Source organism: Leiobunum rupestre, chromosome 1 (assembly GCF_980474605.1).
Source record: "Leiobunum rupestre chromosome 1, qqLeiRupe1.1.hap1, whole genome shotgun sequence".
Taxonomy (NCBI): domain Eukaryota; kingdom Metazoa; phylum Arthropoda; class Arachnida; order Opiliones; family Sclerosomatidae; genus Leiobunum; species Leiobunum rupestre.
Window position 1 is genome coordinate 49,458,049 of NC_143384.1, and position 72,089 is coordinate 49,530,137.

Here is a 72,089-nt window from a genome sequence, read left to right on the forward strand (position 1 = left end):
ATATTTGAATTTCTAGATGCTGGGTACCGTGAACTATTCTTATCAATTTTCCATTAAGATCTTCTAATGGAAAATTTCATGTGACCCAGGTGGGTCCAAATTGATACACATCATCTGCTAAATGTAATAGTTAATGAATGACATTAGATTGTTGTATTTATATACCCCGTGCACCACCAAAGCATTACAGGGGTTACTCATCATCTGTCCTGGTCGAGCCGTCGACCTGTATACAAGGATAGGAAATGCTTCCTAAAACAGATACACACATCGGTATACACCCGTATACCTGCATCTCCTACTCACGACTCACTCGTGAGTTCGTCAAAATTCACAACGATATAACGCATTACGCGTTCAAGATCGTTGATCGTTTCGTTATCCAGATTGTGGAGTCCATTCTCGCGGATTGGTCTCCTTAACAAATGGTTTGTTCTAGGACAATTACGAACATAGTGCTCTGAGTCTGCTTCCAAAGCGCCGCATATGCATTTGGGCGATGCAATATGACCCAAGTTGAACAGGTAAAGTGGGAACTTACCGTGTCCACTTAGGATTTGCGTCGAATAGTAATTCGTGTTGAAGCTACCATTGACCTTAGGAAAGTACTTCTTAGTTACCTTTCCCTTCTCACTCTCATCCCACGACTCCTGCCACCTTTGAGTCGTCACCTCATTGAGCCACCTTTTAATCACCAACTTAGTTGGCTTCATCTCCTTCTCCTCGGGAAGATCGGTTGCTGACTTTGCAAGAAAGTCAGCCCTTTCATTCCCTGCACATCCAGTGTGCGACTTTATCCAAGTAAAGTTGACTTGAGTCTCCATCCGTTTTAACACCTTACGGATATCATGGCATAAACCATGATTGTTTTTATGATTGCTTATTGCGTTAATAGCAAAAAGACAATCTGTAAAAACCGTTGCACCATCACCAGGACGCTGACCATGCATCCTTAACCAGCAAATACCCTCATATATTGCTAAGAGCTCAAGAGAAAACGCATCCACCTTACCATTAATGCGAGTGACCTCGTTGTACACTTCCACACCATCTCTGTACACAGCAAATTCCATTCCGACAGCTGTCATAAATTCCAGACCGTACAGATTTTCACTTTCACTTTGTTTTGTGATTTCGAAAATATTGACGGACACTATGACGTCATTTCATATTTATCTGAGCTTTGGCTTAAGCTACAAAATCGGAGGATCCCCTTAGAAATTGAAAAGGGTAAATAAATGAGAAACGAGCTCTGGCAGCTACATGTAACTGTAAAACGAAAAACAGAAAATCCACGAAACATTTCGTCAATGATCTCTTTAATCCGTCAAAAAATACGCAAATACACGAAATCATCGACAAAATCCAAAAATAGAGGAAATGCAGAAAAGCGGCCCTAAATACACAAATCAATGTATTTTTATAAATACAGTAGAAAAAAAAATCCACAAAAAAAGAAAGACAAACGCACATATCAACTGGATTTGTAAATCCCGTACAATATTTCCGAATGTGTATATTTCCGACGGTGCTGAACCAAGACAATTGCGTTTCTAGGCTAGGAATATATTAATTGATTTCGAGGGGAAATAATATGTTGTGGCCACCAGAAGGCGGAAGAGAAAACGTCACCGACGTGAGGCTCAATCGCGTCGGAAAGGAGCTTACTGATAAGGCGTCATTGGAGTTGGCAACAACGTTAAATATCGGCTCAACATAGTAAAGGGGTTAAGCAGAGCACTCTTAAAAATTTAGAACAACGTCGGGAGTCGCTTGAAACACGGCCAACTTCGATCACGCGCTGCGGCGCTATAGCGGCCCACTTAACCGTTTCCAATCCCATGTAAATTAGCGTGAGTTAAATAATTACAAATTATCCTGCTAGAGGCGCCACTTAGATACGAAAAATAACAACAATCTAGCGTAGCCCACAGGCGGGGAATTCGAACTAATGCGCAGTGAAAAATATTTATCTTGTTGCTACTGAATCTTTTCTTACTATACATGTTCGAATAAGTTTAAATATAATTATTAATAATAAAATTCTAGTAAAATTTTACAGATATAAGAATGAGTTTTTGAGTGGTGTACGTTATGAAGAGGCGCGTTATCAGTGAGTGGGCGCCATTTTCGAACGCGTTATTTGAGATGGTTGCAGGATACGATTTTGGATTGTTTTCATGGTAAAGGTATACCAGAAAGGAAATTTTCAAGGTTTTAAACATATTGGTAGACTCTAATTAAATAAATTTACCCAGAAGCGTATAATATTATTATTAGAAACGCGTTTGAAGTTGTATTTTTAAGTCATTCAATTAGATTTTCTTTAAGTGTTTTTACTAAAATGTCGATAAATTACCAGTTTTTATTTTATATTAAAATGCGTTTTAAATAATGAATTGAACGTAATGTGAGATAATTTATAAATGTTTCTCTATTTAGGTAAAGGTTATATAATTTGCGTCAATGCCTTCTTGTTGTAAGTCAAACATGATCGACAAGAAATATTTATTTCAAAGATGATGATTATTTGCCAGGTTTGTACCTTTCAATGGCATATGGACAAATCATGGGCCTCTTGTGGAAAAGTTTTATGGACGCCTTTGAAAATTTTCAAATTATTTCACGAATTTCTCTTTAGCAATTTAACAGAAATTAAAATTTGAATGGAAAGCTACCAAACGAAATGATTTGCTAGGTGCTCGAGCAGTTGTTTTGAACATGGAAAACCTACTTAAAAATGTTACAATCACTTCAAATGTCAGCTCATCATATGTAGAGGCTGACAGCTTTACCTCAATGGCAGGCTACAGAGATGTCTGTGTTGTCTCTAGGGTTGATTTACGACGTCCGGACACATCAGGCAATCGCATCCCAGAAGATTGTCTAGACATTTTGGCAAAACTATTAATCCAGCCTGAAACACAACGTGCTACATTAAAAATTAGCTTACTTGGCAGGATATGTTTTGAGGGAATTTGAAAATAAAGATTTCTGCAGTTGCTACATTGAAAACATTTCCCAGCCTTGTCAGAACTCTCCAATCCTAGATTTGATAAAAAACCAGGATAGAGGTAATCTCAAGTAACCACTGTAACCAAGCCAATCTTTTCTTTGTATTATCTCAACAATCGTATCTTTAATGCAAAGCGCGTACCCCTTCTTGGCAATTCTGAACGAATATATAACAAAATCAAGGCACATACTTTGCCAAAACTTTAGCTTTGTCCCATATTTGTTTGTCATAACCCAAATCAAGCTTAATTAATTGCAGAAATAATCTGTAACTAATTAATCCCTCCTGTTATTGATAATTCAACTCGTATAATGTCAGCTAAATATGAAAAAGTTAAAGAGCTGTTATACAAACCTGTATCTAGAAAAGTGTACCAACTTCAGAAACTTTAACTTAGTTGTAATTATTTAGGTAATTTGGTATTTTTCTGGTTGTAAATATGTTTGAAGTGAGATCTTGTTGTAAATATGTTTGAAGTGAGATCTTGTTGTAAATATGTTTGAAGTAAACTCTTTTTGATTTCCACGGTTTTTAATCATATTATAAAGGATTTCATGTAATATATTAATTATCAATACATAATGTCATACTATAATATACATAATTTATCTTTCTTTCCAAGTCGTCAGAGGGTCAGTCTTAAAATGTGGTTTTGTACCGTATTGCACAGTAATACGGGGAACACCCCACATCAACCGGCGATACACGATTTTTGGTTTTATACTATATACAATTTCTAGGGTAAATATTAATAATGTATAATTATAAAATATTTATTTATCTCAAAAAATATGCAATAAACGTACTTTTATTGTTCATGGTCATTATAAGTCGCTAGATGACTTGGGCCTAAGGTATTACGCTTCCCGACCTCGTTTATTACGACGGGGCAAATCGCAGCAATAATTAAAAGAAAGATGATGATGTCGGACAGTGATAAGGATACTCAATGAAACGTGATTGCAATTTTTCATTAATATATCACAAAATAACATAAAATGCCAAAACAAAATCTTACATAAATCGGGTGTTTCCCCGTGATAACTGGCAGCCATGCTGGGTTGGGGAATAAAAAAACTAAGATAAATGAACAATAAATTTACCGTAGGCGCTTAAATTGACGGAGATTTTAAAAATTGTACTGACGTTTAGGAGATGAAGATCGGTTAAGATACAGTTATGGGGTAGGTGTTCGGTTTTTATATTATCCGGAATAAAATGGTATTGTTCGGTATTCGCGACGCGGGGGTGATCTCGCTCTCGGACAGGAAATTAGCAAAACATTCTAACTTGGTATTAGAGGGACCATTGGGGAATATCGATTTAATATGATTTTTATAGGTTCTAGACTAAATATTTAACTTGTCGGGGATTGGCGTGCATGCTTAAACGTAATTTTTCGCCTCAGGGAATAGTGAGGGCGGGTTTTAAGGAGATTTTCATTATCAAGGGATGCTGTCTTCTTTTTGCTGGCTCTTTTTCTTGGTGTCTCGAATATCGGGTGGTTTACCCCCATTTGGCCCAAAATAGTTCTCCCAATTCCAATTTATCCCTATCCCATTTCTCCCAATCCCATTTCCCTCAATCATATTCGTCTCAATCCCATTTGTCCCAAAATAGTTATCCCAAATCCCATTGGTCCCAAAATAGTTATCCCAAATCCCATTTGTTCCAAAATTACACTTGGTATAAACATGAATCTAAGTTTTATTTTAATATTCAAGTACATCAAATTTTGCCCATATGATTATGGTAAACCTAATCTAACCTAACCTAACCTAACGCCAAGTCAATTCACATATGGGCCCCTTCCTATGTTATAAGACAATGTCGTCAAAAAATATAATGCCGTCAAAATGTTACGCTGTATTTTTTTAGACATATCGACTCGTACCGATGAGATCTAAAACCGCGCAATTACCATATATTTGGAAAATAATGTTTGGGAGAAAGGGGAATCCACATTTTTGGGAATATTGATCGTTGGGAGAAATGGGAATCAATTTTTTTGGGAAACTTGATCGTTGGGGAAAATGGGAATACATATTTTCGGGTTATAATCTAGTAACTTTAGGAAACAAAATCGACCAAACTTCGGGAAAAATGCCCCCGGGCTGAATTTTTGCATACACCTTTATTTAGCGTCTATAAACGTTGTGTCAAAAGTCCCCATCATTGGGGTGTATGGAACTTTTTTTTGGCGGGAAAATGCTCGGAAAAAATGGTTTTTCACCAATATCTTCGTTATTATTACTTTTACAGCTATACTGTCAATTACAAAATTAATTCTGAGCACGTTTTTGACAAGAATGGTCTCTTTTTAACTTTGCGTCTGAGCAGTCGTTTCTGCGCAATCGCAGTGCCAATGTTTTTAGTACGGCTTCCATGTTTTTTTTGTGGAAAAAAAATATGCCATACCTAAAAATTTCACAATCGAATGAGGTTATGGTCTTATAGAACCTTCGCAAAGTCCTAAAGTCTGCAGTGCCAACTTTCATCACCATCTTGGAAAATGGCCGCCATTATATATATTCGCTTATAATTCCAAAATTATTTACCCAAACTCAACATATGATGTGTCATTCTTCTTCAAATTGTCTTATCCTTCTTTATAAGCTCTTAAAGGTTCGATTTTATCAAAAGGTCAAAGGTCACGAGCTAAAAGAGTTAAAATATCTTTAAATTATAAAGAAAAACGGTATATTATTTACATATTGCTTATTAATTAAAACTTCTAATAATATTTAAAAGTAGCCCTGTTGCTCTGGAGAAGGTCAAAGTTTAATTGGATTAAATTGATTAAGTATTTATTTTAATATTAAATAATAACTAATACCCCACCCTTCGTTTTCTAATAAAAAAACGTCCTTGGTTTAACGCCAATTTCGAATGAAAAATGTTCTGAGGCGAATTCTAAGTCAAAATGTTGCGCTTTGTTGGAAAAAAATTGTTTCAAGACTGCCTGACTTGACATTGAACCACCAGGGGGCATTCTAGGTCGTTACCACCACAGCACACGGTACGAAAGATATTTTTGAAAACCAATTTTTTAAAAATAAAGTAAATATCAAATATTAATTAATAAAAACATTAATAAATACATGTAGAAAGATTAAAAAAACGACCACTCTTGCATAGTAAAATTTTAAAATGTTTTATTAAAAGACACGACTAGTTTTACTGCCGTTCGGTCGCATCATCAGGTGTGATGTACATCTGATGATGCTACCGAACGGCAGCGAAACAAGTCGTGTCTTTTAATAAAACATTTTAAATTTTACTATGCAAGAGGGTTCTTTTTTTTATCTATCTATATTTTAATGCATAGGTTTATTTTTACCATATTAATAAATGCATAAATTAAAATGTAAATAAAACACAAATAAATAGATATGATAAATTAATGTTCTAAAGATTTATCGTTTTTTAAACTTATTATTCTTCGCTTTGAGCTTCTTGTTCTTCGATTTCATTTTCTGCTGGATTATCTATTTCCTTACCGCTCTTTTCTTTTTTTCCCTTTGAATCTATTTTTATTGGTTCACAATTTTGGCATGATTGCCCGTGACAGTTGCCGCAAACTGATGAACAGTGAAGTCCGAGCTTTCGACAACCACAAATGGTCCGCATCCTTTTAAACAGTTACAAAAAATCATGTTCAAAAGACATTCCTGAGCCGGCGGTTGCGAAGTTGTTTTTGGTCGTAATAGATTATCTTTATTTATCCATCCCCAAACTGTAGGATTTAATTAATTACCTAACCACTTCTGAACTTGATAATACACTTGAAATAAGTGCTCTTTAGCTGCATTTTCTGTAGGTGGTAAAATATTTAGGTTTACCGATTTCTTTCTATGTATAGATTTTGTAAAACATTTTTAATGATATTCGTTAATGGCAATTTCAGTAATGGGAGCCCCATACAACGCCAAAATAACCCATATTCATTCGAAGACACGTTTTAAATCAAATGTTCAAACTGATATTGAGCGAAAACGATGGCTCGTATGGCTTAATTGCAAAGGACCTTTTTGTAGCTCATGAAATATATATTTAATTAAAAAAATTCCAAAAATATCTTTCGTACCATTCGCTTTGAAACTGCATGGGCTGTGGTCTTAACGGCCTAGAATGCCCCCTGGTGGTTCAATGTCAAGTCGGGCAGTCTTGAAACCATTTTTTTTTTTCAAACAAAGCGCAACATTTTGACTTAGAATGCGCCTCAGAACATTTTTCATTTGAAATTGGCGTTAAACCAAGGACGTTTTTTTATTAGAAAACGAAGGGTGGGGTATCAGAAATTATTTAATTTTAAAATAAATACTTAATCAATTTAATCCAATTAAACTTTGACCTTCTCCAGAGCAACAGGGCTACTTTGAAATATTATTATAAGTTTTAATTAATAAGCAATATGTAAGAAATTTACCGTTTTTCGTTATAATTTAAAGATATTTAAATTTTTTAGCTCGTGACCTTTGACCTTTTGATAAAATCAACCTTTTAAGAGCTTATAAAGAAGGATAAGACAAATTGAAGAAGAATGACACCTCATATGTTGAGTTTGGGTAAATAATTTTTGAACTTTAAGCGAATATAAAATGGCAGCCATTTTCCAAGATGGCGGTGAAAGTTGGCACTGCAGACTTTAGGACTTTGCGGAGGTTCTATAAGACCATAACCTCTTTCAATTGTGATATTTTTAGGTATGGCATATTTTTTCCACAAAACAAAAACATGGAAGCCGTACTAAAAACATTGGCACTGCGATTGCGCAGAAACGACTTCTCAGACGCTAAATTCAAGTAAGACCATTCTTATCAAAAACGTGCTCAGCATTAATTTTGTAATTGACAGTATAGCTGTAAAAGTAATAATAACGAAGATATTGGTGAAAAACCATTTTTGCCGGGCATTTTCCCGGCAAAAAAAAAGTTCCATACACCCCAATGATGGGGACTTTTGACACAACATTTATAGACACTAAATAAAGGTGTATGCAAAAATTCAGCCCGGGGGCATTTTTCCCGAAATGAAATCCTAAAGTTACTGGACTATTAAATGAACTCCGGTTCGGAGAAATGGAATTGGGACCAATGGGACACCATGTTTTTGGGAGAACTGATAACTTTGGGATAAATGGGAACATACCTATCGGTTTACTGCAAAGCGACGTGGACGACTTTATTTCTCGATAAAGAAGGGGTCGGTACCCAGGAATGTCCTTTGCCAGTGGGATGATGCTTGGACGACAGGTTGATTTAGAGGGGTGCCTTTAGTTGTCTTGATCTGCTGTTTGTTTTTCCATAACGGGGGAAATGTTCCTTGATTTAGGGATGAATTAGAAAATTATACGCGGTGGGCATTTCGCCTCTTTTGGGTAAGCCGCTAATTTTGTGCATTATGCATCTTTATTTTACTACGTTCTTGGTGTCTCGCGGCCTGAGTCCGGACTGGGTTGGCGGTTGATCTTTCCGACTGGTTCCGTTCCTTGGGTCTCTCCTTGTTCCGATTCTGTTAGAACTCTCCTGTTTCCTTTGAGCTCTCAGGTTTACTTGCGGTTATACTTTCCCTGGGGTTTGGAAGGCGGCGCTACTTTCCATTGGAGGGGTCTCGTTTTCGTCCTTGGCAACGAAGTTGGAGGAATTTTTCCAGAGCCAAATATGACCTTTCACAGTTGTAAGGCCGGGGTTAGGTCCGCCATCAAATAGTTTGCGAGGAAAAATGGGAAAATTTCGGACGCTTGTGCTTGTTTGGAACTGTCGCTTCATGGTGCAATTTGACCTTCTGAATATATTTTCTATTCTTTGGCGATGGCATTGCGTCACTATTCAAAAATTGTAAAAACTTGTTAAATCTTTGTTACCATCAGATTTATTTCGACTTTAAAACAGAATGGAACTTTTTTGGGCCATTAAAAAACGAAATAATTTCCTTCAGTTACCATTAATAGAGCTCGGCGTTTGGATAAGAAATAATCAATTCATTTATTTTTATCCACAAATGAAAATTATCCGGGAAAAAACGATTTTACATGTTAAATTGCTATATAGCCGTGGATAATATCCATGGATAAACAGATAATCGTAATTTTTATGGTTAACCAAAACTTAAGCGGTTAATTTATCCGTTTCGCCGAGGTCTAACCATTAAAATTATTCTACGGTTCGACTACAAACAACGCTGGGTCGTAAACTGCAGCGACATATTGTTCCACTGAATTTTCATTGAAAATATTTTACTGTTGAACTAAACTTTAATTATGTATTTGTTTGAGATAAAAATATGTGATGAGATCTTGTACCAACAATTGTAGACGCGGAAGAAAGTGTTTCTAAAATTTCGCCTTTGTGTTTTTGGACATCGACTTCAGAAACGTAGATAAATTTCACTGCTTTTATATTTTCATCAGCTCATTGAAAAAATTGCTCTGGTAATTAGACGTTTGACTGAGCAACCGACACCGTCACACGGACCTTTGCCATGACTAGTATCAAAAAGCTCCATTCTGCTGTTAAGTCGAAATCAATCTGATGGTAACAAACATTTAACAAGTTTTTCCAATTTTTGAATTGTGACAGTGTGCCACCGTTAAAATAGTGAATGTGCTCCAAATTGAGCGAAGGCGGTCCATATAAATTAAATAGGAAGGATAACTAGCAATAAAGAAAGCATTTTAATTTTTTTCTAAATTAAGATTTCCATAAAAATTAATCTTAAAGGAATTTAAAAGGCGATTTATAGACTCTTCTTATCTAGTTTATTAAATAAAAAGACAGTTCTGTAGTAACATACGATGTTGGTCATTTCAAATCATATAAATAAAATAAATAAAATACCCTAAAAAATATATTTTTGGGCGTAACATTGAAATTTCGTTTTCTTGATGCCAATTAAATACAAATCATCAACCAGAAACATAACGGTTATCTTTTGAAAGATCTGTTTGTAGGTACTCCAAAACTTTCAAAAAATAATTTTTAAATTTTGGACTACATTATGTTATGGACCATAGTATCGGACCCCACGTCAAATTTTCAAATATTCATAACAAAACATTAAAAATAATTAGCCAATATTTAGTTGCACCATCGTATTTCTCGCTTACTGTTGCATAAAAGTGAATGGTTTCAATTGATTGAACTGAAAAGAACGCGACTTATAGATCATTGAGTAAAGAGGCGCAAACGTTTTATATTTATAATGAATCAAACGTAACAAATAATAATTATTCGTCTCGAAGTGGCGCAACTAGCTCTAAAATGCGAGCTCTGTAAACACGCAAAATTCAGGCTTTTGCGTGTGTGATCGACGTTGGCGGGGCTTGAACATTTTAGAAATTTTACTTTTTACGTCGAATATTTAACAACTTCAAGACGACGCCATATTTTTGTCGTAATATATTTCTATTGTTTAATAAAATTACTGATAATTATTATTTTTCAACTCAACAAATCTATTATTTATCTAGCAGCGTGCTTGTTAAAAACCGTAAATTCTTGTTTGATTGAAAAACGTCTAGGCTTTGTACAATTAAGCCGAATTTGGAAAAGATGTATGTATTGAAACATATCCACGGTTTATCGGAATTAATCTTTTTCTTTTAAATTATATTGCTCAAATTGTCATAATCATTTAACGGAAGAGGCGTTCACGTTTTAATGAGTAAGTTAAGGCTAAACATCTTGATAAAAAATAAAAATTTATCCATCATTTATATGAAATTTATTTTGCTGTGCGGGATATGATGTATTTTGTTGCCTTCGTTGTCCTTTTATTCAATGGGGTCCCTGTTATTTCGCAGCGAGAAATTAGGAAAGGTAAGAAATTATTAAATATTGTTGTAGGAAACTAGGAATGATCGTCGAATAAAATGTAATCGAAACAGAAACCTTGATGGAATTGGATTATAATATTGGACTGTGACTCAAATGTCGAAATCATTTATATTTTATCAAGTGTTAATGTTTAAAATCACACTATTCCAGTCTAATTACCAGCATAATTGTATTCAAACTGTATCTTGATTCCAGTTCGTTCCAAACTTGTACATTATGTCAAGTCATTTCCACAAGGGTGTCAAAATGCGAGTTTTGGAACTTCTGAAATCTGCATTTCAATACTTTCGTTCGTCACTTTTCGAGGAAGCAATATTTTTTTTAAAATAGGTAACAAACCTCCAGCTATCAAACAAGTTGGCAAGCCAAAATATACCTCTCCTCGGAAGAATTGTTACTAGTGGTATTAATTTCTCGAGACGTCCCTTTAAGATATCTCCGCAATTCCGAGTTATTTACTCAAAACATAATCCCGGTTCAATCCCGCCCGGTATACAATTTTAATTTTAATTAAATAATTGAGACGAAACAACCGAGTTTAATTAATTCAGAATAATATAAATAAAGTAGTTACAACAGCGAGTTAGACGTACTAAGATAATGCACAATTGAATATAACCCTATTTACAGAACAAGATTATCAGTTAAATATAATACGAAGCAAATTTTAATTAAAGAAATATCTACAGAGGGTATTTGTATTTTTCTCGCTTACGAAATAGTTGCCGCAACTTTAACGCTCATTTTATTTCAACACTCGCCCCTTATGAAGATACCGTAGAATACCTATATTCGACATCTGGTAGTGGACGACTCGTAGACTTCCTGTTAACGTTGTGACACATACCGCATGAAATGACCAATACCTCCAATTTCCAATATCATATAATGACTCGAAACACCCAGGAAATCAATGGCTGCATTAGGAATCGTAGATGTACAAATATCCACACCAATAAAAAATGAATTAACTTACCATTCACAAAGCACAGAAAGCCACTTGACTAAACGACAGCTCGAATATCAATAAATGACCGTAGACGTAATAGTTAGGGCTCTTTATAAATAAAAACAAACGAACCCAATTTATGAACTGCATTAAACATCTTAATCCGTCGAGACAACGCTTAAAATAAATTACGAAGTAATGACGACCCAGTTAAAACCCCAGACCAACATAAGTGTAAGGACACGATGTATACAACTCGATATTTTCTTCATAAATGAGCTTTTTGTCGAAAAAATATCGTTTTTCCGATTAATTTTACAAATTTATCAAAAATTTCTTCAAGGTCATCCAATTTTACAAACTTGAAAAACTTCAACCATAATGAGTTTGTCTAGTAAATTTCGATGTAACACGAAAATTTTGGTTTCGAGTTATGTGCTTTTTCTTTCAATTTTCATTTTGGAAAACAGTTCCTCGACTTCATAAAGGTCAAATTCGATCGAATCAAAGCTAATTAGACCTACAATGTGACGTGGAACACTTCTCTAATTGGAACAAACTATCTAACACTTACGGTTCTCGCATTAGTTTTTGAATGACTTTGAAGATATGGTTCTAGGTCATCGACATTTTCGCAGTAGGTTTCCCCCTAGATCTTGTATACGACTTGAAAATTTCAAAATTGTACCTAAAACGGATTTTGAGATATTCGCCCTGGTTCCTTTTTTAGTGTGCCATCGGGATTTTTTTGCATAGCATTGCGATTTTGAAACTGCGCATACGACCATAGAACCTGGAAATAGTAAATTTGTCGGATTGACTTTTTGAATAAACCGTTTTTAAATATATCTTCCAGCTGAACAACAGTTTGAAAACGAGGGGTAGCTCACTCCAATGATTATTAGGACACCCTCGTATGATTAAATCATGATTAAAGATTAAAATTAAATCTGTAGTTTCGGCCGTACAAAGATTACAAATGATTAAATCAGGATTAAATTTTTAAACATGATTATTAGAACACCCTGTAACCAAGTGATCTGCCCCTCGTTTGAAAAACCAGAAATAACTCAATGGCAAAGGTTCAATTATTTTGTTTATAATTTAAAAATAAAAATATTCTTTATAAACAATGTTTGTTCAAAAAAGCTATTCTTTAAACGGATTCGTATAGCCATGTTTTATGTTGTTTGTAAGGGGTCATATTTTATTACTTTTATTTCTAGATATTACAAATGAAGCTCCGTTCCTGATAGTTGCGGGAAGTAACAATTTACTGAAAATGGACATGGATAATTTAAGCAATTACCAAGTGTACACTGACGACACTAAAGCTGAGAGAATTGTTGCTCTCGATTACGATTACGAAAAAGAATTTTTATTTTATTCGGATGTCAAGAAAGGCTATATCAAAAGGTATTATAATTGAAATTATTAAGATATTTAAAAATTTACAGGAATTATAAACTCCATAAACGATCGATTTATTGGATAATAAGAATGTCACTATAAAACGTTTTTCTTCCAAAGCACCTTTGGTAAAAGGCGCCATTTATTAACGTTACGTAGCATAGCGTTTATTAATAGCGTGATTCCAGCTGATTGCCTTTATTTGAATTAAGATTTATGGGAAGATAACTCGAGGTGGTTGTATTCTAAATCGGAATCAAAATTTAAAAAAAAATCATAACGAACTTTATGAATCTTTAAAAACAGTTAAATAGGCAAAGTTTAAATTTATGCCATTTCCTCTATTTAGGGATAATAGTTCATAAGGGTTATTACGATAATGTATGAAAAGGTCGAGGTTTTGGTATTCGTAATACGTGAATGACCCCAAAAAGGGTCATTGAAATAAATACTCCATACTTTACACACTTTTTAATGAAATTTTTATATTAATTTTTTACTATTTTAATATTAGGCTCTCCTTAACATCTGGTGGACGAAACGTTTTCGGTAATGACGAAGTAATCGTGTCAGAGAACATTAGCGTTCCGGATGGCCTATGCGTTGATTGGGTCAACGAGCGCCTCTACTGGACTGATACGGCGCATAACATTATTGAAGTCTCTAAGTACGATGGTACGCGGAGAACGACTTTATTTAAACTGGGTTTGGATGAACCAAGAGCTATTGCGGTTGATCCTTCTGTCGGGTGGATGTTCTGGTCTGACTGGGGACATGAACCCAAAATAGAGCGTGCGACAATGGATGGGTCACAGCGACAGGTTCTCGTTAGAACTGGTCTTGGTTGGCCCAACGGAATAAGTTTGGATTACGATGAAAAGCGGCTATACTGGATTGATGCTAAAGTTGATGCTATCGAAAGTATGAATTATGATGGTTCGGACAGGAAAAAAATTATATTTGACACCACATTAATAAGTCATCCATTCTCATTAGAGGTTTTCCAAGTAAGTTTATTCTTGCAAATATAATCTTAAACTATTTCGTGAAATCCACAAAAACAAGAGACTTGTTTTAGGAAGGGTAGAATGAAAAGAGAGAGGTGAAGACCTACTAGCACAGAATATAAAATCGGTTAAAGGTGGACGCGGGTATTATGACTGCGAAGTTGTGAACAGCAAATGTTTAATAAAAATAGCTATTCTGTTTTATGAAGCTAAAAAGTCCATTTCTTCAAATCGCAACTGATACGCTTTTAACTATCAAAATTGTGCATAAATTAGAAACGGGTAATGGGATAATTTTACAAGTTATCGAACAAACAAATTTGTTTTCCGATATTTAAACAATTCGACAGAATACGTGAGCTTACATATAACTACAGCGAAATCTAACCTACTGTATTTGACCCCACAGTCTATTCATGTCATTGTTGGCATAATTCACCTGAAACCTAAATATATATACCTCAACTTTCTTATTTGGAAAATAGATATGTTTTATAATTTTTACAAAAATGAAAAATTTCATGTTTTTAGGAGAAATTAATGAACTTGAACCACTCTTCCGGCTTTTCTATAACCAAGTTTATAGAATAAGAAATTAATTTGCAGGAGCCGATGACCAGGAGTCCTCAAGTGTGCGCTTTTTCGAGCTCGCGTCGGCAACGAACTAGATGCCTTCTTTAAAATTCCCCCTCCCTCCTAATTGCTGCCTCTCCGATTTTCGAGCCGAGCGTCCCGAGCCAGAGATAACATATTTTGGTGGGCGAACTCTTGCAGGAAACAAACGAACTACCGCGGAAGACAAAACCAGCTTTGGAATGCGTTTTGGGACTCTCTCCACGCCCTATTCATATGAAGCCCTACCTAATAGGACCGGAATTTCTAAATTTGTCGCGAAAAGAATTGGTAAATAAATAACGCTTCCACCGACGGCCGCCAGAGGGTGAAATTTCAGGTGGCCTTAAACTTCGGGAAACCGAGGGAACGAAAGGAAGATAATTTTTACGGGAAGGGAGGAGAGGAAAGGGAAACAGTTATTTACGTTGCCGATGTCTGGGGGCCCTCAACGGGTCAGAGTGTGCAATAACTGGTGGCTTAACCAGGGAGTCGGGGTCCGACTCTTGTAACCCATAAGGGCGGTGGCACACTGGAAGATGTTAGCTCCAACTTCGGTCAGGTAGGGGCTGGAAACTAAGTTACGGCTCAGGCTTGCGTAACTGTGGACGCTGGCGTAGGGCACGATGACGATTCTCCTCCGGTGATATGGTCTTTGTTACTAGGTGCACCGGGCTATAAATTCTGACAGACTGCCGATGCCAGGGACCATTCAACACCACAACCCCTTAGGACTCCTGCTCATCAACTCCTGTCAAATGGCATCTATGCATATATTTATAAAGTACTTACACTTTTAAAACTTTAATGTCATATATAACAATTAAGTTTTAAAGAAATAAATAAAGAAAAAATTCAGCATATACCACGTGAAATATCTGAAAATAATCTTAAGCTCTTGCCTCCGTGTATGATGATAACTGGCATGGTAAAAAGCCATTAAACCGTTGAGCATTCACATTGCCTTCATTGTCATTCTCCTTGAAGGTTTTATTAATTTACATTGCGCGACGAAATGAGACGACAGTTAGCAGCTAAAAGTACATTCACATTGAATACAGTTGAGAAGTCAGTGGATTTTAGAATACTGATGTCCTGTGCATTTTAAGCCTTAGTTGTTAAGAAAGGCAGATGTTTAGCAAATTGCCTAAGTAAAATAATTCTATGGGCGAAGTGACTTCGACAAAATGTAATAGAAGAAATATTAAACTAGGTAGAAAACCTAAATTGTTAAAATAAATTTAGATAAACTGTTCAGTAACTATCTGATATTGATTTCTAAGGTAATTTTAGAGGTCGGCGTTTGGATAAGAATTCATCACTTTATCCTTTTTATCCGAAAAATAATTTTTTTTGCATGTTAAATCCTTTTCTATCCCTGGATAATATCTATAAATTAACAGTTAACCGCACTTTTTATGGTTAATCGATCTTTTGGCAGTTAATTTATCTGTTTTCCCACCTCTTAATTTTTTGTTGAAATTGATCATGAGTTAAAGACCAACAATACAAGGAAATGATTGAAATACGAAAATAAACATTTTCCCGTTGCCGTGACATAAGCACCTTATTGCCGGTATCTAGAAACAAGGAAGTGGTTCTAAAAGAATGCAAGTGTAGAATTTTGATTTGGCGTTTATACATCTGCGTAATCACGGTAAACGCAACGTTTTAACTATGATTAAATTCGTACTACTTTCGGACGTTAAGAAGTATGGTGCGAGGAGGAGTAATGTAGAGAACTGGAGAGTCGGCATTACCATTATTTTATATATGTAATAATTGAAGCCTTTACTTCAAATTCAAGTGATATTACTCGTATCACTCTGTCCCAGATTAGTAGGTTGTCCAGTGATTTATTTACTTCTCTAAACAGGAACACATCTATTGGACAGACTGGTCACCGACAAATAGAGTGATTAAAGCTGATAAACGCACCGGAAATAATAAAAAAATCGTCTTCAACACCCTTAAACATAAACTGTTTGGAATACGGGTGGTCTACCAACGGAAAAGAAACCAAAGCTTGAAAGTCTGCCACGATCAGTGTAACCCTTGTTTGCCATCCGAAATTTGCCTCGCAACGCCAACCCAAACAGAAGGAAATCAAATTACTTTTAAATGTGTCACTCATAACAGTGTTATGGAAAGCTCTCAGTCTACAGAAGTAACTAATGGTAAGTAACTTAAACTTTTCGTAACATTACATTTATACTTTTATATCTTCTGGCTTCTCATATATGGATATTAAAGTAGGGGTCGTCTCTAAAGAAAAACATGCTTCATCTTATTTTTAAAAATAAACAAACAGGGACATAGATAATACGAGAGATTTTTAAATGTTTATCATTCGACAGTGTCCGTTATTCAGGGGTCGTTCATATCGACCAAAAATATAATATATTTTCGATAAAATTATCTATTTTAGCTTATTTTATTTTGGAATAAATGGTTGGACGGTCGGATTTATCCGTATTCCTATGTAGTCAAGATGGGGGGTAATCTATAAAGATTTAGTTGTTCATTAATAGTGAAAAAATTGAAAAACAAAACCTTTTTTGCAACTTCCGTGACATTTTAGCGGAAATCTGACCAATTGATGAACAAAAATTTATCCGATCAAATGTTGACTAAAATTCGATAAACTATGGCTAATATTTTAAACTTTTCATTACGGTTTCGTCAATCGATTTTTTTAAAAACCAATTTGCGTACGGTTATTTATCTTGACATGTAGGGGTTGTTCATATAGAACGAAATGTTAATTCGGGACACTTTTCGTAAAAAGCATATAGAAATAAATATTTAACATAAACCAGGAAAATAAGATTTAAAGTAAAGAAAAACTCTTCTTTGAAAAATAGACGAAATTTCAAATGGCTCACATGAAAATTGAATTTGTTAGAAGACGAACAATAACGAGTCGTACTTTCTTTCACTAAAAATCAACATAAATAAATGACATGGCAATACAGATGGTTTGGGGAATAATTTAGCTTTAGTTAAAATTCTATACAATTTAGAAATACACGGGTATGCGGATAGGAAAGATCAGCTAATTTACTATTAAAATAATATTTAAGGCATATTTATTGGTAGAAAATACGCTATGCTGCGCCCAATTCGGACCTAAAAATTATTACAATTTAGAAATTGGTTCAAATGAACAAAACTGTCTAGTTTGAACCGGGAGTGGTCAAGATGGTCAAAATGATCAGTTAGGTTTGAGAGTGGTCAAGATGGTTGAAAATTGTTAGTTTGGTTTGGGATTTGCCTAGATGGTCAAAAATGTACAGTTTGGGTTGGAAGTGGTCAAGATAGTCAATAATGGTCAACTTGGGATGGGAGTGCACAGTGTTCCAGAGATCCCAAATTTTGGAATAAATTCCACGAAAGATGATGTCGAAATATTCTTACATATTCTTGTACAGTACACTTCGATTTAATAAAATATAAGAACAGAAGCACTGCGCCCTTGGCGGCGAAACTAGCTTCCATCAAGAAATATCGAGAATTACTATTCTGAAAATGGCTGAAATCGAGTTTTTTCACTATTATTTCGTCTGAGCAGAGTTTGAATATACCTAAGCAGCTGAAATTTTCAATTTGGACTATTCTAATGGTGCCATATCCATTTATGTTGACGAATGTTCGATATTCCTTGATGGAAGCTTGTTTCGCCGCCTGGGGCACAGTGCTTCCTTTCTTATATTTTATTAGTTCGTATAGTTTATTGAACAAGAATATGTAAAAATAATTCGACATCATCTTTCGTGGAATATATTCCAAAATTTGGGCTCTCTGGAATACTGTGCACTCCCATCACAAGTTGACCATTATTTACTATCTTGACCACTCCCAACCCAAACTGACCATTTTTTACCATCTTGACCACTCCCGGTTCAAACTGGACAGTTTTGTTCATTTGAACCAATTCCTAAATTGTAATAATTTTTCCGTCCGAATTGGGCGCAGCATAGCGTATTTTCTACTTCCATTAATTGATGCAAATTTGTACCAATAAATACGCCTTAAATGTTATTTTAATAGTAAATTAGCTGATCTTTCCTATCCGCATACCCGTGTATTTGTAAATTGTATATAATTTTAACTAAAGCTTATTTCCCAAACCATCTGTAGTGCCATGTCATTTATTTTTCTTGATTTTTAGTGAAGGAAAGTACGACTCGTTATTGTTCGTCTTCTAACAAATTCAATTTTCATGTGAGCCATTTGAAATTTCGTCTATTTTTCAAAGAAGAGTTTTTCTTTACTTTAAATCTTATTTTCCTGGTTTATGTTAAATATTTATTTCTATATGCTTTTTACGAAAAGTGTCCCGAATTAACATTTCGTTCTATATGAACAACTCCTACATGTCAAGATAATTGAAAGAAAGAAGAAAAAAATGCTTTTCACTGTAAATATCTTCCAGCTTTCACATTTATTCAACGGAAACTAGAGCCAATAGATTCCATACATGTCTAATCGCGTGTTTTATAAATCTGTTGGTAAGACAGTGTACACGAATGCTGAAATTAAAAACACTAAACTTTTTAACGATCTTTGTTTTTAAAGAAAAACTAATTATTAATAAAATTAAAATCAAAATCTAGTGGCGTTGTCCCAAATTTCTTAGGATTGTCAAACTTACGTAGACTAACAACGGAGGGTAGAAAAGCGGGTTAAAATTAAGTTCTGCAAATTTTATATTTTGACACTTTCAAGCAGAGAAGACCTGGTTTGTACACTAAACGTTAGACGAGTTACACGGATAGAAATGTAAGTGTGGAAAAAACTCAACGTATGTTAATGCAAAGTTTATAAAAGTAACCTTAATTTGGTTATTAATATGAAAGAAAATAAGTTGAGATCAAGTGGTGTAGTCAGATATTGGTCAAGTGAGGAGGGTAGAATTCGGGTAGAAAATTTATAACTCACGTTCCTCTCTTTAATTCTTTAAGTAAGGGAGACATAATGTTATTTAGTTTTGTCATTGTCTGGTTTCACATAATTTCTGGGGCTAGCTATGGCTGGCAGATACGCTAGATACAATGTCCCTGACGCTTAACCAGGAGGACGTTATTTCTGTAAACATTTTGATCAGCCGACTACGTTTTGGTTATCCAAAGAACTCTAATATTCAGGTAGGTCGATATTGCTACTTGGAAATACTTACTTAATTTTAATAGTAATTGGTCTTGTTTCGAAGAATTCTTGTAATTTACTTTAATCTGTCTTTCTTGTGTGTTAATTTTTTCAACTTATTTCCTTTACAAGTTACTTAATGCTAAAATTTCAAAAAAAGTTCTTTTTAGGCTTTATTTAAAAAGTTTGGCTAGGAAAAGCTACAGTTTCCACGAGGAGCAAAATTCAATAGCTGGTACGATGTACTTAAGACTAACGAACACTGTTGCCAATTAATCAGTAGATTATATAAAAGTATCGTAAGATAGAACCAACGACGAAAGGAGATGAAAGAGGCAATTAGTTTAGATATTGATTCAAATGAAGGAGAGAGTAGATAGGTAAAAAATAACATATTCAGGTGTTGGTACACCTGTATTTTTTATCCTTTAGTAACATTTTTCTATTTACAATTAACTTTAGTAAAAACTTGGACCAACCTAGAAATATATTTTGACTACTTAAAAACCTTTCGTATAAATAACATCTCGAAGTCACTAACTTCCCTAAATTTGTGTATCCGCTTAATGTTAAATAAGTCCGAGAGTAAATTCTGTCAACCAGGGTTGGCAAGAGCCAAACAGACTGGCTTAAACCACCCTTGTTTAAGCCAGATTGAACCACCGAATAAAATCCAAGGTTAAAACCATTTTTTTAATAAAAAATACATTGAGAAATTAATATGAAATATTGCAAAAACTAAAACTTAACTTTCACTTTTTGTCGCTAGTAATGAGAGCTAGATATAAGCAATTAGCGGATCGTCAAATTAATTTTGCGTGTGAAATAACGCTGCCATGTTAGGGTATAAAAGTGGGTAAATAGGTCTGCTATACCTCACAATGTAAAGGTACTGTAACTCGCAAAAAAGGAATTTTGAAATCGGGCAATTTGAGCAATGAGGGCTAGATACAAGCAATTTGACGATTTTTTATTAATGGTTTTTACTGGTTTAAGCCACCGGTTACAACCGGTTACAACCGGATTGAACTATTTATACTTAAATTTAAAAAAGGCATTTTTCCAACCCTGCTGTCAACTGGTAAATAAAATTAAATCTCAGAAATGCATACGGAATCAGAGCATCTAGTTCAATGGACAAGCTAAACTAAAAAAAAAAATTAGAGAGATAGAGTGAATATTTATTTGAATAAAATGAAATGCCAATATCAATTAATTTTACATTTTTTTAAGGTAAGCCATCAGAATTACAATTATCGTCATATGTAACGGTACATTTTCTATCTCGTCGCAAGTCACAAATAAGCTTGACCCAGTAAATGCCCATCCTAGTTATATAAATCTTTTTTTTCTAGATTGAAAACCTCGATTCTTAAATTCTAAATTTGCAAACTGGATATATTAAAACAACGCATCAACAATTTCAAAAAGAAAATTTTTCGCTATTTAAGAAAGGGCCTACTAGAGACATACCGTCCATTAAACGATTGTTTCTTCTGATAATCGATTATTTTCCCACTTTAAACGAATTTTCGCTATTTAAGAAAGGGCCTACCAGAGACATACCGTCCATTAATCGATTGTTTCTTCTGATAATCGATTATTTTCCCACTTTAAACGAATTTTCGCTATTTAAGAAAGGGCATACCAGAGACATACCGTCCATTAATCGATTGTTTCTTCTGATAATCGATTATTTTCCCACTTTTAACGAATTTTCGCTATTTAAGAAAGGGCCTACCAGTGTTCTATGACTCTGGTAGGCCCTTTTAAAAATATCGAAAATTTTCCTTTTTGAAATTGTTGATGCGTTGTTTAAATATACAAAATATTAAGAAATAATAAGTTTAATTTAAATTAAAAAGGCCAATTGGTTAAGAATAGCGTAAAACGCAATAGAAACAATCATGAAAAGTTGACTAAATTCGCACTTATCTTGGCTAAAGGTAGGCCACTGGTAGGCCTTTTCGTCGGTAGGCCATTTAGTATTTGCCCTCCCTGATCTCTTTTTCATTAATTTTGTCTGAACTAATTACCTCTTAACACTACTTTAGTCGTTGGTTCTGTTTTACGGTTCTTTTTATTTAATTTTTGTCCTTCGCTTTACTTTGGTCTTAGGTACATCGTACAAGCTATCACGTCCACACAAATTTTAATTTTGTTCCACGTAGAAATTGTAGCTTTTCCTAGCCAACATATTTAAATAAATCCCAAAATGAACAATTTTATTAATTTTTTAATTAAGTAACTTGTAAAGGGATTAACTTTAAAAAAATTACACAAAAGGACAGGTTTTGAGAAGTTTCAAGTGTTCTTTGATACAAATCCAATAATAATTAAAATCAAGGATTAAAGGTAAATATTCCCAAGTAACAATATCGACCTACCCTACTTTTAGAGTCCTTAGGGTAAACAAAACTCAGTAGGGTGATTTAAATGTTAACAGAATTAATGTCCTTCTGGTTAAGAGACAGGGACTCTGCCAGCCATGGCTGACCTCATAAGTTATGTTAAAGCAACAAAGACAAAACTAATTAATTTTATGCCCTGCTCTGACTTAGTAAACGTTTTAATATGTTACTGGATAGTGCACTACAATTTTCAGGCGTCTCTCAAAATTCGCCGTTAACACTTAGCGCCATCTAGCGCCGAAACAATGTGACTTATTGTTTTGGTGATGCAAGCTTTACAACGTGCTTCACGGTATAGCCAGAGAGGCTGCCACGTGTTGACTTTAATGAATTGTTAGGACACTTATGAGGTATTGGGAATCCCAACCGCGAAGATAGAGAACAATCCCAAAAGAAATACTTCCAATTCTATTATTCCTCTGGTAAGAAAACTCTTTTTGTTCTCTACTCAGGAAATATCCTTTTATTATTTACGCCAACGAAATTTCAAACCGTTTCACCTGGCAATGCTATCCCGCCCGCGCTTTAACAGGCGACTATTGAGAGACGCCCTTAAATGCCTTAGCGAAGGCTGTAGTGCAATATCCAGTACCATATTATTAATCCAAGGTCTCACTCTATGCCCCTCAACCACCACTTGATCTCAACTAATTTTTTTCATAATAGTAAGAAAAGTGTTACTTTCAAAAACGTTGTTTATTTACAAATGTTTAGTTTGGTCTAACCTTGAGTGTTCAAATCAGGTCTTCTCTGTTTACATTTTCGAAACATAAAATATAGCAGTGCTTAATTTTAACCCATTTTTCATCCCATTCCATGTTTATAATTTTACAATAAATAATTTGTCAAAACTTCTGTTCCGATTCCATTCCATTATTTATATTTTACACTGATTCTGTTCCGTTCAGTTACCCCCACTCATGGTAAATTTGCACCGATTTTGTTCCAATTCCATTTCATTGTTTTAATTTTACACTGATTCTGTTCAGTTAAGCCCACTCATGGTAAGTTTTCACCGACTTGGTTCCAATTCTATTCCATTGTTTTAATTTTACACTGATTCTGTTCCGTTCGGTTTCCCCCACTCTTTTTATCTACCCTAAATACCAATAAGTCTATGCGGGTGCCACTTTGCTGCTCATTATATCCACTCTTCGAACGTTCGCATCGTTAATTAATCTCCTCAAACTACGAGCCAGTTGCAACCCGTTCTTTTTCTCATTCCTATTTCTTACCCCTTTTTTCGGCCACCCTGGGCCCCTTAACACGAACAACCGTCTTACACATTTCCACTATTTTCTTTATCTCTCTATCGTCCTTTAAGTAACTTGATGGACACACGGTCTCGCAGCCCTCTCTTATACAGGGAACACTTAACAGTGTTCCCTGCTTAACGTTGCTTTTCAACTTTTTTTGCAGACACCCCCTATTTACATACGGAAAACTGACGTTACTTTTCTGTAGATTTCTATCTCCCGGTGGTTATTTGTATCCCCTTTTCTCTGACGCCCCTTAATATTGACTTACAGATGGACAAATTTATACTGAAGTCACTGCTATGAGAGCTTCGCTAATCGCTTGCTTCTTTGAGGCTCACCACTCTTTTAATTACTCGCAAGAATTATAAAAAGAGCGGTGAAATAAGAGTTAAGCAATCCGCTATTATTCGCAAAAATATTAAAAAGCCTCCTAGTGCATTGCTCTACCAACCATTCGATAGAACTCTTTGACGCGCACGCAGTGCCGTTAATTTCCGCCCCCTCCGACCAACCCCCTTAAAGGAAAGTGACCGTAAAAAAACAGTTGGTCTCATTCGATAGAACTCTTTAACGCGCACGCCGTGCCGTTAATTTCCGCCCCCTCCGACCAACCCCCTTAAAGGGAGAGTGACCGTAAAAAACAGTTGGTCTCATTCGATAGAACTCTTTGACGCGCACGCAGTGCCGTTAAATTTCGCCCCCTCCGACCAACCCCCTTAAAGGGAGAGTGACCGTAAAAAAACAGTTGGTCTCATTCGATAGAACTCTTTGACGCGCACACCGTGCCGTTAATTTCCGCCCCCTCCGACCAACCCCCTTAAAGGGAGAGTGACCGTAAAAAAACAGTTGGTCTCATTCGATAGAACTCTTTGACGCGCACGCAGTGCCGTTAAATTTCGCCCCCTCCGACCAACCCCCTTAAAGGGAGAGTGACCGTAAAAAAACAGTTGGTCTCATTCGATAGAACTCTTTGACGCGCACGCAGTGCCGTTAATTTCCGCCCCCTCCGACCAACCCCCTTAAAGGAAAGTGATCGTAAAAAAACAGTTGGTCTCATTCGATAGAACTCTTTGACGCGCACGCAGTGCCGTTAATTTCCGCCCCCTCCGACCAACCCCCTTAAAGGAAAGTGACCGTAAAAAAACAGTTGGTCTCATTCGATAGAACTCTTTGACGCGCACGCAGTGCCGTTAATTTCTGCCCCCTCCGACCACCCCCTTAAAGGAAAGTGACCGTAAAAAACAGTTGGTCTCATTCGATAGAGCTCTTTGACGCGCACGCAGTTCCGTTAATTTCCGCCCCCTCCGACCAACCCCCTTAAAGAAAAGTGACCGTAAAAAAACAGTTGGTCTCATTCGATAGAACTCTTTGACGCGCACGCAGGGCCGTTAATTTCCGCCCCCTCCGACCAACCCCCTTAAAGGAAAGTGACCGTAAAAAAACAGTTGGTGTCATTCGATAGAACTTTTTGACGCGCACGCAGAGCCGTTAATTTCCGCCCCCTCCGACCAACCCCCTTAAAGGAAAGTGACCGTAAAAAAACAGTTGGTCTCATTCGATAGAACTCTTTGACGCGCACACAGTGCCGTTAATTTCCGCCCCCTCCGACCAACCCCCTTAAAGGAAAGTGATCGTAAAAAAACAGTTGGTCTCATTCGATAGAACTCTTTGACGCGCACGCAGTGCCGTTAATTTCCGCCCCCTCCGACCAACCCCCTTAAAGGAAAGTGACCGTAAAAAAACAGTTGGTCTCATTCGATAGAACTCTTTGACGCGCACGCAGTGCCGTTAATTTCCGCCCCCTCCGACCAACCCCCTTAAAGGAAAGTGACCGTAAAAAACAGTTGGTCTCATTCGATAGAGCTCTTTGACGCGCACGCAGTTCCGTTAATTTCCGCCCCCTCCGACCAACCCCCTTAAAGAAAAGTGACCGTAAAAAAACAGTTGGTGTCATTCGATAGAACTTTTTGACGCGCACGCAGAGCCGTTAATTTCCGCCCCCTCCGACCAACCCCCTTAAAGGAAAGTGACCGTAAAAAAACAGTTGGTCTCATTCGATAGAACTTTTTGACGCGCACGCAGTGCCGTTAATTTCCGCCCCCTCCGACCAACCCCCTTAAAGGAAAGTGATCGTAAAAAAACAGTTGGTCTCATTCGATAGAACTCTTTGACGCGCACGCAGTGCCGTTAATTTCCGCCCCCTCCGACCAACCCCCTTAAAGGAAAGTGACCGTAAAAAAACAGTTGGTCTCATTCGATAGAGCTCTTTGACGCGCACACAGTGCCGTTAATTTCCGCCCCCTCCGACCAACCCCCTTAAAGGAAAGTGACCGTAAAAAAACAGTTGGTCTCATTCGATAGAACTCTTTGACGCGCACGCAGTGCCGTTAATTTCCACCCCCTCCGACCAACCCGCTTAAAGGAAAGTGACCGTAAAAAAACAGTTGGTCTCATTTGATAGAAATTTTTGACGCGCACGCAGTGCCGTTAATTTCCGCCACCTCCGACCAACCCCCTTAAAGGAAATTGACCGTAAAAAAACAGTTGGTCTCATTCGATAGAACTCTTGGACGCGCACACAGTGCCGTTAATTTCCGCCGCCTCCGACCAACCCCCTTAAAGTAAAGTGACCGTAAAAAAACAGTTGGTCTCATTCGATAGAACTCTTTGAAGCGCACCCAGTGCCGTTAATTTCCACCCCCTCCGACCAACCTTCTTAAAGGAAAGTGACTTGTAAAAAAACAGTTGGTCTCATTCGATAGAACTCTTTGACGCGCACGCAGTGCCGTTAATTTCCGCCCCCTCCGACCAACCCCCTTAAAGGAAAGTGACCGTAAAAAAACAGTTGGTCTCATTCGATAGAACTCTTTGACGCGCACGCAGTGCCGTTAATTTCCACCCCCTCCGACCAACCCCCTTAAAGGAAAGTGACCGTAAAAAACAGTTGGTCTCATTCGATAGAACTCTTTGACGCGCACGCAGTGCCGTTAATTTCCGCCGCCTCCGACCAACCCCCTTAAAGGAAAGTGACCGTAAAAAAACAGTTGGTCTCATTCGATAGAACTCTTTGACGCGCACGCAGTGCCGTTAATTTCCGCCCCCTCCGACCAACCCCCTTAAAGGAAAGTGACCGTAAAAAACAGTTGGTCTCATTCGATAGAACTCTTTGACGCGCACGCAGTGCCGTTAATTTCCGCCCCCTCCGACCAACCCCCTTAAAGGAAAGTGACCGTAAAAAACAGTGGGTCTCATTCGATAGAACTCTTTGACGCGCACGCAGTGCCGTTAATTTCCGCCCCCTCCGACCAACCCCCTTAAAAGAAAGTGACCGTAAAAACAGTTGGTCTCATTCGATAGAACTCTTTGACGCGCACGCAGTGCCGTTAATTTCCGCCCCCTCCGACCAACCCCCTTAAAGGAAAGTGACCGTAAAAAAACAGTTGGTCTCATTCGATAGAACTCTTTGACGCGCACCCAGTGCCGTTAATTTCCACCCCCTCCGACCAACCTTCTTAAAGGAAAGTGACTTGTAAAAAAACAGTTGGTCTCATTCGATAGAACTCTTTGACGCGCACGCAGTGCCGTTAATTTCCACCCCCTCCGACCAACCTTCTTAAAGGAAAGTGACTTGTAAAAAAAAAGTTGGTCTCATTCGATAGAACTCTTTGACGCGCACACAGTGCCGTTAATTTCCGCCCCCTCCGACCAACCCCCTTAAAGGAAAGTGATCGTAAAAAAACAGTTGGTCTCATTCGATAGAACTCTTTGACGCGCACGCAGTGCCGTTAATTTCCGCCCCCTCCGACCAACCCCCTTAAAGGAAAGTGACCGTAAAAAAACAGTTGGTCTCATTCGATAGAACTCTTTGACGCGCACCCAGTGCCGTTAATTTCCGCCCCCTCCGACCAACCCCCTTAAAGGAAAGTGACCGTAAAAAAACAGTTGGTGTCATTCGATAGAACTTTTTGACGCGCACGCAGAGCCGTTAATTTCCGCCCCCTCCGACCAACCCCCTTAAAGGAAAGTGACCGTAAAAAAACAGTTGGTCTCATTCGATAGAACTCTTTGACGCGCACACAGTGCCGTTAATTTCCGCCCCCTCCGACCAACCCCCTTAAAGGAAAGTGATCGTAAAAAAACAGTTGGTCTCATTCGATAGAACTCTTTGACGCGCACGCAGTGCCGTTAATTTCCGCCCCCTCCGACCAACCCCCTTAAAGGAAAGTGACCGTAAAAAAACAGTTGGTCTCATTCGATAGAACTCTTTGACGCGCACGCAGTGCCGTTAATTTCCGCCCCCTCCGACCAACCCCCTTAAAGGAAAGTGACCGTAAAAAACAGTTGGTCTCATTCGATAGAGCTCTTTGACGCGCACGCAGTTCCGTTAATTTCCGCCCCCTCCGACCAACCCCCTTAAAGAAAAGTGACCGTAAAAAAACAGTTGGTGTCATTCGATAGAACTTTTTGACGCGCACGCAGAGCCGTTAATTTCCGCCCCCTCCGACCAACCCCCTTAAAGGAAAGTGACCGTAAAAAAACAGTTGGTCTCATTCGATAGAACTTTTTGACGCGCACGCAGTGCCGTTAATTTCCGCCCCCTCCGACCAACCCCCTTAAAGGAAAGTGATCGTAAAAAAACAGTTGGTCTCATTCGATAGAACTCTTTGACGCGCACGCAGTGCCGTTAATTTCCGCCCCCTCCGACCAACCCCCTTAAAGGAAAGTGACCGTAAAAAAACAGTTGGTCTCATTCGATAGAGCTCTTTGACGCGCACACAGTGCCGTTAATTTCCGCCCCCTCCGACCAACCCCCTTAAAGGAAAGTGACCGTAAAAAAACAGTTGGTCTCATTCGATAGAACTCTTTGACGCGCACGCAGTGCCGTTAATTTCCACCCCCTCCGACCAACCCGCTTAAAGGAAAGTGACCGTAAAAAAACAGTTGGTCTCATTTGATAGAAATTTTTGACGCGCACGCAGTGCCGTTAATTTCCGCCACCTCCGACCAACCCCCTTAAAGGAAATTGACCGTAAAAAAACAGTTGGTCTCATTCGATAGAACTCTTGGACGCGCACACAGTGCCGTTAATTTCCGCCGCCTCCGACCAACCCCCTTAAAGTAAAGTGACCGTAAAAAAACAGTTGGTCTCATTCGATAGAACTCTTTGAAGCGCACCCAGTGCCGTTAATTTCCACCCCCTCCGACCAACCTTCTTAAAGGAAAGTGACTTGTAAAAAAACAGTTGGTCTCATTCGATAGAACTCTTTGACGCGCACGCAGTGCCGTTAATTTCCGCCCCCTCCGACCAACCCCCTTAAAGGAAAGTGACCGTAAAAAAACAGTTGGTCTCATTCGATAGAACTCTTTGACGCGCACGCAGTGCCGTTAATTTCCACCCCCTCCGACCAACCCCCTTAAAGGAAAGTGACCGTAAAAAACAGTTGGTCTCATTCGATAGAACTCTTTGACGCGCACGCAGTGCCGTTAATTTCCGCCGCCTCCGACCAACCCCCTTAAAGGAAAGTGACCGTAAAAAAACAGTTGGTCTCATTCGATAGAACTCTTTGACGCGCACGCAGTGCCGTTAATTTCCGCCCCCTCCGACCAACCCCCTTAAAGGAAAGTGACCGTAAAAAACAGTTGGTCTCATTCGATAGAACTCTTTGACGCGCACGCAGTGCCGTTAATTTCCGCCCCCTCCGACCAACCCCCTTAAAGGAAAGTGACCGTAAAAAACAGTGGGTCTCATTCGATAGAACTCTTTGACGCGCACGCAGTGCCGTTAATTTCCGCCCCCTCCGACCAACCCCCTTAAAAGAAAGTGACCGTAAAAACAGTTGGTCTCATTCGATAGAACTCTTTGACGCGCACGCAGTGCCGTTAATTTCCGCCCCCTCCGACCAACCCCCTTAAAGGAAAGTGACCGTAAAAAAACAGTTGGTCTCATTCGATAGAACTCTTTGACGCGCACCCAGTGCCGTTAATTTCCACCCCCTCCGACCAACCTTCTTAAAGGAAAGTGACTTGTAAAAAAACAGTTGGTCTCATTCGATAGAACTCTTTGACGCGCACGCAGTGCCGTTAATTTCCACCCCCTCCGACCAACCTTCTTAAAGGAAAGTGACTTGTAAAAAAAAAGTTGGTCTCATTCGATAGAACTCTTTGACGCGCACGCAGTGCCGTTAATTTCCGCCCCCTCCGACCAACCCCCTTAAAGGAAAGTGACCGTAAAAAAACAGTTGGTCTCATTCGATAGAACTCTTTGACGCGCACGCAGTGCCGTTAATTTCCACCCCCTCCGACCAACCCCTTTAAAGGAAAGTGACCGTAAAAAACAGTTGGTCTCATTCGATAGAACTCTTTGACGCGCACGCAGTGCCGTTAATTTCCGCCCCCTCCGACCAACCCCCTTAAAGGAAAGTGACCGTAAAAAACAGTGGGTCTCATTCGATAGAACTCTTTGACGCGCACGCAGTGCCGTTAATTTCCGCCCCCTCCGACCAACCCCCTTAAAAGAAAGTGACCGTAAAAACAGTTGGTCTCATTCGATAGAACTCTTTGACGCGCACGCAGTGCCGTTTATTTCCGCCCCCTCCGACCAACCCCCTTAAAGGAAAGTGACCGTAAAAAAACAGTTGGTCTCATTCGATAGAACTCTTTGACGCGCACACAGTGCCGTTAATTTCCACCCCCTCCGACCAACCCCCTTAAAGGAAAGTGACCGCAAAAAAATAGATGGTCTCATTCGATAGAACTCTTTGACGCGCACGCAGTGCCGTTAATTTCCGCCCCCCTCCGACCAACCCCCTTAAAGGAAAGTGACCGCAAAAAAATAGATGGTCTCATTCGATAGAACTCTTTGACGCGCACGCAGTGCCGTTAATTTCCGCCCCCCTCCGACCAACCCCCTTAAAGGAAAGTGACCGTAAAAAACAGTTGGTCTCATTCGATAGAACTCTTTGACGCGCACGCAGTGCCGTTAATTTCCGCCCCCTCCGACCAACCCCCTTAAAGGAAAGTGACCGTAAAAAAACACTTGGTCTCATTCGATAGAACTCTTTGACGCGCACGCAGTGCCGTTAATTTTCGCCCCCTCCGACCAACCCCCTTAAAGGAAAGTGACCGTAAAAAACAGTTGGTCTCATTCGATAGAACTCTTTGACGCGCACGCAGTGCCGTTAATTTCCGCCCCCTCCGACCAACCCCCTTAAAGGAAAGTGACCGTAAAAACAGTTGGTCTCATTCGTTAGAACTCTTTGACGCGCACGCAGTGCCGTTAATTTCCGCCCCCTCCGACCAACCCCCTTAAAGGAAAGTGACCGTAAAAAAACAGTTGGTCTCATTCGATAGAACTCTTTGACGCGCACCCAGTGCCGTTAATTTCCACCCCCTCCGACCAACCTTCTTAAAGGAAAGTGACTTGTAAAAAAACAGTTGGTCTCATTCGATAGAACTCTTTGACGCGCACGCAGTGCCGTTAATTTCCGCCCCCTCCGACCAACCCCCTTAAAGGAAAGTGACCGTAAAAAAACAGTTGGTCTCATTCGATAGAACTCTTTGACGCGCACGCAGTGCCGTTAATTTCCACCCCCTCCGACCAACCCCCTTAAAGGAAAGTGACCGCAAAAAAATAGATGGTCTCATTCGATAGAACTCTTTGACGCGCACGCAGTGCCGTTAATTTCCGCCCCCCTCCGACCAACCCCCTTAAAGGAAAGTGACCGTAAAAAACAGTTGGTCTCATTCGATAGAACTCTTTGACGCGCACGCAGTGCCGTTAATTTCCGCCCCCTCCGACCAACCCCTTTAAAGGAAAGTGACCGTAAAAAAACACTTGGTCTCATTCGATAGAACTCTTTGACGCACACCGAGTGCCGTTAATTTCCGCCCCCTCCGACCAACCCCCTTAAAGGAAAGTGACCGTAAAAAACAGTTGGTCTCATTCGATAGAACTCTTTGACGCGCACGCAGTGCCGTTAATTTCCGCCGCCTCCGACCAACCCCCTTAAAGGAAAGTGACCGTAAAAAAACAGTTGGTCTCATTCGATAGAACTCTTTGACGCGCACGCAGTGCCGTTAATTTCCGCCCCCTCCGACCAACCCCCTTAAAGGAAAGTGACCGTAAAAAACAGTTGGTCTCATTCGATAGAACTCTTTGACGCGCACGCAGTGCCGTTAATTTCCACCCCCTCCGACCAACCCCCTTAAAGGAAAGTGACCGTAAAAAACAGTGGGTCTCAATCGATAGAACTCTTTGACGCGCACGCAGTGCCGTTAATTTCCGCCCCCTCCGACCAACCCCCTTAAAAGAAAGTGACCGTAAAAACAATTGGTCTCTTTCGATAGAACTCTTTGACGCGCACGCAAAGCCGTTAATTTCCGCCCCCTCCGACCAACCCCCTTAAAGGAAAGTGACCGTAAAAAAACAGTTGGTCTCATTCGATAGAACTCTTTGACGCGCACACAGTGCCGTTAATTTCCGCCGCCTCCGACCAACCCCCTTAAAGGAAAGTGACCGTAAAAAACAGTTGGTCTAATTCGATAGAACTCTTTGACGCGCACGCAGTGCCGTTAATTTCCACCCCCTCCGACCAACCTTCTTAAAGGAAAGTGACTTGTAAAAAAAAAGTTGGTCTCATTCGATAGAACTCTTTGACGCGCACGCAGTGCCGTTAATTTCCGCCCCCTCCGACCAACCCCCTTAAAGGAAAGTGACCGTAAAAAAACAGTTGGTCTCATTCGATAGAACTCTTTGACGCGCACGCAGTGCCGTTAATTTCCACCCCCTCCGACCAACCCCCTTAAAGGAAAGTGACCGTAAAAAACAGTTGGTCTCATTCGATAGAACTCGTTGACGCGCACGCAGTGCCGTTAATTTCCGCCCCCTCCGACCAACCCCCTTAAAGGAAAGTGACCGTAAAAAACAGTGGGTCTCATTCGATAGAACTCTTTGATGCGCACGCAGTGCCGTTAATTTCCGCCCCCTCCGACCAACCCCCTTAAAAGAAAGTGACCGTAAAAACAGTTGGTCTCATTCGATAGAACTCTTTGACGCGCACGCAGTGCCGTTTATTTCCGCCCCCTCCGACCAACCCCCTTAAAGGAAAGTGACCGTAAAAAACAGTTGGTCTCATTCGATAGAACTCTTTGACGCGCACACAGTGCCGTTAATTTCCACCCCCTCCGACCAACCCCCTTAAAGGAAAGTGACCGCAAAAAAATAGATGGTCTCATTCGATAGAACTCTTTGACGCGCACGCAGTGCCGTTAATTTCCGCCCCCCTCCGACCAACCCCCTTAAAGGAAAGTGACCGCAAAAAAATAGATGGTCTCATTCGATAGAACTCTTTGACGCGCACGCAGTGCCGTTAATTTCCGCCGCCTCCGACCAACCCCCTTAAAGGAAAGTGACCGTAAAAAAACAGTTGGTCTCATTCGATAGAACTCTTTGACGCGCACGCAGTGCCGTTAATTTCCGCCCCCTCCGACCAACCCCCTTAAAGGAAAGTGACCGTAAAAAACAGTTGGTCTCATTCGATAGAACTCTTTGACGCGCACGCAGTGCCGTTAATTTCCACCCCCTCCGACCAACCCCCTTAAAAGAAAGTGACCGTAAAAACAATTGGTCTCTTTCGATAGAACTCTTTGACGCGCACGCAAAGCCGTTAATTTCCGCCCCCTCCGACCAACCCCCTTAAAGGAAAGTGACCGTAAAAAAACAGTTGGTCTCATTCGATAGAACTCTTTGACGCGCACACAGTGCCGTTAATTTCCGCCGCCTCCGACCAACCCCCTTAAAGGAAAGTGACCGTAAAAAACAGTTGGTCTAATTCGATAGAACTCTTTGACGCGCACGCAGTGCCGTTAATTTCCACCCCCTCCGACCAACCTTCTTAAAGGAAAGTGACTTGTAAAAAAAAAGTTGGTCTCATTCGATAGAACTCTTTGACGCGCACGCAGTGCCGTTAATTTCCGCCCCCTCCGACCAACCCCCTTAAAGGAAAGTGACCGTAAAAAAACAGTTGGTCTCATTCGATAGAACTCTTTGACGCGCACGCAGTGCCGTTAATTTCCACCCCCTCCGACCAACCCCCTTAAAGGAAAGTGACCGTAAAAAACAGTTGGTCTCATTCGATAGAACTCTTTGACGCGCACGCAGTGCCGTTAATTTCCGCCCCCTCCGACCAACCCCCTTAAAGGAAAGTGACCGTAAAAAACAGTGGGTCTCATTCGATAGAACTCTTTGATGCGCACGCAGTGCCGTTAATTTCCGCCCCCTCCGACCAACCCCCTTAAAAGAAAGTGACCGTAAAAACAGTTGGTCTCATTCGATAGAACTCTTTGACGCGCACGCAGTGCCGTTTATTTCCGCCCCCTCCGACCAACCCCCTTAAAGGAAAGTGACCGTAAAAAAACAGTTGGTCTCATTCGATAGAACTCTTTGACGCGCACACAGTGCCGTTAATTTCCACCCCCTCCGACCAACCCCCTTAAAGGAAAGTGACCGCAAAAAAATAGATGGTCTCATTCGATAGAACTCTTTGACGCGCACGCAGTGCCGTTAATTTCCGCCCCCCTCCGACCAACCCCCTTAAAGGAAAGTGACCGCAAAAAAATAGATGGTCTCATTCGATAGAACTCTTTGACGCGCACGCAGTGCCGTTAATTTCCGCCCCCCTCCGACCAACCCCCTTAAAGGAAAGTGACCGTAAAAAACAGTTGGTCTCATTCGATAGAACTCTTTGACGCGCACGCAGTGCCGTTAATTTCCGCCCCCTCCGACCAACCCCCTTAAAGGAAAGTGACCGTAAAAAAACACTTGGTCTCATTCGATAGAACTCTTTGACGCGCACGCAGTGCCGTTAATTTCCGCCCCCTCCGACCAACCCCCTTAAAGGAAAGTGACCGTAAAAAACAGTTGGTCTCATTCGATAGAACTCTTTGACGCGCACGCAGTGCCATTAATTTCCGCCCCCTCCGACCAACCCCCTTAAAGGAAAGTGACCGTAAAAACAGTTGGTCTCATTCGTTAGAACTCTTTGACGCGCACGCAGTGCCGTTAATTTCCGCCCCCTCCGACCAACCCCCTTAAAGGAAAGTGACCGTAAAAAACAGTTGGTCTCATTCGATAGAACTCTTTGACGCGCACGCAGTGCCGTTAATTTCCGCCCCCTCCGACCAACCCCCTTAAAGGAAAGTGACCGTAAAAACAGTTGGTCTCATTCGTTAGAACTCTTTGACGCACACGCAGTGCCGTTAATTTCCGCCCCCTCCGACCAACCCCCTTAAAGGAAAGTGACCGTAAAAAAACAGTTGGTCTCATTCGATAGAACTCTTTGACGCGCACCCAGTGCCGTTAATTTCCACCCCCTCCGACCAACCTTCTTAAAGGTAAGTGACTTGTAAAAAAACAGTTGGTCTCGTTCGATAGAACTCTTTGACGCGCACGCAGTGCCGTTAATTTCCGCCCCCTCCGACCAACCCCCTTAAAGGAAAGTGACCGTAAAAAAACAGTTGGTCTCATTCGATAGAACTCTTTGACGCGCACGCAGTGCCGTTAATTTCCACCCCCTCCGACCAACCCCCTTAAAGGAAAGTGACCGCAAAAAAATAGATGGTCTCATTCGATAGAACTCTTTGACGCGCACGCAGTGCCGTTAATTTCCGCCCCCCTCCGACCAACCCCCTTAAAGGAAAGTGACCGTAAAAAACAGTTGGTCTCATTCGATAGAACTCTTTGACGCGCACGCAGTGCCGTTAATTTCCGCCCCCTCCGACCAACCCCTTTAAAGGAAAGTGACCGTAAAAAAACACTTGGTCTCATTCGATAGAACTCTTTGACGCACACCGAGTGCCGTTAATTTCCGCCCCCTCCGACCAACCCCCTTAAAGGAAAGTGACCGTAAAAAACAGTTGGTCTCATTCGATAGAACTCTTTGACGCGCACGCAGTGCCGTTAATTTCCGCCGCCTCCGACCAACCCCCTTAAAGGAAAGTGACCGTAAAAAAACAGTTGGTCTCATTCGATAGAACTCTTTGACGCGCACGCAGTGCCGTTAATTTCCGCCCCCTCCGACCAACCCCCTTAAAGGAAAGTGACCGTAAAAAACAGTTGGTCTCATTCGATAGAACTCTTTGACGCGCACGCAGTGCCGTTAATTTCCACCCCCTCCGACCAACCCCCTTAAAGGAAAGTGACCGTAAAAAACAGTGGGTCTCATTCGATAGAACTCTTTGACGCGCACGCAGTGCCGTTAATTTCCGCCCCCTCCGACCAACCCCCTTAAAAGAAAGTGACCGTAAAAACAATTGGTCTCTTTCGATAGAACTCTTTGACGCGCACGCAGTGCCGTTAATTTCCGCCCCCTCCGACCAACCCCCTTAAAGGAAAGTGACCATAAAAAAACAGTTGGTCTCATTCGATAGAACTCTTTGACGCGCACACAGTGCCGTTAATTTCCGCCGCCTCCGACCAACCCCCTTAAAGGAAAGTGACCGTAAAAAACAGTTGGTCTCATTCGATAGAACTCTTTGACGCGCACGCAGTGCCGTTAATTTCCACCCCCTCCGACCAACCTTCTTAAAGGAAAGTGACTTGTAAAAAAAAAGTTGGTCTCATTCGATAGAACTCTTTGACGCGCACGCAGTGCCGTTAATTTCCGCCCCCTCCGACCAACCCCCTTAAAGGAAAGTGACCGTAAAAAAACAGTTGGTCTCATTCGATAGAACTCTTTGACGCGCACGCAGTGCCGTTAATTTCCACCCCCTCCGACCAACCCCCTTAAAGGAAAGTGACCGTAAAAAACAGTTGGTCTCATTCGATAGAACTCTTTGACGCGCACGCAGTGCCGTTAATTTCCGCCCCCTCCGACCAACCCCCTTAAAGGAAAGTGACCGTAAAAAAACAGTTGGTCTCATTCGATAGAACTCTTTGACGCGCACACAGTGCCGTTAATTTCCACCCCCTCCGACCAACCCCCTTAAAGGAAAGTGACCGCAAAAAAATAGATGGTCTCATTCGATAGAACTCTTTGACGCGCACGCAGTGCCGTTAATTTCCGCCCCCCTCCGACCAACCCCCTTAAAGGAAAGTGACCGCAAAAAAATAGATGGTCTCATTCGATAGAACTCTTTGACGCGCACGCAGTGCCGTTAATTTCCGCCCCCCTCCGACCAACCCCCTTAAAGGAAAGTGACCGTAAAAAACAGTTGGTCTCATTCGATAGAACTCTTTGACGCGCACGCAGTGCCGTTAATTTCCGCCCCCTCCGACCAACCCCCTTAAAGGAAAGTGACCGTAAAAAAACACTTGGTCTCATTCGATAGAACTCTTTGAAGCGCACGCAGTGCCGTTAATTTCCGCCCCCTCCGACCAACCCCCTTAAAGGAAAGTGACCGTAAGAAACAGTTGGTCTCATTCGATAGAACTCTTTGACGCGCACGCAGTGCCATTAATTTCCGCCCCCTCCGACCAACCCCCTTAAAGGAAAGTGACCGTAAAAACAGTTGGTCTCATTCGTTAGAACTCTTTGACGCGCACGCAGTGCCGTTAATTTCCGCCCCCTCCGACCAACCCCCTTAAAGGAAAGTGACCGTAAAAAAACAGTTGGTCTCATTCGATAGAACTCTTTGACGCGCACCCAGTGCCGTTAATTTCCACCCCCTCCGACCAACCTTCTTAAAGGAAAGTGACTTGTAAAAAAACAGTTGGTCTCATTCGATAGAACTCTTTGACGCGCACGCAGTGCCGTTAATTTCCGCCCCCTCCGACCAACCCCCTTAAAGGAAAGTGACCGTAAAAAAACAGTTGGTCTCATTCGATAGAACTCTTTGACGCGCACGCAGTGCCGTTAATTTCCACCCCCTCCGTCAACCCCCTTAAAGGAAAGTGACCGCAAAAAATAGATGGTCTCATTCGATAGAACTCTTTGACGCGCACGCAGTGCCGTTAATTTCCGCCCACCTCCGACCAACCCCCTTAAAGGAAAGTGACCGTAAAAAACAGTTGGTCTCATTCGATAGAACTCTTTGACGCGCACGCAGTGCCGTTAATTTCCGCCCCCTCCGACCAACCCCCTTAAAGGAAAGTGACCGTAAAAAAACACTTGGTCTCATTCGATAGAACTCTTTGACGCGCACCGAGTGCCGTTAATTTCCGCCCCCTCCGACCAACCCCCTTAAAGGAAAGTGACCGTAAAAAACAGTTGGTCTCATTCGATAGAACTCTTTGACGCGCACGCAGTGCCGTTAATTTCCGCCGCCTCCGACCAACCCCCTTAAAGGAAAGTGACCGTAAAAAAACAGTTGGTCTCATTCGATAGAACTCTTTGACGCGCACGCAGTGCCGTTAATTTCCGCTCCCTCCGACCAACCCCCTTAAAGGAAAGTGACCGTAAAAAACCGTTGGTCTCATTCGATAGAACTCTTTGACGCGCACGCAGTGCCGTTAATTTCCGCCCCCTCCGACCAACCCCCTTAAAGGAAAGTGACCGTAAAAAACAGTGGGTCTCATTCGATAGAACTCTTTGACGCGCACGCAGTGCCGTTAATTTCCGCCCCCTCCGACCAACCCCCTTAAAAGAAAGTGACCGTAAAAACAGTTGGTCTCATTCGATAGAACTGTTTGACGCGCACGCAGTGCCGTTAATTTCCGCCCCCTCCGACCAACCCCCTTAAAGGAAAGTGACCGTAAAAAAACAGTTGGTCTCATTCTATAGAACTCTTTGACGCGCACACAGTGCCGTTAATTTCCGCCGCCTCCGACCAACCCCCTTAAAGGAAAGTGACCGTAAAAAAACAGTTGGTCTCATTCGATAGAACTCTTTGACGCGCACGCATTGCCGTTAATTTCCACCCCCTCCGACCAACCTTCTTAAAGGAAAGTGACTTGTAAAAAAAAAGTTGGTCTCATTCGATAGAACTCTTTGACGCGCACGCAGTGCCGTTAATTTCCGCCCCCTCCGACCAACCCCCTTAAAGGAAAGTGACCGTAAAAAAACAGTTGGTCTCATTCGATAGAACTCTTTGACGCGCACGCAGTGCCGTTAATTTCCACCCCCTCCGACCAACCCCCTTAAAGGAAAGTGACCGCAAAAAAATAGATGGTCTCATTCGATAGAACTCTTTGACGCGCACGCAGTGCCGTTAATTTCCGCCCCCCTCCGACCAACCCCCTTAAAGGAAAGTGACCGTAAAAAACAGTTGGTCTCATTCGATAGAACTCTTTGACGCGCACGCAGTGCCGTTAATTTCCGCCCCCTCCGACCAACCCCCTTAAAGGAAAGTGACCGTAAAAAAACACTTGGTCTCATTCGATAGAACTCTTTGACGCGCACGCAGTGCCGTTAATTTCCGCCCCCTCCGACCAACCCCCTTAAAGGAAAGTGACCGTAAAAAACAGTTGGTCTCATTCGATAGAACTCTTTGACGCGCACGCAGTGCCGTTAATTTCCGCCCCCTCCGACCAACCCCCTGAAAGGAAAGTGACCGTAAAAACAGTTGGTCTCATTCGTTAGAACTCTTTGACGCGCACGCAGTGCCGTTAATTTCCGCCCCCTCCGACCAACCCCCTTAAAGGAAAGTGACCGTAAAAAAACAGTTGGTCTCATTCGATAGAACTCTTTGACGCGCACCCAGTGCCGTTAATTTCCACCCCCTCCGACCAACCTTCTTAAAGGAAAGTGACTTGTAAAAAAACAGTTGGTCTCATTCGATAGAACTCTTTGACGCGCACGCAGTGCCGTTAATTTCCGCCCCCTCCGATCAACCCCCTTAAAGGAAAGTGACCGTAAAAAAACAGTTGGTCTCATTCGATAGAACTCTTTGACGCGCACGCAGTGCCGTTAATTTCCACCCCCTCCGACCAACCCCCTTAAAGGAAAGTGACCGCAAAAAAATAGATGGTCTCATTCGATAGAACTCTTTGACCTGCACGCAATGCCGTTAATTTCCGCCCCCCTCCGACCAACCCCCTTAAAGGAAAGTGACCGTAAAAAACAGTTGGTCTCATTCGATAGAACTCTTTGACGCGCACGCAGTGCCGTTAATTTCCGCCCCCTCCGACCAACCCCCTTAAAGGAAAGTGACCGTAAAAAAACACTTGGTCTCATTCGATAGAACTCTTTGACGTGCACCGAGTGCCGTTAATTTCCGCCCCCTCCGACCAACCCCCTTAAAGGAAAGTGACCGTAAAAAACAGTTGGTCTCATTCGATAGAACTCTTTGACGCGCACGCAGTGCCGTTAATTTCCGCCGCCTCCGACCAACCCCCTTAAAGGAAAGTGACCGTAAAAAAACAGTTGGTCTCATTCGATAGAACTCTTTGACGCGCACGCAGTGCCTTTAATTTCCGCCCCCTCCGACCAACCCCCTTAAAGGAAAGTGACCGTAAAAAACAGTTGGTCTCATTCGATAGAACTCTTTGACGCGCACGCAGTGCCGTTAATTTCCGCCCCCTCCGACCAACCCCCTTAAAGGAAAGTGACCGTAAAAAACAGTGGGTCTCATTCGATAGAACTCTTTGACGCGCACGCAGTGCCATTAATTTCCGCCCCCTCCGACCAACCCCCTTAAAAGAAAGTGACCGTAAAAACAGTTGGTCTCATTCGATAGAACTCTTTGACGCGCACGCAGTGCCGTTAATTTCCGCCCCCTCCGACCAACCCCCTTAAAGGAAAGTGACCGTAAAAAAATAGATGGTCTCATTCGATAGAACTCTTTGACCTGCACGCAATGCCGTTAATTTCCGCCCCCCTCCGACCAACCCCCTTAAAGGAAAGTGACCGTAAAAAACAGTTGGTCTCATTCGATAGAACTCTTTGACGCGCACGCAGTGCCGTTAATTTCCGCCCCCTCCGACCAACCCCCTTAAAGGAAAGTGACCGTAAAAAAACACTTGGTCTCATTCGATAGAACTCTTTGACGTGCACCGAGTGCCGTTAATTTCCGCCCCCTCCGACCAACCCCCTTAAAGGAAAGTGACCGTAAAAAACAGTTGGTCTCATTCGATAGAACTCTTTGACGCGCACGCAGTGCCGTTAATTTCCGCCGCCTCCGACCAACCCCCTTAAAGGAAAGTGACCGTAAAAAAACAGTTGGTCTCATTCGATAGAACTCTTTGACGCGCACGCAGTGCCTTTAATTTCCGCCCCCTCCGACCAACCCCCTTAAAGGAAAGTGACCGTAAAAAACAGTTGGTCTCATTCGATAGAACTCTTTGACGCGCACGCAGTGCCGTTAATTTCCGCCCCCTCCGACCAACCCCCTTAAAGGAAAGTGACCGTAAAAAACAGTGGGTCTCATTCGATAGAACTCTTTGACGCGCACGCAGTGCCGTTAATTTCCGCCCCCTCCGACCAACCCCCTTAAAAGAAAGTGACCGTAAAAACAGTTGGTCTCATTCGATAGAACTCTTTGACGCGCACGCAGTGCCGTTAATTTCCGCCCCCTCCGACCAACCCCCTTAAAGGAAAGTGACCGTAAAAAAACAGTTGGTCTCATTCGATAGAACTCTTTGACGCGCACACAGTGCCGTTAATTTCCGCCGCCTCCGACCAACCCCCTTAAAGGAAAGTGACCGTAAAAAAACAGTTGGTCTCATTCGATAGAACTCTTTGACGCGCACGCAGTGCCGTTAATTTCCACCCCCTCCGACCAACCTTCTTAAAGGAAAGTGACTTGTAAAAAAAAAGTTGGTCTCATTCGATAGAACTCTTTGACGCGCACGCAGTGCCGTTAATTTCCGCCCCCTCCGACCAACCCCCTTAAAGGAAAGTGACCGTAAAAAAACAGTTGGTCTCATTCGATAGAACTCTTTGACGCGCACGCAGTGCCGTTAATTTCCACCCCCTCCGACCAACCCCCTTAAAGGAAAGTGACCGCAAAAAAATAGATGGTCTCATTCGATAGAACTCTTTGACGCGCACGCAGTGCCGTTAATTTCCGCCCCCCTCCGACCAACCCCCTTAAAGGAAAGTGACCGTAAAAACAGTTGGTCTCATTCGATAGAACTCTTTGACGCGCACGCAGTGCCGTTAATTTCCGCCCCCTCCGACCAACCCCCTTAAAGGAAAGTGACCGTAAAAAAACACTTGGTCTCATTCGATAGAACTCTTTGACGAGCACGCAGTGCCGTTAATTTCCGCCCCCTCCGATCAACCCCCTTAAAGGAAAGTGACCGTAAAAAACAGTTGGTCTCATTCGATAGAACTCTTTGACGCGCACGCAGTGCCGTTAATTTCCGCCCCCTCCGACCAACCCCCTTAAAGGAAAGTGACCGTAAAAAACAGTGGGTCTCATTCGATAGAACTCTTTGACGCGCACGCAGTGCCGTTAATTTCCGCCCCCTCCGACCAACCCCCTTAAAGGAAAGTGACCGTAAAAACAGTTGGTCTCATTCGTTAGAACTCTTTGACGCGCACGCAGTGCCGTTAATTTCCGCCCCCTCCGACCAACCCCCTTAAAGGAAAGTGACCGTAAAAAAACAGTTATTCTCATTCGATAGAACTCTTTGACGCGCACGCAGTGCCGTTAATTTCCGCCCCCTCCGACCAACCCCCTTAAAGGAAAGTGACCGTAAAAACAGTTATTCTCATTCGGTAGAACTCTTTGACGCGCACGCAGTGCCGTTAATTTCCGCACCTCCGACCAACCCCCTTAAAGGAAAGTGACCGTAAAAAAACAGTTGGTCTCATTCGATAGAACTCTTTGACGCGCACGCAGTGCCGTTAATTTCCGCCCCCTCCGACCAACCCCCTTAAAGGAAAGTGACCGTAAAAAACAGTGGGTCTCATTCGATAGAACTCTTTGACGCGCACGCAGTGCCGTTAATTTCCGCCCCCTCCGACCAACCCCCTTAAAAGAAAGTGACCGTAAAAACAGTTGGTCTCATTCGATAGAACTCTTTGACGCGCACGCAGTGCCGTTAATTTCCGCCCCCTCCGACCAACCCCCTTAAAGGAAAGTGACCGTAAAAAACAGTTGGTCTCATTCGATAGAACTCTTTGACGCGCACGCAGTGCCGTTAATTTCCGCCCCCTCCGACCAACCCCCTTAAAGGAAAGTGACCGTAAAAAACAGTGGGTCTCATTCGATAGAACTCTTTGACGCGCACGCAGTGCCGTTAATTTCCGCCCCCTCCGACCAACCCCCTTAAAAGAAAGTGACCGTAAAAACAGTTGGTCTCATTCGATAGAACTCTTTGACGCGCACGCAGTGCCGTTAATTTCCGCCCCCTCCGACCAACCCCCTTAAAGGAAAGTGACCGTAAAAAAACAGTTGGTCTCATTCGATAGAACTCTTTGACGCGCACGCAGTGCCGTTAATTTCCACCCCCTCCGACCAACCCCCTTAAAGGAAAGTGACCGCAAAAAAATAGATGGTCTCATTCGATAGAACTCTTTGACGCGCACGCAGTGCCGTTAATTTCCGCCCCCTCCGACCAACCCCCTTAAAGGAAAGTGACCGTAAAAAACAGTTGGTCTCATTCGATAGAACTCTTTGACGCGCACGCAGTGCCGTTAATTTCCGCCGCCTCCGACCAACCCCCTTAAAGGAAAGTGACCGTAAAAAAACAGTTGGTCTCATTCGATAGAACTCTTTGACGCGCACGCAATGCCGTTAATTTCCGCCCCCTCCGACCAACCCCCTTAAAGGAAAGTGACCGTAAAAAACAGTTGGTCTCATTCGATAGAACTCTTTGACGCGCACGCAGTGCCGTTAATTTCCGCCCCCTCCGACCAACCCCCTTAAAGGAAAGTGACCGTAAAAAACAGTGGGTCTCATTCGATAGAACTCTTTGACGCGCACGCAGTGCCGTTAATTTCCGCCCCCTCCGACCAACCCCCTTAAAAGAAAGTGACCGTAAAAACAGTTGGTCTCATTCGATAGAACTCTTTGACGCGCACGCAGTGCCGTTAATTTCCGCCCCCTCCGACCAACCCCCTTAAAGGAAAGTGACCGTAAAAAAACAGTTGGTCTCATTCGATAGAACTCTTTGACGCGCACCCAGTGCCGTTAATTTCCACCCCCTCCGACCAACCTTCTTAAAGGAAAGTGACTTGTAAAAAAACAGTTGGTCTCATTCGATAGAACTCTTTGACGCGCACGCAGTGCCGTTAATTTCCGCCCCCTCCGACCAACCCCCTTAAAGGAAAGTGACCGTAAAAAAACAGTTGGTCTCATTCGATAGAACTCTTTGACGCGCACGCAGTGCCGTTAATTTCCACCCCCTCCGACCAACCCCCTTAAAGGAAAGTGACCGCAAAAAAATAGATGGTCTCATTCGATAGAACTCTTTGACGCGCACGCAGTGCCGTTAATTTCCGCCCCCTCCGACCAACCCCCTTAAAGGAAAGTGACCGTAAAAAACAGTTGGTCTGATTCGATAGAACTCTTTGACGCGCACGCAGTGCCGTTAATTTCCGCCGCCTCCGACCAACCCCCTTAAAGGAAAGTGACCGTAAAAAAACAGTTGGTCTCATTCGATAGAACTCTTTGACGCGCACGCAGTGCCGTTAATTTCCGCCCCCTCCGACCAACCCCCTTAAAGGAAAGTGACCGTAAAAAACAGTTGGTCTCATTCGATAGAACTCTTTGACGCGCACGCAGTGCCGTTAATTTCCGCCCCCTCCGACCAACCCCCTTAAAGGAAAGTGACCGTAAAAAACAGTGGGTCTCATTCGATAGAACTCTTTGACGCGCACGCAGTGCCGTTAATTTCCGCCCCCTCCGACCAACCCCCTTAAAAGAAAGTGACCGTAAAAACAGGTGGTCTCATTCGATAGAACTCTTTGACGCGCACGCAGTGCCGTTAATTTCCGCCCCCTCCGACCAACCCCCTTAAAGGAAAGTGACCGTAAAAAAACAGTTGGTCTCATTCGATAGAACTCTTTGACCCGCACACAGTGCCGTTAATTTCCGCCGCCTCCGACCAACCCCCTTAAAGGAAAGTGACCGTAAAAAAACAGTTGGTCTCATTCGATAGAACTCTTTGACGCGCACGCAGTGCCGTTAATTTCCACCCCCTCCGACCAACCTTCTTAAAGGAAAGTGACTTGTAAAAAAAAAGTTGGTCTCATTCGATAGAACTCTTTGACGCGCACGCAGTGCCGTTAATTTCCGCCCCCTCCGACCAACCCCCTTAAAGGAAAGTGACCGTAAAAAAACAGTTGGTCTCATTCGATAGAACTCTTTGACGCGCACGCAGTGCCGTTAATTTCCACCCCCTCCGACCAACCCCCTTAAAGGAAAGTGACCGCAAAAAAATAGATGGTCTCATTCGATAGAACTCTTTGACGCGCACGCAGTGCCGTTAATTTCCGCCCCCCTCCGACCAACCCCCTTAAAGGAAAGTGACCGTAAAAAACAGTTGGTCTCATTCGATAGAACTCTTTGACGCGCACGCAGTGCCGTTAATTTCCGCCCCCTCCGACCAACCCCCTTAAAGGAAAGTGACCGTAAAAAAACACTTGGTCTCATTCGATAGAACTCTTTGACGCGCACGCAGTGCCGTTAATTTCCGCCCCCTCCGACCAACCCCCTTAAAGGAAAGTGACCGTAAAAAACAGTTGGTCTCATTCGATAGAACTCTTTGACGCGCACGCAGTGCCGTTAATTTCCGCCCCCTCCGACCAACCCCCTTAAAGGAAAGTGACCGTAAAAAACAGTGGGTCTCATTCGATAGAACTCTTTGACGCGCACGCAGTGCCGTTAATTTCCGCCCCCTCCGACCAACCCCCTTAAAGGAAAGTGACCGTAAAAACAGTTGGTCTCATTCGTTAGAACTCTTTGACGCGCACGCAGTGCAGTTAATTTCCGCCCCCTCCGACCAACCCCCTTAAAGGAAAAAGACCGTAAAAAAACAGTTGGTCTCATTCGATAGAACTCTTTGACGCGCACGCAGTGCCGTTAATTTCCGCCCCCTCCGACCACCCCCTTAAAGGGAGAGTGATGTAAAAGTTAATAAATTCATGGGTATTTTTTATGAATTAGCGAATTTACATGACTTTTGGTGCCTAAACTAGCCAAATGTTTGAAATAAATTTCCTAAAATAAACCCATTTTAATCCCAGGTTAAGAATTTATTTATATCATATTTCCACTAATTTCAATAATTTAAAAGAATTATGTTCGTCGTGTTTTGCTTACCTATTTCACCTTTAATACTTTCCGTCTATCTAACGATAGGAAATCACATGGCCTCAACAGCTTTTGTATTGGTTAATTTGGTTTACCCACCTGGGTATCCTGAGGGTGGGCGGTGGCCACTCTTTAACATAGGATGGTAAATTATTTATCAAACGATAGGAAATAATATGGCCTCAACAGCTTTGGTATTGCTTTGCCCACCCACGTATCCTAAGGTGGGTGGCGCCCAAGTTTTAATCCATCAACTTAGGATGGAATTTTATATATCTAACGATAGGAAATCACATGGCCTCAACAGCTTTTGGTATTGGTTTTCCCACCCCGGTCTCCTGATGGTGGGTGGCATCCACTCTTTAACTTAGGATTGCAATTTATATGTCTAACGATAAGAAATCACAGCTTTTGTATTAGTTTGTCTAAGGGTGTATGGGTTTGCCCACTCGAATACACTGATGTGGAACTTATATTACGGCCTGGGCCGACTTGTCAGAGAATAAAATCGTACCACGGATTTTTGAAGGAGTTGCGTCTGTCTATACACTTTACACTCCGCCGTAGTTTTTTAGAATCCCGCAAAAAAACTGGATTAAAACACTACAACGAAAATTCCAAATTCGCTGCTTCAAATACAAACATGATACGCTACTTTTAGCCATATTAGTTGAAAAATGCTATTATGCGAGAAATGGTGGTTTTAACGCCGAAAATGGCTTTGGATTTAATTTTTGTTACATTATAGGTTAATTCCCGCAAGTAATATGCGCAAAAATACGGTACTTTCTTTACTGTTTAAAGGAATCAAAATCAGCATAAATAACCAAATAATCACAATATAAAGGCTTTATTACTTAATAACTGAGACTACTAACAATAATAAACGTAAATTACAATACCAATACTATTCAATCTTCCAATTAAATATTCAATCCTTCAACTACAATATGAGCCTTGGTCAGCTACTCGTCTCTAGTCTGACGTTGCGAGCTTTAAATACTATATTAAACGTTAATGGAATCAATCAAAAATTTATTAAAAGTAAACTTCTGTCAGTTGTTATAATTTAAAATTAAAAGATAATTATAATATTAACAATCCTAGTAACAGTTAAAAGTATACATATATGAGGTTAATTCGTCGGCATATCGTCCAGAACTCAACGATGTCGTATCAGACGCCACTTAAAGCTTTTTCTTTCACCCTCTCCCATCTACCCGCCTTTTATCTTCCATCATTAGAAACTATCAATCATTATTTCGGTCGCTTTCCACGCCGTTTTCCTTCATCCGATTTCCCACCCTCCATTGTCAGTCTAGGCAAGTTTGACTTTGATTTTACCCACCCACCATTGTCAGTCTAGGCAAGTTTGACTTTGATTTTACCCACCCTCCATTGTCAGTCTAGGCAAGTTTGACTTTGATTTTACCCACCCTCCATTGTCAGTCTAGGAAAGTTTGACTTTGATTATACCCACTCTCCATTGTCAGTCTAGGCAAGTTTGACTTAGATTTTACCCACCCTCCATTGTCAGTCTAGGCAAGTTTGACTTTGATTTTACCCACCCTTCATTGTCAGTCTAGGAAAGTTTGACTTTGATTATACCCACTCTCCATTGTCAGTCTAGGCAAGTTTGACTTTGATTATACCCACCCTCTATTGTCAGTCTAGGCAAGTTTGACTTTGATTTTACCCACCCTCCATTGTCAGTCTAGGAAAGTTTGACTTTGATTATACCCACTCTCCATTGTCAGTCTAGGCAAGTTTGACTTTGATTTTACCCACCCTCCATTGCCAGTCTAGGCAAGTTTGACGTTGATTTTTAATTCGATAAAAATTAGGTTAATTAGAACAACAAAGCTTGTTTAAAAATTAAAAGTAAGGCCCATTTTCGCATTCGTGTACACTGTTTTACCAACAGACTTTTACAAAACTCGTGGTTAAACGTGTCGGAAAACTATTGGCGGGAGTTTTCGTTAATAAATGTGAAAGTGGGAAGATTTTCATCTTTTTCTTAGCTTTTTTATCCTTTCTCTCAGTAATTCCTAAACCAAACATAATATCGCTGTTCTGTTAATTTTGGAGATAATGAAAATGTCAGCCGAATTAGACAGCCTTCACTGTGGTGGCTAAATTGTCCAAAATTTCCTTTCAGATTAATTAGACCCTTACTAGTGGATGACTATTCCGGCTGAAAGTTACCCAGAATAAAAATGTCGGCGGAAATAGCCTCTAATAATCATGCAGGTTTTCCGACTGAAATTGTTTAAATGGAGAACTCCAGCAACAGCAATTTTCAGACGGAACACCCTTAATACTATTACAGCCGAAAATACTGAAATAGACACTAAGAATTTTATTAGTCATCAGTCTCAATATTTCACAAAAGAGTGTTTATTTTTCAATTTCTGAATTGAGGCTGTACAAACGATTCTGTAGAATTTTCTTAATCCGGGGTCTTCAAAACCGGGAGAGCTATATCTTTCTTTTTTTAACACTCACTAGACTGCCGTTTTGGGAAATATTTAACCTATCGATGGTCGCGATTGAACAACACTCAATTTGGTTTTTAGTTTCAAACTGTTCTTTAATTCTATAACTTTTTTTTGACTATACTATAACCAAAGACAATATAACGCTTCGGTTACTAGACAGGCGTCTCCCTAGGCAGAACCTGTTGACAGTCCCGATTGTAGTGCCATCTTTTGGCTGGTCAGAATGGCTTATTAAAACCAAAGACTATAGAGCGATAGCTTAGTCTTTGGAAGGCGGGTAATTTAAATCTTGAAGGAAGAATGTTTTTCTTAAGTTGTGATTTGTTTAAACTCTTCCTTCAAGTTTAAATAAATCACCACTTAAGCGTTTAAGAGAAGGAATAAATATATAATATATATAGTTAGGAAGTAAAAACACATACTTGTTAAGATAATTCTGGATTCTGAAGTATCCTAAACTATGGTTAGGATAAAATTGCTGGTAATTTTATATTAACAATACTATATTTAAAACCTTCGGGATACTGAATAACTAAATATCAATTAAGAGACTGATACCACGTGGTTAAATTTTAAAACTCTTTATTGAAGCTTAAAACAGAACGTTTCGAGCAAACACGCTGCTTTTCAACCGTAATACATATAGTTTTTAGCTTTAATAAAAAGTTTTAAAATAAAACATGTCACTAAATTAATATTTAATTATTCATATTAGTAACCATGGTCGACAATTTTTATATTTACAAATTCGGGATACTGGTTTGGCCAGTTATAGTTTTATTGCTTTTATAGGTTTAATAAGAAATGGTTTTTAAAATTTCATACATAAAAATTTTAATATTCAAATATACTCACAAAGCTTGATATCGGAAAAAAAAATCAACAACCTAAATGTTGTATTCTTAGTAACTTTTTCTGTTTTACTGGTTTTACAGCAAGGTTAGTTTGATTGGCTAGTTCGGTGTTTTGGCTTCCAGGTGTTGCTGAAGTAGCGTTTGGTTTAGCTACTGCTTGTTGAGCTTTTCTATATTTTGTCTATCACTCCAACATTTAAAAATTTTACGGCATAATACAGCCTCATTCTGCAGTAAAGTTTCAATAAATTTTTAAGGAATCCTTCGCATATGTTATGCCCAGTAACTTTTTCGTTGAATTTTGCAATGCAATTTTGCAATACGTTCGGCTGATGCATGTTTTCATTGAACAAATTTAGAAAAACATGTTCGCAATGCAACATTAATTGTAAGACTGCATCAGATGGGGAAATAAGCCCCCCAAAGCTGCCCTTTTCATATGAGTACGCTTTTAGATGGGTGAAAATTTGATTATCGCTTTCCAATTCCTCAGATTGGGTAATAAATTGACAAATTTCTTTACCGGAGACACAATTATGATTGTTCTTGATTTTACGAATTGTACTACCGATTATATATGCTAAGCAATTGAGGTCAATTTTTGACCCAAAGTCTTTAACAGTTTTTTCTACGTGCAATTGTTTTAAGGTCGCCTTGTTTGTATCTTTTTCAACTATTGTGGTTGGACTTCCGGAAGAAACATGGTTGGACTTTTGTGTCAATGATTTCAGTGTAAACAGGGTTTCATTACAATCTTCTTCCCAATTTTCATTGCCACTACGGGAAATTAATGTCATCATTAATACCTGTTTGAACGCATGCTTGAATTGTGTTGGATTCGGATTGGAATTGTTTCCCCTTCACTGCCTAATTGTGGCAAACAGATTTTCCAATGGGTTTTGCGTCAATCGTCTAACAAACAAAATAAAAAATAAACACATCAATAAAATGAAATACAATTTTAGTATATATATATATTATATATATATATATATATATATATATATATATATATTATATATATATTAGCTGGGCCCCAGCTAGAACTAAAATACAGTGAAGACTGTTTCGGCCGGGCCCCAGCTAGAACCTAGGAGTATGAATGTTCCCCTGGAGAGGTATTGTGCCCGCCGCGCGTAAGGCAGTCTAAAACCATAGAACGTAGTACAGTATAGATCTCTATCGGTGGAAACGTGATGTTTTGTTAAAACATTTCGTCTGCTAGTTGTTCTTGGGCAGTGAGAACGTGCATTCGTTGAATTGGACAAACCTAATTTGCCAAGATCGCGATTCAAATTTTCAAAGTTTAGAACCCACCACGATCTGGCATCACTGTCTGGAAGAACTAGCAGACGAATTTAACAAAAAATGCAGTTTCTCTAAGCGTCGTAGGATGGCGGTAAAATATTAGGTTCTATAGTTTGACTCCCGCCGAACTGCCTAAGGTAGAACGGAGAGCTCATTGTGGGGGAATACAAATTTCTGTTCCAGGGTACGAGTATTATATTCCTAGCTAGAACTAAAATCCCGTGGAGACTGAGTCATGGCATAGACAATACACAACCCCCCCCCCCCCCCCAGCGCAGCAACTTAATTGGATGAGGCAGAAAAATATTGGTTGTATAGGTGTATGTAGGTTGCAGGATTCACGGCATCTTTCCAGGGACAAAAATACATGTTTTAATTAATTAACTTAATTGAAAATCGATGAAAATAGCGCGACTCGCTGCCTTTGCGCCATAAGACTAGTTGAGAGAAATTTGGCGGTCCTCGGTTGAACGGCTCGGACGCCTATAGAGAAACAGACGCAAGACAGACAGAAGACACTTAAGAATATAGTAAAGATATATACACTAACGATACAGCAAAAAAAAATGTTTTTTGTTTTTGTTTTGGTTAGCGTAATTTTCTACAGATTCGTAATCGCCGACAGCGTACATAAGGATAGTAAGATATTGGGTATTGGATTTTGAAAAAACGTTTATAACCCTAGTTTCAGAGAAATATCCGTAAAAATCCGGCTTTGCTGCTGAATTACGAGCAGAAAGTAGAATAACGACTTTCTCCTTAAATAGAAGCAGACTTTTCTATATTAATCAGTGCCGATGAGAAGGAAATACTGATGATTCTTCCAAATGGCTCTGATTGGCAGGGTACTGTTTCAGGAGTAAACGCATTAGACTATTTACTAGACGAAGAAACGGTATTTTACTACAACCTTCGTAGACGCGAAATCAGCAGGTAAAAAGTTACATATGTTCTACTGTTCATGCATATTTTATCACAGCAGGTTTGTAATAAAACAATCTTATGGTTCATTTCTTAAAGTTTCAAATATTAAGGGTAAGGTTTAAATTCTACTATTAGCAAAGGTACAAACTTTGCTATCAGTAAATACAGATAAAATGTTAAATTTGAAAGCAGATAAAATACGCAAGGAGAAAATATCTACCAAATAAACACGCAATTAGTTTAATTTTATTTATTATTTTTTGAAAATATTTTTTAGCGTTTCTTTAAAGCCTGGTAGAGTGGTAGAAACCTTAGTCACCAATGTTGACTGCGCTTCTTCAGAAGGCATTGCAGTTGATTGGGTCGACGGACTCGTGTATTTCGTCGATACCAATATAAACAGCCTAAATGTGTATAGTTTGAAGAGTAGCACACGGAAGACGCTAATTAAACAGAATCGAAGTAAGATTCGGGCAATAGAGGTCGATCCTTTTGCTGGATGGCTCTTCTGGACGAACTGCGGACCATCTCCTAAAATTGAACGTTCCGCTCTGGACGGAAGCCAGAGGGCGCTTGTACTGTCGGAAGACATCCAGTGTCCCAATGCGCTTGCCTTGGAAATCGACCAGAATACCCTCTATTTTTATGACGCGTCAAAGGGACTTATTGAAACGATAAATTATGAAGGAGAAAATCGCCGAATAATTGTATCAACTAGGCCAAAAGGGCACGCAAACTCATTGGATGTTTTTCAGGTGAGTGGAAATTCGGTAGAAAATCATATCAACGGGAAAGCCAGAAAGGCACTTGGTAATGCTCCTAGAATTTAAATTATGCTTGGGTCAATATTTATAGGTTTTTAAATATTCATTTCTAATATTTAACATCTATAATATATGCTAGTTAGAAAGAGATGCACGTTTAAGCATTTATCCCACCACCCAATCAAAAAATCATTGTTGCACCCCTGTCTTGAAGTTAAACCCCTAAAAAATTACGTATTCAAACTAAAAATAACATTGCATTATTTTATTGATTAAACTCAAGGATACGAATTGTGTTGTTGAAGCTTTCTTTTTCAATTTAATTTTAAATGTTTTGTTTTTAAAACCTTTTATAGCAATTCACTAAGTTTCCATTTATTCATTTTCAGGAGTACCTTTACTGGACTGCGGGTGGCCAAACGTACCAAGCCAACAAATGTGACGGAAGTAAAATGAAAATTATCGATTCCTTTAGCGTTTCTTCGCCGATGGACATTCATATATTTCACAAGGAAAAACAAAAGAGAGGGTTGAGTGTTTGCCAAAACAATAAATGCTCGCATTTGTGTCTTCCAACTAAAAACGGAACTCTCCAGAGAACCTTTACTTGCGCTTGCCCTGCGGAGATGGCCCTGAACGGAAATGATAATCAATCGTGTTCCATTATTGTTTCATCTAACTGTAAGTATGGGCAGTACCTGTTGCATTTTTCATTATACGTACAAGGTGTGATCCCAGATAATTGACTTGGACGTAAATCTATCGAGCAAGCCATTGGACGTAAGTTTAAATCATAATACAGACTTCGCAGCGTTTGACGCACTAAAGAACTTTATCGAAATATAAAACAATAAGAAGATATAACCTTCAAGTAAAACAAACAAATTTAAACTTATAATTAAAGAGTTTATATTGCCATGCGCTACTAAAATATAAATATTTATTTAACTGGTTTTAAAAAAGGAAAAAGGTGGCTGGACCTGTTTACGCTTATCCATTTTAGGTATTTCGTTCGTATTATACTGTCTATGCATGTTAAACATAAACTGCATTTAAACATAGGTATCCGCCGAACAAAACCTTAGTTGACCGTGGGCCTCAGGTTGAGAGAAATGGCAAATAAATAGCGGAATACGCTACCTTTGAACATTAAGAACAATTGTTTGGCCATTTCGGTATCTTTCAAATTGAATTCCCTTCATAGTCTGTCTTTTATAATTATATTTTTAAATGGTGTCTGATGCGGTTGCATACGCTCTACGGCCTTTTTAAGTCATTTTCGCTTAGGGCTTTTATTGGCCGACGGAAGCAGTCTTTTTCCCAATTCAGATAACATTTGCAGCCATTAACTGCCGTTTTCACTTCCTTACGATTTAAACATTCGTTTTACTACGAAATAAAATAAACGTTTTTTTAATTTTAGATGGAGTCAATAAATTCAATCTAAACAAAGCAGTAATCGTGTTTACATTTCTAACTGTGCAGTCTCAACGACGCTTTTAAAAAACAGTGTACCATCGCTTCTTATATTGGAAAATGCTCAGTTTAATATTCAGCTATATTTTGAGTGTTTTAATTTTTTTAACTTTATGGAAAAGCCCAGTTTCGTTGAAAAAAGATAAGATAAAGCTAAACGAATGCTATCTAACTTTCAATTTAACCTATCTAACTACGCCCAAGGAGTGACGATTGCATATGATAAAACAGATTTTTTAAAATAAACATATCTTGCCTTTCATTGTATGATGGAATAGCATATGCAGACTATCGGTTAAAATATGAGATTTTTCTACTAATCCGAAGTACTGCTTATTGAGAAACATTGTTATATTTTAATTTCCAATGGACAAAATGTTAGCTAAAAGTGTTGAGGTATTTAGCCTGAAAGAAAAATTGTAATTCTTAGTTTACATATTTGAACATTGATCTTAGAAACTTGATTAAAACTTGCATACAGTATTTTCTGTGTACTATCGTAACCAATAATCTGTCCCTTCTTGGTCGTAGTGGTATAAAACCCGATTAGCTTCATCTCCTTTTTCTGACATTTTCATAACATGTGTATACTTTTTCAAGAACGAAAGATGTATTTTTGGCCTTGATTAAATAAACAGTAATAAAAGTATTTCAATAAAGCAATATCCCTTTCGTTTGATTCGTTGTCACCTATTTTGCTTCTATCAATGTTTTAAAGCGTTGCATCCGTTTCAGCAAAATTTGTGACCGATTAGATTAATACTAGATGCAATTAAAAAAGCGACATGGCGTCATCACCAATGATAAACGCCCTCGTATTTTATATTTACAAAATAAAAACTGAAAATTATCAGAAATAGTTTTTTTAAATTTCTTAAACTTAGGCTTCCTAATACGGGTTAGCAACAATCCTTAAAATTATATTCCTAAGAAAGTGATTACATACATTCGCAGTTTACAATAATTGCATTTTTCAATAAAAGGTGAATCTCTTGTGGCATATACCACCTTAAATTAACAACTCCGAAACGAAACTCCACTTTCAGGGGAGTTCCCCAATTTCTAACCAAACGCAGTTTGAAAAGCATTATTTCCCAAAAAGCCATTATTCATAAGGCTACTTTACAATGCGGTTCTCAAACTTAAGCATTCACAATGTGTTAGCTTCCTTGAGACTGTGAAAATGCCATTGACCTCCTTTTCTCTTTCTACGATATAAAATATTCCGCTATAGCTTTCTACAATTTTGTTTATCCACAAGGTGAACTTCCTAGTATTCCTTTGTTGGGTTTGATTTGAGCCATCCAGATAAAATTAAGTGTTCTTAAAATCTCAGTTGCAACCTTAAAAGCGTATTATTTCTAGTCGAGTTCGTAATTTTAAAATTATTAATATAAACCTGATGCACTTGAACACTTCAGTTCAGCCCAAAGTAGAAATGCTGCCCAGAATGGCAGCTCTGCACTTGAACACTTCAGTTCAGCCCAAAGTAGAAATGCTGCCCAGAACGGCAGCACTGCACTTGAACACTTCGGTTCAGCCCAAATAGAAATGCTGCCCAGAACGGCAGCACTGTTACAATCTACCCTGTTTTTTCTTCTTCGGGCTCTCCTTCTATGGCGTAGACTGCTTAGATCTTGTGCTTTGTGCAGGAACTTCGAATGACTATTTACTTTTAGATTTGTCTTAACAGAGTGAAAGAGACAAGGCCTCTGCAACTGTGCCAATAGTTGATTAATGTCAGATTATAAAAGTTGTATTATATAGCGTTTATGTTTTCAATTTCAATTTCTCACTTAAGCTGATTATTAATTAATTATGTGTAGTTTTCACTAAATAGAAAGAATCTGATCTTAGTGATGATGGGTATACCACTCCGACAAATTCTGGTCAATCTGTACCAAAGAAAGCTAAATAAAGAAAGTGCAAAAGTATTAAAAATAATTAAAACCTGATACGGACTATGCCAAAGCGAAATGTATTTAATGCAACGCGTCCTCCTTGGTCTATTTTCATGTTATTAAAAATCACATGAGAAATCCAAAATAACAAGATATTCTGCTAAAAGCGTGGCAACTTTGTTGGAACGTCCAAAGGATATGAATCTTGATGACTCTATTAAGTGGCATGAAAATTTCCATCTTTTTGATTGAGCAAAAAGTAGCCTACTTGTTTGACGTCCACCTGTCGCAAGTTTATTTTTCCCGATTCAAAAATATACTAACAAATTAAACCCAAAAGAACTTAAGCAAAGTTTTTGACTACTTATGTTATAGGTGCAACTCAATGAACTCATAAAAATAATTTATTAAAATCTTAACATATACAAAATTTCGCGTAATGATTGAGGATAGCACTGGCATTTCATCTAACAAAACTACCTGCATAGTTGTGAGGTACAATGACAAAGTTAAGGGCAATATCATCCGAGGGGTAAGACACTCTGCGAACTCGGTGTACACTGCCGTACCTTTAACAGTGCTAAATGCAAGAACTCGGTGTACAGATTATCTGAGACTGTCTTACCCCTCGATATCATCAGTCAATATTGCCTCTTAAATTGTAAACAAAAGAGAAGAGGGCAAAGCAAGTGCGGAAGCTATCTTCGACTCAGTTATTAAGATATTTAAAGACCAAAAAATAAGTTTAGAAAATATTATGGGTTTTGGATCGGATAGAGTCAATAAGGTGATGAGAGCTCAGACTTCATTGTATAGTCGTTTCAAAATAACATGTAACTGTCTCGGATTTTGTCATGTTTTGCATCTGCTAACTGTTGGAACTTAAAAAGAGATACTTATATCTTTCATTGACCGCAATTATATAAAAAACAGCTGATTGGATCTAACAAACACCTATAAATATATTACCCTTAACCCGGTATATTTGAGTGTTAACGTTCGAAATGACCTAAACAACCCTTAAAATAAGGGGGTCCTTTTCATTTCGGGTTTTATTGGTCAAGAGTGAGAGGCGAAACAAGTGGGCGAGATAAGCTGAAAGAGTAAAACGAAGATTTATATTCTGATTTCTAAATGGCCGAACAGTCATTTCCATATCATGTAATCGATCACAATTGTCCAAAAATGTATTTCTTCTTCGTGTATCCTACTGCAACATAAAATATTTGTTTGGGTATTATGAATTTTCATGCAGAACGGTATACGATAAAAAGGAGAATAGTTGCAGGTCTATGGGACTCTGATTTAGGTTCACTCTCTGAATTTTTAGTTTTTAATAATAATCAGCTAGGCTAATAGCCAATACACCACCTTAGTCCTAAGTCATCAAGCGACTTTTGAAACCTTTAATTCAGGTGGCCGGGTTGCAATGCGTAGGAGGGTCGTGGCAAGCCCTGCATGCCACGCGAGCCAACAGCTCCCTACACTTACCGTTAACCTCAACAAGTTTTTATGTAAGGGAAAAACGAAAAGCTCGGGGTAAAACCCCTTAAACCAGTGGGGAGAGAACTTGCAAATTCAACGAAGAAGGAGTTGTTCCGAGTTTTCACCCAGTGCCACAGGCTGGGCTCGAACCCGGCGCCTCTTGCTGCGAGGCGAAAGTGTTAACCACTCCCCCACCTCACCTAAAGTAAACAGTTTTAAAAACTCTCGAAAATTACAAATTGTTACCCCTTGGAGAGGTTCTTCCACTAAACAGAGTGCGCGTTACATGACACAAAAAAAACTCCTCACAAAATGGAAATAAGTTTTTTTTCTCCCTAATCAATTTTTTATTTCCAAGTTTTTTTCTATTGTTTTTTCTCGAACATTATCCAGTTCCTCTTTAAGAGGGATTTAATCAAATAAAATATACTTCCCTCCTTCAAGGTAATAAAAAAATAAAGATAAGTGCATAAAATTATTATCATAAGCCAATGCCAAACGCTAACGGCGTAAGTTAATAACCCCTAAGACTAATATTAATGAAATATGAAACCTAAGAATGACGTTGAAAGCAATCCACTATTGGTTATTTAAAGAGTTTGGTAAATACATGTTGTACTACTGTACAAACTCTGGATTAATTCTACGCTGTCCTTAGTTACACCTTTAGTTTTGAGGCTCTTCCATAGTCGATTTCTATCGACACTATCATAGGCCTTGGTGATATCCAAAAATTCCAAGTAAAGATTAAGTTTCCTGTGTCGGATAATTTCTATTAGTTGAGTCAGAAGGAATAAGTTGTCGGCTATCCGACGATCTTTTCGAAAACCGCCCTGCGCTTCGTGTAAAGAATTACTATTTTCAAGTTCCGCATTCAGCCGCTCTCGTACCAACATTGCGTAAATCTTGTACAGCACGGATGTGACTGCTATTGGCCTGTACGAGTTCAGTTCATCTTCTGGCTTATCTTTACCTTTATAGATTAAACTTCTGGAATAACCCGATCTCTACGGAAGGCATTAAGGATTCGCAACAAGCAGCGTCTAGCATTAGGACCCAGTGTTTTCAGGCATTCCGCGTAAATTTCGTCAGGATTGGCTGCCTTTCCCGAACGCAAATTTTTCAATACTAATTCCAATTCCTCCTTTGAGAAAGGTCCTTCCACGATATCAAGCTTCGATCAACTTCGGCACCTTCTAAGTGACTAGTCGGCGCCGATTTCGTCAATAACTCGCTTTCGAGGTCCTGGACGTCGTCGCGGATGCGATTGACAATTTCCTCCCGTTCCGATAAGATAGAACCCTTTTCACCTTTAATACTCGTAGGCGTCTTTGATTTACGTACTGCCTTTCGTAGCATTTTTAAGTATTTCCTTAACTTTTTACCGCGATCTTTTCCAGCAGTCATAATGTCTTTCTCGACCTTTTTATTAATAACCCGTGTTTTTCTCTCAATCAACATCTTGCACTCAAGTTTAGCCTTCATATATGATTTCCATTTCACCTTCGTGCTTGCCATATCTTCCTTTTGAGCCTCACGATGAATTCTACACGCGGTCTTTCCCTTAGGTATCACCAACTTAATCTCAGAATCCCACCAGCTTTTAAGACACGCATCTTGTCTATTATGACACTCTTTACTTCTCCGGTGAGGTAACGTTTCGGACATGACCGATCTAACTGCGTCAACGAATTCGTTATACGAACACTGATCACCTGACGATGAGGCCCAATTGTCCATTGTACACATATATTCAGCCATCTTCTCCAAATCGGAAAAGTCCCAAAAAATCTCATCTTTACAGCGGAAGTCATATTCTCACAACTACCTAAGTTTTCTCTTTCGGGTCCCTTCAGCTTTACACAGGTCGTTATAAGATTATGATCACTCCCTAGACTATTTGAGCCATCTTCGTCAACAACTATCGATACAATGTCAGGCACAAGACTTTCGCTGAGTAACACATAGTCAATAGTAGAACTTGATCCACGGTTTTCCACGTTACCTTTCCAGTACATACGGTCATGAGATTTCCGATGATCATGTCATTAGAAGCACTAAACGCCTTCAACATATTGCCATTTACATAACACTTTCCATCAAATTCAACAATATGGCCATTCATATCTCCCATTACAAATAGCTTCTCTTTCCCACCTTCAACTCGCAAACTTTGAACGTCCTGAGACAAGCACTCGTAAATTTTTCTATTTTGTTCCGAAGAGTTGCCCAATATACAACTGCGAAAGCAATTTCTGGATAATCTGAGAATCCAAACCACATATGTTCGTGACACTTCTTTATTAATATTTAATTGTTTAATTTTGAAAGTACTCCAATTCCACCGCCTTTCTTTTCGCAACGACCTCTATTCAAGCTAATCCATGTTAAGTTACTAGACACACTAGGCAATTCATCTTCTCTTAAATGCGTTTCCACGACAGCTATAAAATCATAATTTTGAGAAGCCATAATGTCCGAAATTTCGGTCCATTTTCTTTTCCCTCTTCCATCACACATATTCAAAAAACCGAATTTTAAAGAAACTTTGCCAAAACCTTTTCCATTTTTCTCCCTCTTCGTCCTCCTCGGGCCTCTCGGTCGGTGGCGCCTTCTCGCTCTAATGACTGTTTCTTTTACGAAAGGGCGAACAGTTTGAAAGACCCTTTACCTCTGTCTGACTCCGATTACTGACAGTCCTATCGAAAGGCGCTAGGTCCCTCCGTATCACTTTCTTACTTCGGATGATCCATCCACCACCTCCGTTCCTCTTTTCGGTCAATTCTTTGTGAAGAGCTTGATCTTCCCGCTTCTCTAATTTTGAGGTCTCTAGCGATAAAAATTGGTGGACCTGGTAATCCTCGTAAGTTCTTTGACGAAGTGAGGACCTTGTTTCGGTTGTGAATGCTTTCCGGAGTCAATATTAACGGACGTGTTGTTCCGTTTCTTTTCTCTCCCTGACGATAAGTTCGAAACACTGTTACATCTACAACTTTAACTTTATCTTCTTACCATTGTTGTTTAACGGAGTTCTCAGCCGGGATGTCTTCGGGCAAATGAAAAACAACGTCGGTTATTAAACTCGATAAGTTCTGTTTTCACTTCGACTTTAACTTGCCTTCTAACGGTTTCGTCGTCCACTTTCTTGGTTTTATGGCCATGCAAATTAGCGAGATCTATCGAAAGTTTCTTCTCAAACTCCATCAACCTCCGTTCTCCGCCTCTCTCCACAGCATCTATCTTCTTCGACATACGACTTTCGCTCTCTTGTAACGCCTGGTCAATTTCTTTTTTAAACGACCTTTGGTGCTCTTCGAGCTTCTTATCAAAAATAGCTTCCATCCTTAAAAAGAATGCCTCGTCCATCTGCGGTTTTCGTAGACACCCCGAACCTGCCGAACCTTGACCGACAGAATCACAACCATCAAAGTGGCAGAACCAATTCATTCTTTGAACTTCTTCGAGGGCCCAGTATAGGGACTCCGATACTTTGACACATTTTATATGAAACTTAGAATCACACTCCGTACACTTTATTTTCTTCGCCTTCTGCGTAAACTGATTCTCACAGCAACGGTAAGCTTCATCATCACCGCTAGCCTTTCGTTTTTCAGAATATTGACTCATATTTCAAAAGCACGGCACGCGCCACTTTTTAAATCACGTTCGCCGTTTTACAAACCGAGGCTCAAAAAATTAGGCTTAAATCTTCTTTGCACCGATTCCAAGTTTCGGTAATTAATAAATAATTAAATAAATATACCTGAGAAACTGGGACATACCTTCCGAAAAACTCTCTCCACTATCCAATGAACATTTCAAAAAATACTTTTATCGGGAAGCAGAAAAATTCACTATTAATTAATTATTATAACCCGACGATCTCTTCGACGTGTACTTGACTGATCGTTTTACTTGACGTTTTGAGACTATGACTGGAGGGTAGAGGGGTGGAGGGAGAAGTGCTGGAGGTTTTTGCGATTCCCTCAAGAACTCCGGAAATTTACTTAGGACTCTCTAAGTCTGAAATAAGGTATAACCAAGAGCCCATAGACGTATAAAGAACACGTATTCATAGATTTAGCCAGCACCGTAACCAGGATTTGATTTCAGGGTGGGCACGCAATGGAAACAAATAAAAAAAAATAAAAAATTGTACATACAACCATACGGTCCAGGGTGGGCACGGCCCGACCGCCCTCCCCCCTGGTTACGGCCCTGGATTTAGCCCTTCGTGGAGACTCCTAATCTATTTTTGCAAAAAAGTTATGTCTTTTTCTACTTACCATCATTTCTTTCGCGTCATCTACTAGGTAGCGCCAAGATAGTGGTAGAAGTGACTGTCGCTCCGCCTCCGAAATAAAAAACGTAGATTAGGAGACGATACAGCAAAATTCCCATTCCTATGTTCTTAGTGCGTCTATGGGTTCTTGGTATAACTACACTAGTTTTGAGAAGAGCATTATAATAACTTCTAAATCCTCAGTACGATAACAATTGAGGTTTTGGAAATACATTGTCTGTTAAGCCTTTTTAGAGCGGGTAGATCCCCTATTTGTTACCATGGCGACCAATTCTTTTACTGGCAAACCTCGAGCCAAGGGTATAGAAATTCGTGTTACGTCTGGCACTTACGTAACTTAAGCCCCACCTTTTTCTCGACGCGCTTTAGTAACACCGCACCAATAAAACCTTAGATATTTCAAGTGTATACCTATATAGTTTCCTGATTATACCATTATCATGTAATATCGGATTTTATGATATATTTTTGTAATACCAATACAGAATCTGTATTCCGGTACACCATTTTATAGCATCTTGTAATATCTTGTAGTGCTATGTAATACCTTGTAGTAATACCGCGTAATATCTGGTAATACAATACAATATTTTGTATATAGTTTCTGTACTCCGGCGAAATACGTGTAGTAGAAAAAATATTTTATAAAATCGCGTAATCTGTAAAATTGATAGTTAGCAGTCCTTTTGTTTTCTTCTAAGATATGTATTATAAACTTCGGGCATTAGGTAGTATTTTTATCAGTGTACATGTAACTCGCTGTTGGCAGTTCTAAGAGTCATTTAAGTTTTAGTATTTTCTAAATAGCCGGTATAGGGAGGTAACAGTATATAACGTACGACTACGTCTTCCATACTTTTTCTATTGATAAAAAATTTCCACCCAACATGGCGGCCATTCTCAAAGCTACGTGGTGATAGTTCCCTATACGAGTTTTATATCTAAACCATTTTCACAAGAGGAGATTTTTTAAATTGAAACGTCATTTCGCCTATTCGTGGTCAAAGCGTAACTTTTCTTTGATTCCTTAGAGAGGCGCGATTCGCGAGGCACTTTAATATTTGACGGTTCCGTAGGTGATGAGTGTCGACTTTCTCGGTGTCAAATAAACCACCCCGGACACTAATTGAGCAACGATCATGACTACCAACATACCAGATCATTTTCTTCCATACTTCAATTTCGTTAAAGGCAACAAAAAACCGGCAGTTTTTGAATGCAAGGTGTGTGGAACTAAAGACAATTCTAATCCAGTTATTGTTGCGGGAGGTAAATATTTTATTCAGGAATGACATCTACAGGTTAGCTGTTTGAAATTTAATTACATGAGCGTAAAACTTCCCCTGTAGCAATAGGCGATATTATAAAGTCAGATATGCTTGCTCAACTTGTTAAAATGGGATAACGAAATAGTACAGTTAAAAGTAGTAGAGGACTAAAACTTAACCATTTTTTCCAAGATGTCCGCCAAGATGGCCGCCATAACCCCCCCCCCAAAAACACCCCTAAAATATTTTCCAAAAACAAAATTTTTGTCCTTGGAAAAACATATTTTTGTTTTCAAATTTCACCTTGAAGATGATCTTTGACCTCGACGCTCGAGCACTGTCTACCACCCCTAAGCCTCGGTCTATCACCCCAACAAGTTGGGACACGATCGGACAAGGTCGGCCCGAGATATCGGCGGTAATATGTAATCCCCCTGATTACGTCAACTTATTTACTTTTGGTGTCACTTTTTTCGTTTTTTCGTTTTTAGCGGTTTAAAATGCTAATTAGTTATTTGCGAGATGGGGAAACCTTCGCTTTATAGCCTTGACAAGTTTGTCTGTCACGTAATATCCAACTTACCCCTGTTGAAAATTAAACTTTATTTACTTTTTGGAAATAAATAAATAAACAATCAATACATAGTTTGCATCCCTACGTCATCAATGACGCAGTTCCAAGTATAGATATAAGAACCAAGAATAAATATTTAATTTGAGCTAGAATGAACGGTTCTATGCCGCCATTTTGCCGGTGTAGATTTCTTAGTAAAACGGGAGGGTTAACAGTTTCAATCGTCTGTTTGCGGATTTTAATTATTTTCAAATGATTAAGAAATTAGTTTCACGTTAAAAATGGTTATCTGCCTGGTTAAAAATTGTTCGAATAGTTCAATTACCAAGGGAGAGCGAAAATTGTTTATTTTATTCGATAGCGAAGGTAATTGTAAAAAGGATGACCGCAAAGGCCTAACTTTGATAAGCTTTGTCAACTTCTTTTCGTAGATATTTCTGTCGTAATTTGATATTTTATTTAAATAACGCGGCCTAAGAATCTTATCTGACTTTGTTTAGGGCCCATTTAACATTTGAAAGCATAAATCTAATTAGTTTTGTCGCTTTCACGAGATTACCAACAAAATGGCTACATATTTAGTAGCTACGCGCGAAATGGTTTGAATTTTTGATCGCCCTCCCAGTTTCCTTGGAGACCATAGGCCCCTCCCTTCGGTGCAAACTATGTATACACATTTTACAACAAATTACAATGGGGCTGGTAAATATCCGCCCGAGATATAGCCCCTTATGTATAACCCCGGTCGAAATAAAATACAATTTAACTTACCCTGTCGAAATAAAATACATATTTTAAAACACAACAAATTTCAATAGGCCTGATTGGTCAATATCCGACCAATAACTTATGTTTTACCCCTGTTGAAATGAAACTTTATTTACTTTTGGAGATAAATAAATAATACAATAACGACATAATAAACAATCAATACATATTTTAAAAACACAACAAATTAAAATGAATAAAAGCGGTATTTATTTAAGTAATTGTTTGTTTTTATTTAAATAATAGGGTTACTCACTTTCAATTATTTAAACATTTTGCAATTTTTATTAAACTATTAGTTATTTAAATAAATATTGAAATATAGCCGAGCTTATTTTATTCATGGAAAAAAATTAATCGACTGCCGAGCACTAACTTTTGCAACTCGAAAGACTATAATTTTACACAAATGGATGGCTGGTTAATTTTTAATAGTAAAATAATATATTATAAAGTTGGAAAATCATTTTTAAGTTACATAATCAATAAAAATTCCAAAAACCATTTATTGAAAATAAATAAAAAATAATAATAATTAAATTAAAAATAGCAACATTGTAAATAGAATTTTCTCTGACTATACACAGTGAACGAACGGGTGTTTAACGGTGGCTAAATTAAAACAACATTAAGTTTAATAATTTTAATTATTTTCAAAATTAAACATTACTTACTTTGATTTATAAGTTTATTTTCTGCTGAACAGCGTTACCAGAAACACGCAAAGCTATCGATCGTACAAGACACGGTATATGAAATTCGGCCGGATTGCGAGCTATATCTTTAAATTCATAAATTATAATTACCTCTAGGATATAACTGGTTCAACATTCTATTGTATTAGCCTTGTAAAACTGATTTTATAACCACACCCTAATTATCGTCACGTGTAAACGTTATCAACTACAGTTACAACCTTGTAAAACTAGTTTGGATTTTTCAACAATTTTCTAACAAACGATAAAATTATAAACGCAGATCACGTTTCACAAGGAAACATTCAACAGAGCCAGTGAGAAGAAAAAACTGGTTTTTACAAACAAATGTTAGATATTAATAAAATATAATTTATAAATCCTCTAATTTGAAAAAAATTGTAAATAAAAATGAATTGTTTTAAAAACAAAGCTGATTATCAATTTACTTTTTGAAGATTCAATCGTTTATAATACTTAACAACTATTAGTAATAATAATAATAATAATACTTCTTTTGCAAAAGACTAACTGTATTGGCTACCAGGATATTTCAATAAATTAAATTTAATTATTAAAAAACGTAAAAATAAATAAAAAAGTATCATTTTTGTATTTTTATATTGTCAGCGTAGTTTCTATAAATCAATTATCTGTAAGAGCTTTTATTATAAATTAAGATAAAAAATATAAGAATCATTATGAAAAAATAGCAAGATTTGGAATGTCTCACTAGAATAAAGTGAATTTTCTCAAAAATACTTTTATCTTCTATTAATAAATAATAAGTGTAACCTGGTACACTATCGAATGTTAATTATAAAACAATTTAATTTTATCGTATATGTTTTTATATAGAGGGAATTATTTACGTGTTTAAACAGGCAACGTAATTTGTTGAACTTGTGTGCTTTTTCGAACGTAGGGGCGCAACGGTCTAAGATTTCGTTATTCTAATAAAAAGATAAAACTAAACATTAATTAACACTAATTATATTCTGTTTTCAATCCAAGGTATCAGATTTCGAACAATTTAGCTTAAATTATTGTTTATTAATTAGACGACATGTTCTACAACCTGTGTCATATAACCGTTTTATTTATGGATTTCAGTTTAAACAGCAGAACAGTTATCATATTCCCAATCACAAAGACAATTCAACTGTTAAGTACATAGAATTCAAAATAGAAATATTAATTGCAGAAGCATGTTCCTTAAAAAAGAGGATATTTAAATCGATTATTTTTTTATTTTAAACCTTAATTACCGTGTCATTATTAATTCTGTTACATTCACAATGCGCTTCTGATTTCACCTGTCTGTTATTAAAATTTAAATATTCGGTTTTGATGTTTGCAGAGCGAATTTTACATTTTCAACTAATGTTAAATATGTTAGGAATTCTATTTATAAAAATATTTTAAAAATTAATTTAAATTTTATTTTTAATATTTGTTAAAAAAAATTCAAAACAACCATTTACTTTCATTGAAGATATTCAATAATAATTATAATTTATATTAAACAAAACGAACTTTGCAGATTAAAAAAAGGATGTTTATATATGTTGGTAAACAAGACAGCACAAACAAATATACTAAATTAATATTGAGTTAATTAAAAAATAAAATTAAATTAAACCAAAAACAAAAATAAGAATAATAATTTAATAGAAAAAATAATCAAAAGATTCATTAAAAAAAGTTTGAGCTCTAATTAAAGAAAAATTAATTAGTTTATAACAATTTAAATAACAATGTTATAAATTCATCTATCCGTAAATAATATTTGTATCTGTTGTCAAATAGTTGAGATTTAAATTTAAAAAAAATAAGTTTGATATTTTGAAACAAATGTTAGGTTGATGTTCTAAATAAAATAGCCTTTGTTGAATATTTCAATTTGAATTGATTATGATTTTGTTGTTTTTGATGTATAAAAATCATTGAACAATCGCTTATAAACCCAATATCATTTTTCTTTATATGTGCACGGTAACTTTCCACCAACTATTTTAATTTCTATTACAAACATTGAAGATTTAAACAACATTAGCAAATTGACGGTTCAAGGTTTTAACATATACTATATTACAACCATTTTCGTTCCGAATACAAGATCTTTACGACGTTCTAGTTCCATAATATAGAAAATCTACAATTAACGTGGAAATTGTAGATATCCTTTCCAATACCAAGATCCACATTTGGAAAAATTATAATTTTATTTAAAAATCTATTTTTTGGACCAATATTTCCGTCATAGTCCTACTAAACTGTTAAATGTACACATAGGACAAGAACATTTACACTTATACGAAATGTTTAGTATATTTTCTACAAAAGCATGTTTGGATGTATTATGCAATAACCGTATGATTAAATCTTATAAGAATTAATGTCGTTATCGCGATGTTTAGTGTTATTTAAAACTTTGAATGCTTGAATTAGGTATTAACTTAGGTGATTATTATTATTAATGGGAATAATATCGATACATTTATTATCTAATTAAAATAAATATTGGGTAAATTTATGTAATGTTTTTGTAAATAGATGAGTGCTTGCAACGAACAAATAGACCGAATTATTGAAGAATAACTACGGATTTTATCGGAACATGAGGTATTTGGTGGCAGGTGTTTTGAAAACAAATGGCATAATTAAGAACTAGCTCAAAAACAGGTAGCTGATTTAAACAGCCCTATAATATTACAAATCTTTGTAAAACTTTAGTTTTGGGAAATACCGCTAGAAGACGCCAGTCACATTTAACCATCATGTGACTACAGCAACTTTTTCTTGATTTTTATAATCATCCAGCATTTATCAACGAATCTTTTCCGATGACTGACAGTCAGTAAAATACGTAAGAAATGCATTTTTAAAGTAAAAGGATAAAGAGTTTCAACTCAAATTTTAAGGCAACCCTTTTTAAATGTAAACGAGTTGGCAGTTGTAGAAAGGGTGATCATCCTTTACTAATTCATATACAACGGTATCCGAATTGCAAATTTGTTCAGGATGAATCTACAGAAAATGTTCCCGTGCTACGCATAACGAACAATCCTTGGAATTTAAGCCCAATGCGATCTGAATTGGTACGAATACAATCGTTTAAAAATTTCCCGATCGATCACATAGACGTAAGAGATTTGGCACAAGCCGGTTTTTACTACACAGATTTCAAAGATTGTGTGAAATGTTTCTCCTGCAATGGAAAGCTGCTATGTTGGAAAAAGAACGATATTCCTTTCGAAGAACATGCAAAATATTACCCGAGATGTAAATTTGTTTTAAAGCAGAACTGTGGTAATATACCGTGCGAGTATCGTTCAAATCAAAAACCCTATTCTAGCTTAAGCGAGAAGGTTTTGGTCTATTGTTTTATTAATAATTTAATTAACAGTCTAGATCGAAAGTAATCTTAACCATTTTGTAGCATTTTATAATTATTTTTTTAGCAAAATATCGGTCGATCGAGTACTATAAAAAATATTATTTAGTTAACATTTAAATTAAAACAAAAGATAAAATAAATATTAAATTGTTTGTAATTTAGACTAAAAATATTACGTTGAATAATAAAAAAAGGTAGTATGAGTTTGAAAGACTTTTTTTTTGAACATGTTTTCAATACTTATAATTGTGTCTAAAAGAAAAGTTAACTACCGAAAAACTCCTAAAATTAAAACAGTAAAAATGTTTCAAAGTTAAAAAACCAATGTTTCAAACTTAAAAAAATGTGTGTGGAATATATAAACCTTACGAACCGCCATACAAGTTACAAGCAAGTGTGTTGATAGGTCACAAAACGTAAAACATCAAAGAAATTGGTAAATTATATAAACGGCAAAACTGACAATCAAATATAGAATTATACAAATAATTTCAATCCTTATGTGCAAAGATTTATTGAAAAGTTACTCCATCGGATGATATTACTGAAAGCACCCGAATCCAATTTCTACAGGCTTAACATCCAAGGAAAAATTGAACGAATTTTTTACACAACGCTATCAACATAATGAAAAATTGAAACTATTTAGAAGTTTGTAAACTTTTGAAATTACTTTGAATAAATTTTTTTTAAACCTTATCAAGCTGGCTTATTTCATATTTACTAAACATTTTGGCTGAGGCAAGGAGGTTTGTACTTTTTTACAGACAAAAATACATTTAAAAAATCGAGATTGTTAATTTTGTGCGACATTATCATTCGTCTAACTTGTTTTCCTCGAGAACGGTGTAAATGACTAAAAACTATGCAAAATTGGTAGTTTGAAATGTTTTTCGTGACAGTGTGCTCAATTCGTGTAAGACTGTTTTATAAAACTTGAAACTATTGCGAAAATATAAAATTTGTTAAGTAGTAAATTTATGAAATTTTCTTTTAATAAATATTTATTTAAATGTGATGACAGAGAATACATTATTTATTTACAAACTGAAAACACTTTTTAAATATTGTACGTCATTTAAACAATGATCCATTAATTCCCTTACGTCAAATGGGCAATAACCTATAAATTGATCCAAAAAATCTTCTTCCACTTGATAATCCTGTGAAATACGAAAGGCAGCGTAGATTTCTACGAAATCACAGAGTGCTTCTCGCTATTATAAATCAAACAAATTAACGATGTTTCGTGTAATGAAATTGATTTCTTACTATTTTGTATGATCGCTTAAATGTATCGGCTCTTTCCGAAAAATTGATACTGTTACAACTAGTCGACTGTCCGACCTAAATTTTAAAGATACTACAACAACAAAAAACAATTTTAAAACAATATAAGTTATTTTAAAAAAAAAAGTTTTAACGTACCCTTTTTAAAAACCATTGTGTATTTAATGAATTCTTCAAGAGAAATAGTACCAAAAATCCACTTTTTTGTGATCAAAATACACAATTTTTGCCGTGTTAATTAGAAATTCAACGTAACGGCTATAAAACACAGTAAATTTAGTTCTAGCTAGATCGAATAAAACGTGCAGGAATGTTTTAATAGAGCGCGGCGCGTTTCTCACCGTTCTTCCTTATCGTAAGGCTTTTTCTCCCGGTATACCCTGGAGTTGGTGCGCGTAACGTTTTCCCTCACGCTAAGATAGCCCGCCGGCTAAGACAGTTGGGGAAACTCCGCCTTGATGAGGGTTGTGTTATCTGATTGTTTAGTATGTAATAGTATTATGTAAATTTATAACGCTACCAAGTAAAAACGGTTTTAAATGTGCGGTAGATGGCCAAGTCAAATAGCGATTTAAAATACTCCTGTATTCATCCATACAACATATTATAAATATAACTATTAAAATATAACTTAACATTTTTAAAGACAATACAAAAGTAAATTAATTAAAATTTAAAAAATGCAGCCGATACATTTAAGCGATCGTTCAAAATAGTAAGAAATCAATTACACGAAACATCGTTAATTTGTTTGATTTATAATACATTTTAAGACTCGCTTTTACTGTCTGCTACGTTTTACAGTCTGTGAGGTTGATATGTTAATTTTTGGGTTTTAGTTCTTTAACAATTAATCTAGTTTACATCTAAAAAGACTAACTTATACCGCCAATGTCTTGCTTATTTGAATAAAACTGATAATAGAACTTTTTTTGCAAAACTTTATTTTTAACATAAAACTCAAAAATGAATAATACAATGTTATAAAATATTTTTCAACTCTGAACCTGAAATTAAATATGTTTGTAAAAAATTGTTATAATTTGTTTTTAAATTATCTTACATCCTTCTAGCTATCACACTCTAAAATAAAAACTCTGATTTAAAATTTAAAACTTTTATTAATATTTTACAACATTTTTTGTTGACACAAAGGAACTATCGTTAATAACATTTAACACGCTATCTATAAAAACCACTAAATCGTCTATCGCCTTTAAGAACCCAGTTTTTGGGGCTCCTTCCAAAAGCATTTCGTGAGAATTATGCTCTTTTTGAAAATATATCATTCTTTGTGCAATTAAATCCATTTTCAAGATTTCGATTCAGTTTTTTCAATTCTTTATTTAAATGTTTAATCAGTTCATAGTCCTTAAACGGTTCCTTATTTTCTTTATAAGTCATTATTCGCCAACAAAAATCAAAGCGAAACTAGTTTGTATAGAAAGCGATGTGGTTTGTTTTTTCTAACAGACCACGTAATATAAACTACATTAACAACCCGATTTTAAACAGGTTACACAAAAATATTTTATCGTTACACCTTGAAATAAAAATTATAAATAAAAATTTTTTTAACTTTTTTTGTGATATTATTTTACATTTCCAATTTGGTAAGAATAAATGGACACAAATGAATCTGATTACCGCGAACTATTAATGGTACATCACAATCTTTCCGTCTTTCAACAATTAAACCGTAGAAAGGGCGAAAAAAGCCCCAGGTGGATAATTCATCTTAACTCAATAATCTTTTTTCTTCCGAAATCCTTTGCAAATATTCTTTAGATATGTTCCTTTCGTATGAAAGGTAACAAACTTTCAAGGAGTATTATCTCTGCTATATATTCCGCTTGAAGTTTTCGTTTCTGTTTTTTCAATTCTATAATTGTATGCGGTAGTGACAACAATTCATTATCCTTACACAATTCTTTATTTTGTTCAGCACTCATTTTTTTCGACTGTCGTCAACAGATTTTATTCTGTTATGTGTCAAAAGTAATGAAATAGGCAAAAATCCATAAAAATCAAAAATTTTGGTATTTGTTCATAGAGTGCCGGTTTTAAATAAAATTCTTTTTTTGATCATCACACTAACATCATTATCGAAAGCACGTGCCAGTTCTATTATTCCCGCCCATTATTTCGTTTTCCATGAAACCTAACGATCGTTTTGTCGTTATAAAATACCAACTAGCTTGTGAAAATGATAATTTGACTAATCTAAGTTATATATATTATATTTGCTGTTGCCAATAACTAAGTCTTTAAATCAATCTTGTGACGTATACGCTAAAATGTAAAATAATAATAGATGTCGGTATGTATTAAAAATGCAATATACATACATTTTTGTAACGAAATTTTCCATTATTTAATATTTTTACCCAATTAAATTAATTATAAATATAATTAAAATGAAGCATAAGCAAGCGACAATAAAAACCATTGACTGTACGCTTAATAAAGAAACCATTCAAATTAAAAATACAGCCCTTTAGAAATTATAATAGTGGTAATAATAAATGTAATTATAAATGTATTTCATAGTTTACACATAATATAGGTGGTTTACATTAAAAGATGGGAGATAAATAACTACATATGTCATCTTCAAAACTTATTGTAGCCTATTGAACCAGAAAACGTACAAATACAATAAACAGACTAAGATACGATATCAACGATTTATTCTTAATTTGTTACGTTTATTCAATACACGAAGAGAAACGTTCACGAATGCAAATTTTTTCACGCAGACAAATACATGAAATTAAGTTTTAATACGCTTATA

At 38.8% G+C, this 72,089-nt stretch overlaps 1 protein-coding gene across 1 annotated transcript; it reads left to right on the plus strand.

Annotated features, from left to right (window-relative positions):
* Nucleotides 1–13,085: 13,085 nt before the first annotated feature.
* LOC149963168 (low-density lipoprotein receptor-related protein 6-like) lies at nt 13,086–53,763 on the plus strand. Its single transcript, XM_090164852.1, has 7 exons — nt 13,086–13,219; nt 13,728–14,220; nt 16,709–17,009; nt 51,215–51,380; nt 51,649–52,126; nt 52,525–52,816; nt 53,559–53,763. Exons 1-7 carry the CDS (start codon nt 13,086–13,088, stop codon nt 53,636–53,638), a joined length of 1,944 nt encoding a protein of 647 aa, XP_090020978.1. The 3' UTR covers nt 53,639–53,763.
* The last annotated feature ends 18,326 nt before the right edge of the window (nt 53,764–72,089 follow it).

Excerpts from the sequence above, each read along its gene's own strand:
- LOC149963168 (XM_090164852.1), top strand. The coding sequence starts at position 13,086 with ATGGACATGGATAATTTAAGCAATTACCAAGTGTACACTGACGACACT. Across the intron at positions 17,010-51,214 it reads GTCTACAGAAGTAACTAATG|AAGCAGACTTTTCTATATTA; the intron begins GTAAGTAACTTA and ends CTCCTTAAATAG. Across the intron at positions 51,381-51,648 it reads CGTAGACGCGAAATCAGCAG|CGTTTCTTTAAAGCCTGGTA; the intron begins GTAAAAAGTTAC and ends AATATTTTTTAG.